Raw genomic sequence first — 64,779 nt, 5'->3', positions numbered from 1 at the left:
GTTTTGCTCCATAGGAGAGGTGGCTGGTTTTGCGCCAAGATGACCTGCATCCTCAAGTATTTCAAGGGCATATTTTCGCTGTGAGAGAGTGATCCCCTTGCTAGAGCGAGCAATTTCAATGCCCAAGAAATATCTTAATTGGCCAAGGTCTTTCAACTTGAATTGCTTCATAAGAAAAGACTTGGTATCTTCAATTGCTTGTATGTTATTTCCTGCCAAGATAATATCATCAACATAAACAAGGAGGGCAGTGAATTTACCATCATGGTTTCGGACGAACAATGAATAATCTGCCTTGGATTGTTGATAACCGGCCTTTCTAAGAGCACAAGAGAGTTTGATAAACCATTGACGAGATGCTTGCTTAAGTCCATACAAAGATTTATGAAGTTTACAAACTCGTGTCTCCCCCTTTCGTCCGAAACCAGGAGGCAAGGACATGTAGACATCTTCTTCAAGATCACCATGGAGGAAAGCGTTATTAACATCAAGCTGGTGGAGGTGCCATTGTTGGACCGAGGCAACAGCAAGGAGTAGGCGAACTGTAGTCAATTTTGCAACCGGAGCAAAGGTCTCTCGATAGTCTAAGCCTTCAATTTGGCTATAACCTTTGGCAACCAAGCGTGCTTTATATCTCTCAATGGATCCATCGGATCGAAATTTGATTTTGTAAACCCATTTACATCCAACCGGCTTCTTGCCAGGGGGCAATGGTTGCAGAGACCATGTCCTATTCGCAGCAAGGGCTGCCAGTTCTTCTTCCATAGCGAAACGCCAGTGAGGGTCGCGTATAGCCTGTGAGAATGAGCTGGGTTCTATGGCAGCTGAAATGGAAGTGGTGAAAGCACGATGTCGAGCAGATAAACGATCGTATGTGAGGACATCAGACAAAGGGTAAGGAGTACCTGGTACTTTGGTCAACGCCGAGTGAGATGAAGGGACGGACCGAGAAGGGAGGTTGATGTCGATGTGATATTGTTGAAGATAACCAGGTGCATGAATGGGTCGTTTAAGACGAGGTGGTGAGGTGGAAAGAAAAGGAGATGAAACCGAAACAGGACTCACCGGCGAAGAAGAGGATGGATCGACGGAATCCTGCTCCAGTAGAATGGACCGATGAATGATGGGATCATCACAGGCAGTATCTTGAGTATGTGGAAACATAAGTGGTGAAACTGCAGCAGAAGATGAAAAAGGGAACACATGTTCATGGAAAATAACATCACGGGAGATAAAGATTTTACCCGTGTGAAGGTCGTAAACTCGATATCCCTTTGTGCCATATGGATACCCAAGAAAAAGACACCGTGTGGCTCTTGCATCAAATTTTGTGGGACGATGGTGGTGGGTGGAAGAAAAACATAAGCAACCAAACACTCGCAAATGTGCATACGCTGGCTATTTGTGGTGAAGTATTTCATAGGGTGATTTGCCTTGAAGAAGAGGAGTGGGAGTTCGATTTATGAGATAAGTGGCAGTGAGGATTGCATCACCCCAAAATTTCTTAGGAAGATGAGATTGAAAAAGTAAGGCTCTAGCAACATTGAGTAAGTGGCGGTGTTTGCGCTCTGCTACCCCGTTTTGTTGGGGAGTAGAGACACAACTTGTTTGATGGAGAATCCCCTTATCTGAAAAAAATTGGGTCATAAAAAATTCTGGACCGTTATCACTACGAAGAACCTTGACTCGTGTGGAAAATTGTGTTTCAACAAGGTGGATGAAAGTAATGAGATAAGATCGTGCATCTGATTTGTGATTCATTAAATAAACCCATGTGCATCTTGAGAAATCATCCACAATAGTTAAGAAATATTGTGCCCCTGTGATAGTGGGAACATGGTAACCTCCCCAAATGTCAACATGAATTAACTCAAAAGGAGCCTTTGTGGTGATAGAACTCAAAGGAAAAGGAGCACGTGTTTGTTTGGCTAATGGACAGATCAAACAATCATCAATGCTACAAAAATTCAAATTTTTAATGCAAGTAGAGAGATGCCGTAAGGTCTTGTTGGAAAGATGGCCAAGGCGTTGATGCCAAAGCTGAGAAGAGGAAGAGGCAACAATTGACGCTGAATTGCACCTGGTTTTCATCACATTATCAAGGTAGTAGAGTCCTTCTCGTTCAGTTCCCGTCCCAATCATCTTCCCCGATCGTTGGCCCTGAAGTAGACACATTTTATCAGTGAAGATGACAAAGCAAGATGAGGTATTAGTGAGTTTGCTGACAGAAATTAAATTCAGTTTAAATGATGGAACACAAAGCACGTTGTGAAGGGTGAGATCATTCGAGAGATGAACTGTGCCAATATGTGTGACATCGGCAAGTGCATGATTGGGTAAGTGCACTTGTCGATTGTATACCGGAACACTTGTGGTCATTAAGCTTGGTGAGCAGACCATGTGGTCTGTGGCGCCTGTATCGAAAATCCAGTCCCTTCCCTTATTGAGAGCAGAAGCACAAAAAACTCTACCTGACAAGTTATTCATAGTAGAGGTGGTACCGACATGATTAGATGTGGAGTTGGATTGACTCTTATCAAGGAGTGCAAGCAGATTGTGATATTGCTCGGAAGTGAGGCTGTAGGACGAAGGAAATGTTGCTGGAGGCGTTGGCTGGGTATCAACATGATTAGCCTTGGAATTGAAACCCCTGCGATCCTGATAATCTCCCCTATTGCTGTTGTCTTTCGCCTTTTTCAGTTTGCGGCATTGATCAATGGTGTGACCTTTCCAATTACAGTAGTCACACTTGAGGTGTGCACGACAGGTATCTGAAGTGTGTCCAGTTGCATCACAACGACCACATTTTAGATGGGAATTTCTTGGAGAAAAATTCCTACCAAAGTTTCGCATGTTATCCCGCACGGCGAAAGCTGCGGTATCGGTGACTGAGGACCTTCCAGGAGCATGTATTAAAACTGTTCTTTGCTTCTCATCTTGAATAATAAGTGAAAAAGCTTTGTTGACAACAGGGAGGGGATCCATAAGTAAAAGTTGCCCACGAACCGCAGCGTAGGATTCATTGAGGCCCATGAGAAACTTCATGGTTTTCTGACTTTGCTGAAACTGCATTAATTCTTTTGCAGCTCCACATGTACAGGTTGGGAGAGTGCACATGGCATCACGTTCATCCCAAAAACTTTTCAGTTTGGTATAATATGCACCAATGTTCAAATTCCCTTGAACACTTCCATGTATCTCTTGTTCAATATGGAAGAGATGTACACTGTTTGTGTGAGAGAAACGTTCCTTCAACTCATTCCAAATATCAGCTGCAACATTGTTGTAGATGACACTTGCTCCGATATCTTTCGAGATAGAGTTGAGTAGCCAGGATTTCACGAGGTTGTTGCAACGAGTCCACTGTTGGAATTCACTTGTGGATGCAGACTCGGGCCTTTTAATGGATCCATTGATGAATCCTTCCTTGTTCTTGGCATTGAGGGCCATGGCCATGGCTCGGCTCCAAGTGGAGTAATTTTCGTCATTCAAAGGGTGTGTGACGAGGATCGCTCCAGGCTGATCAGAGTGATGAAGATAAAGAGGATCGCTGGGATCTTCATATTTGGTGTGTTTGCTGGAAGAGTCAGTTGCCATGTCGGCAGTCAGTGTGCAGTGGCTGTGCTTGGCTGTGCTCTGCGGCTGTGCTTAATGGCTGTGACAGGTAGAGCAGCGACGATGGCTGTGTAGCAGCTTTGCGATGGCAAGGCAGCGAGTGTGCAGCTTGCAGTGCACTGGTTGCTGCAGTAACAGATGTCGCTGTTTACAATCCTCAAGATATGCTGTGGAGGAGGAAGCTGGAGGAGCAAGCTGAGTTGCAGCAAGCACTTGAAATTCAAAGTCGAAGACTGATGGGCCTGCAGCTACTTGATGTCAAGAAGCATCACCACTGTGCGCTTTCTGCCAGCACTTCGGTTCACAGCAGCCAAGAAGTTCCCCACGATGACTCTTGCGCTCTGATACCATATTAATTCTAATATTTGGTTGTATTATTGATTAGTATTACTGCTAATGGAAGCAGCTTTCATATATACATATACACACACGCATGCATTAAACAAATACAAAAACAGATGGCATCCTTGCTGCCCATGATGCAGTAACCGAAGTGCAAATCCCTGCTGTCTAGGGTGTGGCATCCACATGCATCATTCCAAGCACAGGTTGTAAAGGTGGCGTGCTCACTGCAAGCTGAAAGCACAAAAGTCTAAAACCATGTGCAATATTCCTTATGTCCAAGTTAGTGGGACAAGTTCTCTCAACACCTTTGCTCGTGCTGCAACGCAAACGCACATCAGAAAAATCGTTCAGGTTCAAAAACGGAGTTGACAGACAAAACCCTTGGCTTCTTTTGGACACGGAGCCAACCCGAGTGAGGTCCTTGAATGAGAGGAAGGATAGAATATGATGAGCGATTTCTTTTGGAAGATTACTGAATCTGTCTGCCATGCTTTCTTCAGTACAACAAGATCACAGAGAAGAAGCAAAAGGCAAGTCACAGCTTCACAACAGAGGAAAATGCTGGTTTGATTGCCGGCCGAGATTCTTGTTAATGTTGCTCCAAAACACTTGAAAGTCCACTTAAATGGCTTGTACTAATCTCGAATAAGATAATACTTTCGATCAATTCGAGTGCAAAAACTATTGTTCCTAACTAATCCACCTGTTAGCCAAGCGGATGTGAAGTTTTATCACAAAAGGCATCGTACATTAGAAGTGAAACCAGAATTCCGATGTGAGATTTCTTACATTCTACGACAAATTTTTATCAAAACTGTAGCGAATTCACATGCGATACAACGTTGGATCATATGCTGATCTCTACACTCTTATGAGTTAACGACAACGTTAGCAATACAAGGATCTATATAGGCCAAGAAAACGTATTTGCAAAAGCTATGACAAGGAAATAGAAGGAGCGGGTGGATGACGAAGTTGATATTTCACGACATAAATTACAGTACTGAAAAAATGTATACATGTTTTATATAAAAGAAGTGGAATAGTAGAACCACATCACGGGGCTACATCTCCTCCGTCTGGCGGCCGTTTACGGTCAAACCCCCAACATTCTGTTTGTCCGGGCAAAATATTTCACTTATTTCCGTTCATCACAGTTCCTCCTCACTGTCGGTTCTGTTAGTGAAGATATGTTGTCAAGAAACTCTACCTAATCTCTAATCAAGCTAACCGTGATTACAGAGTACTACCACTACACTAAACCAGTCCAATTTTTGAAATCAAGGGAAACAATTCCGAAATGCAGCAATGACACTCGAGAATTCCATCGGCTTCAGTTGTGCAAGATGGGATTTTGAGTGTTGCAGATCTTTTTCCATTCGGAGAAACATCTACATCAAACACAATCTGGACAAGAAGATTTTGCCAACCATTTTGTCAAGGAGCAGATGTAAACAGCAGGGATGCATTTGTTCCTCCGAAGCCAAAAGAGTTCGACAAAGCTGCTCTTATTGGCATGGTCCTTGAAGTTGTCAGAGGCATGAAAGCATCCTTAAATACTGGATCTGGTTGTGACAGATTAAGCGTTGGTGGTGCAATTCCCTGCAATAAAACGGGAAAGCAACAAATCAAAAGACGTGTAACAACACAAATCCACTAATATGTTCGCATGATATGCAATAACACAAGTCCACAAAATGTCGACTTTACTATATTATCCAGGTGAGAACACAGGTAATGTAGTTTTGTCTCGTTTATTTAAATCGCCCTATTGATTCAGCATGCTAGCCCTACCCGGAAAGGTTAGGTGCATGACTTTGTCATGAATCTTCAAAGAAACTATATATTATCAGTCAGCTACGTTTTCTGCAGATATTTGTTTCCATCTCAATCATCAAAGGAGCAACTTACATGGTGTATGGCCAAAATAGAAAATATTGCTTCAACAGCTCCAGCCGCACCAAGGAGATGACCAACAGCTCCCTGAAATTTAAATGTATACGAATAAAACAACTATACAACACCACCTAGATACAACCGACAGGTTCCTAATATTGATCTTCATGAGTTGCGTTTTTTTTTTTCGGAAGCTAAGGTACTTGAAAATACTATACCTTGGTGGACGACAATGCTAAAGCACCAGATGTCACATGGTCAGAGAAAATGGTTTTGATAGCATTGGCTTCTATTGCATCACCTGATTAGTACATTAAAACAAGATGAGCCACATCCATACTAGTTCTAATACATCCTGAAACTCTAAAGCGAACAGCTGAAAACACGAAGTTGTAGCAACTTCTAAAGGTCATAAACACTTACCCAAAGGTGTCGATGTAGCATGCGCATTTACATAATCCACTTGTTTAGGATGAAGGCCTGACTGCGAGTCAAGAGCAGGTGCATTACTATAAACCACAGAAGCTTAACTATATGATGAAGAATTTGCTCAGGACACCTAATAGATCATACCACAAACAATAAACTGTCTAGGGGCCAAGTTAGAGCAATCATACGGTACCTATCAACTTTTTGAAGTTTAATAGCCAAGTAATTTTAACTATCATCATTGGATATAGATTTTCTACTTTTGGAATGACATCCTTGGATATAAATTGTGCGACTCAGATTAAAAAAAAAAAAAAAAAAGATTTTGAGAATGGCATATACACCCATTAAGGTTTTACCTGTCTAAGGGCATGTGTCATGGCCAGAATGGCACCTCTTCCATCAGTATGTGGTTGAGTAATATGATACGCATCACCTGTACAGGCTCACTATCTTCAGAAACTAGTAAATTACCGGAGCATTACAAAACATATACAATATATTTAGTTTATGACAAACAACCTGACATGCCATAACCACGAATTTCTGCATATATTTTTGCTCCTCGATTCTTTGCATGATCAAGCTCCTTCATTGGAAAATACAAACCCAATAGTAAATACACCAACTAAAAACTGAAAGAAACAAGAGAAGACTTTAAAGAACTAATTTTCTAGAAATAGACGTCCGAACTACCTCCAAAACCACAACACCAGAACCTTCACCGATTCTGGGATCATAAGTACAGGTTAGACAACAGTAAGCATCAAGAAACAAAACAGAAACACACAAATCATGCAAACAAACCTTTTTAAGAATATGTACTTACACAAACCCATCCCGACCACAGTCAAAAGGTCGTGATGCTTCTTGTGGGGAGGAATTGTATTTCGTGGTCAAAGCCCTTGACCTGGAAAACAAGAAGAAGACTCCTTTAAACAAGACAAAAGTATAAACAAAGTACAACGCCCTTAAAAGTGAAGCTACTTTTGTAAGTAGAGCCAAATACGTTACAACAAATGCAGGTTAGAAATTCGGTATCAGAAGATTGTGCACGTGTGCGGTACATGGCTAAGTCACATAAAGGCTTATACTACTATATAGCAGTGGAACAACATACTTGCAAAATCCTGCTATTGATAAAGCATCAATGCTAGACTCTGTGCCTCCAGCCACCATAACATCTGAATCTCCAAACTGAATCATCCTTGTGGCATCACCCAGAGAATGTGCTCCAGTAGCGCAAGCTGTTACTGCAGCATGATTTGGTCCCTAAGCTTAAAAACAACACCAGAAGCATGCTTTACTACAAGAAAATATGTCTGCATGACCTTCAAACTAAGAAGAGACTTTTCGGTTTGAAAATTGAAAAGAGAAGAATATAATTCATGTTTTAGTGAGGGAAATGAGTTGCAGTCATTTGTGTTCTTGGCACTCTTTCAACTATACCCTGTTGGTTACTTCAACGGTTAGGTGCCAGCTTCAAACTTGAAAAAAGACCAACATGACAGCTAATGACCTACATCTCGGTCCACATTGGTCCTTAAATAATACATCAGAACAGAATGTATCTCAGAAAGTTGTTCACGTACCTGAAATCCATATTTCATGCTGATATGACCAGATGCCATGTTGATTAGTATCCGAGGAATGAAGAAAGGACTAAGACGTCGAATACGCTGGTTACACAATCAGAAACAGCACATATCAAGTTTGTTCTTTCTACCATTCCCAGATCATTGCATAAATATTATGACAACCCAAAATGCAAAACAAAAAAACCAACCTTCTCACAAATCATTTGTGCAGCATCCAATATGTCACTGATACTTCCAGTTCCCCCACCAACTGAGACACCCTGTCATTCTCCAAGTTCAAATATACCTCGTTCTTTTTTAAATTTGAACAAACTTAAAAATTTGAAATTACCGTTCTTTCCCTCTCTTCCGGCTCAGTAGGCATCCAATTAGCATCTTTAAGTGCTTCTTCAGCAGCACACATTGCATACCCAATAAATCTCGCCATCGAACGATGATCCTGACAAAATATACACATACATTTCAAACATTTCAGTAAAAGCCTGAAACACTCGACATTTTTTTATACAATGAGTCGGACGTACTAAATTGGTATCGAACTCACTATCCAACTAAGACCTCCACTTACAAGTTACAAGTGCGAAGAAATATCAGCAAATCGTAGTACTAAATGGCGAAACTTTCAAAATTTGATACTAAAATTAAGCAAATTACCTTGGAATTGAGCCAAAGTTCCTCGTTGAATTCACCTGGTTTGGTTCCACAGGGTACGATTGCAGCAACTTTGGAGGTGAGCTGGTCGAAGGTGTACGATTGGGTGTCTGAATCAAAGCCGTTCATCTTGATATCTTGATGGGTCAGTGCCCTTATGCCGCACTCGCCTTCTATGAGTCTCTTCCACGTCGTCTCCACTCCGCAGCCCAATGGCGTCACCATGCCCAAACCTGCAAACCAGAGCTCAGCAAGCTAAGATTACAGAGAGGAGAGAGAGGGGGAGAGAGAAAGAGAGAGTACCAGTGACGACGACTCTGCGGGAACGAAGAGGATGAGGGGGGGCGAAGAAGGACGAGGACATGCGACGACTGAAGAGTTTGCGCCAAGCGGGAGACGCCATTGTTTTCTTCGAAGCGCCAACAATGGCTATGGCATTTTCTGTTCAACTCTTTTTGACGACTGTTGCATTGAGACATCTTAATGGGCCGCTTGATTTTGGGCCTTGCACCTAACTCAGGAGAGCCACTCATGTGTACCGTTTCAGTGAATGTTATGAAGTCTTGTAGATAAATATTTACGTGTTACGTGTCACGTTTGTGTGTTATTGATACATGACGTCACAATAGTTTTAATCAATTATGTTTTGGTGGTTCCACGCGAATCGTCTCAACATTGTAACTGAATTACACCTTTTATTATAAATTGTGTCAGTTTTATGTGTTTAATAGCATTACTCTTTCTATTAAATTAGACTAATATCTTGGTTGCTGTTTTATGAACTTACAAATATTGATGCTAAACTTATTGAATTGAAAAATAATCCGAATATACAAAATAAAATAATATTTTTATGTTAAATTGACCTAAATACTGATACCAATAGTCGTAACTCGTATTGTTGTAGTCGGATTATTGTTTAGTTTAACAATAACCCTAAACTCAATACTACAACAATAGAACTTGAGTTTTAACACAAAACGATTCAAGCAGAAATAATCGTAAAGTATTTTTTCCTTTGTATTTATGATAAGAGCTCGACTCTCATGTTTTCATTTTGTTGAATAAAACTAACTTGCATCATAAATTACAATGCAAGAGAAACTGGTAATTACAAGAGAAGTGATGCAGCTAAAGGATTGTGGGCTTGGTTGTGGGGAGAAAAAGTCCACCATCACTAGAGCTTTAGAAGCAACAAAAGAAGGAAAAAGCAAATTTGAGATAGTGAGAGAACCCACCATTTCTCATTGGAATATTTGAAAAGCCTTGGTCAATTACGTAAATGTCAAACCGTGAACAATAATTAACTTTGACTTTGTTACGGGGGAAGTACTTTATACACTTGGAATGTCGCGGTGAAAGAATTACTACCATGCGTTAAGATAAGCGTTGAATAAAGTTTTGTCATCATGTAAGAAATCAAACACAAATAAATATATGATTATGTTGAAATATCGTTATCGGGACATCTAATTCTAAGTAAGTTTCTCTATTATCCATGTGAGACTGTGAGTTGTTAATGTAAAAAAAAAATCAAAAGACAACGAAAACACTAGAAGTTATCATGAGTCGTGAACAGAACAATCCACATGTCACCATGTAATTGGAGAAAAGTGTAAATGGCTCCTAAACAAGGAAAGGGATCCTCTTATATCCATTCCACCAAATTCATCCAATTAAACAATCCGGATTCTTGAAATTTGATCAAACGGTTAAAAATAGAGGGCTTCTTTAAAAGTTATAATAACTTTAACCGTTGGATCAAATTTCAAGAATCCGAATTGAATGATTGAGTGGATTTAATGAAAGGGATCCGGATTACGTGGTCCAGAGGAACACCATGATTGGGTACTAATATGGGTGAGGCTTTGGGGGGAATAAACCCTACTGTGGATTGAATGATCAGAAGAATAGGAATTCTGGGCTTTTCTGCGCGGCCTTCAACAAGAACCAGGAAGAAGCAGAGCATCATACAAAATCACACCAAAACCAAAATCTCTCTCTCATCTTTCTCTTACACGGAATGATATATAATATATGCAATAAAGATAAACACGTACTGCAGTAATCTCTCTATCTCCTCTTTGCTTTCTCTCTCTTCTACTGTTTTGTCTCCCACCGCAGTAGGACAGCTTTGTCAGTGAGAGACGCCCAAAAGCCAAAAGCCAAAAGCCAAAAGCCAAAACACGAATCCGAGTGCTCAATAACCTTCATCAATCTGATAAAATCGACGCTTCCTTGTAACGCCTCCTACTTCTCTTTCTACCCATCTCTCTCTCTATAAATCTCGCTCTTTTTTTTTTCTTCCCACTTTAGGCTTTATCAAAGACGCAAATTTTGAATTGACCAAAAAAAAAAAAAAAAGACACAATTTTTGACGAACCCAATTCGATTTCTCCGGTTTTTGATCTGGGTTTTGCTTGTTTTGTGATTTAGAAGTCGTTTTCTCATCTGGGTCGGTGCGAAATCTCGCTGCAACTAGGCTATGAGGAAGAGGGAGAGGGAGAACCCATGTGGGGTTTGTGGGCACTATCACAAATACGAAGAGGGCGAGGTCTGTGGGGTCTGCGGCCATCGAATGCCGGCGGTAGCTGAGAGAACTTCGATCCAAGTTAGTGCTTTTCCGTCTGAGATCTTGCCGGAGTTTCTCTATTTGGGCAGCTACGATAACGCTTCTCGCTCTGAACTTCTCAAGACTCAGGGAATCTCTCGTGTTCTGAATGTAATATTTTGTACCTTTGATTTTTATGCCTTGGTTATAGAATTGTAGATACAAAATGCGTTTCTGGTCCGGTTTTTCTCTTTGGAATGAATCAGTTTAGTTCAATGGTTCGATGTTTGTAGCCGAAATCGTTTTTAGTATGTTGGTTGTGCTAATTAGACTTTCATTTGGAGACTGTATTTAGGATGGATAAGAGATACTAAAGCTGTAATCTTATATATGATAGGGGATTGATCATATCTGCGAGGGGACTTGCAGTATTCGGAAGTGCATTGTTTATATAAATAATAGGGAAGTCAATGAGATAGCTACAAGATCATCCCTTGTTAAATGGAATGGTTGAGATCAAAAGTTATCTTGTCTATTAGATTGAAATGGTTGGCTGTTGAGATAGATAGCAGAACATGAAGAAGCGAATAGTAGTATTCAAGGATATGCTGCTTAGTGGTCATCGGGATGGGTAACTCCTCTGCAGTAGAAGATTCATAATTCCAGATGAGAAGTAAGAAAGGCGGATTAAGGCTGTGTCTAGGGTTATGAATATATATTGGATAATGACTTAGTTGTTCACTACTTGACATCAACTGATTTATGATCATTGGGTTGATTTTAATGATTTTTACCTTGTGTTGTGTTGGTTGAAATAGCAATTCAGTCTCCAACATTCAAAGGCTTGACGTTCTTGTGTGATGTTTTCTCCCTCTATGTGCAGACGGTTCCTGCTTGTCAAAATCTCTATAAGAATTCGTTCACTTATCACTACCTCCAAGATGACAAAATTTTGCAATTTGAGGATGCAAATCAATTTTTAGGTGTGTACTTTCTTTGTGACCATAATGACACATATGTTGTTTAATGTATTCTAGATTTCAGCTCGTTGTATGGTTTTGATTTTTGGATATTTGTCATAATATGTTTCACTAATACAGATTTGCCCTATCAAACTCAGTCTTTATATATAGCTGTGGGGACCTACTGTTTACATCAGTAACTGACATGCACACATTTAACATATTGTTCACTGTCGCTTTCATTTTATCCGAGTACATTGACAACTTCAATTGGTTCCTAGTTTTTCTATAGATTTTCCTCCTGACATAGTATTTAGGTCAAAGAATATACGGAGCCACTGAAACTTGGTTATGGAAACATTAAAATATTTGTGTTGATGGGTTATTCAATGCGGGATCTTCATAACTAAAAGGATCGGTTTTTAATGAATAGGATTATTGATAGTTTTTTTATTTTTGGTAATTAGATTATTGATGGTTGAATTTGATATGTTTTGATCATTATGATAGCACGCCACTGAATGGTTTCTTGATTCGCATTTGCCTAATTGCCCCCTTTTGCATTCTGGTACCTTCCACTGGTTCAGCGGATTTGCAACCTTATAGGTTTATGTGTCAGCTTTCCCAATAGAGAATTAGAATCAAGATATGGACAAAGGGCCATAAATCAATCTTGACTTATGGAGGATTGGAATAACGAGACAGGCTTTTTTCGTACTGGCAGTCTGGCACCTTTCTGATAATTTGTTGGAAGAATTCTTTCTAGTAATCTTAAATTGATCAATTTTAGATGTGACACGTGAACCACACTCTACTAGGTTAAGTTAATACAAATATTAACTAGTCCACGCTTTGCAGTTGCTGATCTATTGTGTTTGTTGGTGGCAAAACATCATTCAAGTGTATTTATAGCATTTAATTACTGTAACTGACCTGAAAATTTTAACACTTACTAGCGAATGGCTTCGCTATTGAATTTCAGAATTGTGATGCTAGCTTGGATATTCTTAGTATAATTAGCAATTCAAAATTTGCATTGTTTGCTTAATTTTCTTGCTGAACGAAGTGAAACTGTGCTTAATCTTGCAGAGCAATGTGAAAGGGACAAAGCTCGCGTTTTAGTGCACTGCATGTCTGGGAAAAATAGGTGAACTACTGAAAATCATGTTTTTTCTTTTTAGTTACTAGTGTACATAACGGTGCACTGACATGCACACACATGAGCTATAGAGTGTTTCATAAATAGTGCATCACATAGCCTGTGCAATTAATACGGTGTAGTCCACACACCCTTTTTTACCTTCCACACACCCCCCTGTTAATTTCTGTCCTTTGATCTTCTTGAATTCATTCAATCTGATGGCTAGAGGGGTGTGTGGAAGGTAAAAAAGGGTGTGTAAATGGCACCACCCTTATAATTTGCTAAACCACCAGTCTAGTGGTTTTTAAGAAAGATAAATCATCTTTTTTTGTTTTGCTTTTGAGATAATAACTATGTTGATTCTTACAGGTCTCCAGCTATTGTAATAGCTTATTTGATGAAATCGAGGGGATGGAGACTTGCACCGAGTTACCAGTGGGTGAAAGAACGGAGACCTGCTGTTGAATTAAGTGAAGGTATGCAATGAAGATTTGTTGCAGCATTTCTTAGGAGGAGCAGAAAGCAAATGGAATTCCATGATTGTCAAACCTTCTGAATATTACCTAGCAATATTCATGCATAAAGGTAGTGTCACTTGTTCTGAACAATTATACATCTCTGACATTCATTTGTGTTTATGGATGCAGCAAATTACCGTCAACTGCAGGAGTACGAGGAAAAGATCTGTGGATCAACTGACAGTAGCCACCCAACCTTGCCAGCCTTCCCACCGGCAGCTGCACCTTCGTTTAGCTTTGGCTTCCCAAGAGCCAATGATCCAGTTCCCCTACCTGCATTTAACAATGTTGGCGCTACCTCCATTTTTGCCCGGCCTCCCATAGACATTCCTCCTCAAGACTTTACATTCGGAGCCAGCCAGCCTCAAAATGTCATCTCAGGAAGCGCTTTCAGTGCAAACCTGCAGAATTCAAACCCCAGTGATATTCCAATGGATAGTTCTTGAGTTTCCTGTTTTCTTAAACCCCTTTTGCGGATCAAAGTGTTGGTGCAAAGTATCCTGACTCGGATGAGTTTTATTAATATCTGGATGTAAAGTGGGAGTGGCTGCTCATACTTTTTTAGCTTATAAGATTTCACAGGGTGATAAAAGATGGCTTCCTTTTTCAGTCTCTAGTTTCAGTTCTGTAAGGTATATTTGTCCATGAACGCGTGATCCAATACAAAAGTTTTCTTACGGTATATGCACCTCTTTTTTGGTATGTTATTTTAAACCCAAATGCAGTTCGAACTTGAGACCTCTTCGAATAACATAAGTATTACTTCACCAAAAACTGTTGGTGGGGGGCGTTTGAATCTAAAAATGGAACAGCCGTACTATAATTGAAATGAGGGCGTTGGACCGGCAGTGAGCGGCGGCGGAGTCTAAAACAGCCATTTTTATTTACAATGTTGACCTGACATGATCTTAAGCCAAGTAATCATATATTCAACAATGTTCTACTCGGATATGTTACAATGTAAGGCAAAAAGTGCAGCCAAGCATGCATTACAGGCAACGCAATACAGTAGAGATCACACACAGACATTGCAGACTCTTTGCTTGGAAATGTGTCTTTAGGAAACAAATGTCTCAAGGGTGGACTTGGCAAGCCATAATAAGCCCGGATCATCTCGCTTCAGCACAAGATAAGTCTCTTGCTTTCCAACTTCATCCACGACGCTTTCGTTGAAGCCAATCAGGAGAAGGAATTCCATGGCAGCTGTTATGGCAAAATTGAAAAAGGGCAAAACAAAAACAGTTATCACAAAAGCTCGATCATTAGATGTACAAGCATGACCGTCCCGTGATTATTATCCAACCCTTCAGGGTTCCATTTAAGGTTTTTCCCAAGCCACGTCAATAAATACAGAATCTAAATGTACGGGAAGTTGCATACCTTTGTAGTTTGCCACATTCCTCTGGATTGCGGGGTTCGCCTGCAATGTATGTCCATCGGCTATTAGGAGAAATATTTAAGAGGAAACTCCACCTGTTCAAGCTAAATTTAATGAAAGACTATTAATGGTAACAATGTCCGTACCTTGCGAAGTTTCCTGTATTTCATCTCACCTGGGTGTTCAAGCACATTCCTACAAAAGAAGTGTATGGATAAGCCACAATCAACAACTCAATGCATAAAGGTCTACAGATGACCCAACAATGCATTTCTATCTACTTCAGGTGCTACCTGAGTTCTACATTGCTTCAGAGCAACAAGTTCAATATAACCGCGACCCTATCATGATGTTTCTAAAAAGATAAAACCAGCTGGTATGCACTGCCCAGAATTTTTTACGTGTATGGAGAAAGGCAAGAAGTTAACCAAATTAGATTACTGTACCTAATTATCTTAAAGAGTGTTTGGAGGACTGTGGTGGCCTGTGTGGGATTAACCTCAGCTTGCAGCATCTTAATGTTCTCCTGCAAGCGTTTACAAAAAATTGTAACAGGGTCTTGAATTCTCTGAAACTCTTGATCATCTGGATCGGGTTCATCAATCTGCATTCTGGATGTATCCTGTGGATGCACCAAATTAGTATCAGGATCAAGATCTGCCCGATTGACTCCATTTGATCGAGAATCATCAGGATCAGGTTCATAATAAGCCTTCCTTGGATTGTCTTCATGTTTGATGGTTTCAGTAACCAAAGAACTGTCGTGTTTAGGTCTTATAATATTTCCAAATGAACCATATCCTAAATTATCTGCTTTTGCATCCAAGTCATCAGGATCAGGTTCATCCACATTATTCCTTGCTTGACCCCTGCTTTCCATAATATCCATATTATCAGAATCTGGTTCTTCACGAGACTCGGTCCCCGCTAACTCAGGTTGACAGATCATAGACTCACCGAAATCTTTTCCAAATAAGGTCCCGCTTCCCGTAAATTGTGAGGATGATTCATTAGTTCCCTGAGAATCATCAGGACTGGGCTCAAACTCGTTCTGATTATCAGACGGGGCATCAGGATCAGGCTCTATATCAGGGTTCTTCTGAAGTTTGGATTCTTTTTGCATATTTGACCCAGAATCATCAGGATGTGATTCTTCATGTGCTACAGAGACACTATCATGAGAAACAGTTGCCATACGGTGATAAGCAGCAACCACTGATGCTGAACGAGCGCTTGGCAGCCGATCGGATATATTTCCTCCAAGCTTCTGAGAAGAATTACTTCTGTCTCCAACAATGAAGTCTTCTTCATACCGTTCCGGGTTCCGCACTCCACTCAGTGTGTGACTTGTTGATCTCGTCCAATCTAAACTCTCAGCTTCTTGGTTCAACTAAACAGAGATAATATTAAATTAAAAATGAAGGCAACTACACTGGAACATTACCATGGAAACTTAAAAGAACATGCATCCACTGTATTTGTTACCTGTTTATCCAAAGCATAAAAGTTCGCATCATGTTCAGAATATACCATGTGAGCCTGAAATAAATAGAAGAACGGTATAAGGTCCCTAAAACCACAACACCGTGTAATGTCATCATGCATATACTACAAAAAGCTTCTGCAGACATATAATGTACCAACAAAAAATGCGCGCACACACTGAAAATGTAGAGTACATAACTATAAATAGCTTACAAGTTCATGCAGAAGAGTTTTCTTGATACTTTCATATTTCCTGAAACCCTTGAGGTCATCTGTTCGAAGACGCAGAGATATCTCCTCTCCATGGTTCTGCAACAGTAAGCAAGCGACGCCAAGAAATGTAAAGCAAAGAAAATATACTTGTTCCCCTATTTTCATAATTTATTATGACGTGTAGAGTGATTACCTTATTGAAGCCGAGGATGCATTTGGGACTTATGCCAACATAACCAACAGGGGCCATTTCAGTCATGATTCCCACACGCCAACGATGCTTTAAAAAGAACAATGCAAAGATAAATTATCAGCGGTGGCATCTGAGTACAAGGGAATTCAATTTATCAATACAGAGCAAATGCACTGCATACTGGACAGTCTGTTTATACGAGTGTGGGAATATGCATTCCATGGTACCTTGTTCATGACAGAAATAATTCCAGGATCTGCAGCAAGCATGTGCATTCTTTTCAACGCCTCTGAAGCCGGAGGGTTCAACTACAGACATTTAACTACAAAGTTGAAGTTCCACGCCTCTATCAAAAATTGATAAAGCAATAAATTTGGTCATATATAATGTTAGAATACCTCAATTCCTGGAAGTTGAAGTGTCTGGAATTCACAAAAGATATAAGGTCCTTGCGGAAGTTTCAGACTCTGAGGCCTGCCTGTCATCCGCTGCCTCAGTCTCTTTTCCTCTTCATCAAATCCAGCTATCCTTAAGTTTGCCTTTGCATTTTGTAAAACTTCATCAACCTCGTTTTCAGACACTCCCATCATTCTGATGGACTTCCCCTTAAAAAGAACAAATCAATCAGTTAGCATGCAAGAACTCCGAAAGTTCAGTTATAGAAATTTAATCAATCAAAGTCACATCCATCTTATCCCCTTTAATACATTCATTGCACATATATTCATTAATGAAACTTGAGCAGAAATTAGAAGGGTGCTAAAGTTTCCTTGTCATCTAAGTCGCTGACATAAAACTTCCGATAGGACAGTTCACGTCTTATAGACAAGCAGAACAACCAAACTCCAAAAGCAGTAGCAATATCTAGGTAACTATTTAAGTATTCAGAAGACATGAACCGAATACACAAACACCAACTAAATACGATACCTCAACGATGGAAGCTTCCTGTAAACTCAAGTTCTGATGCTCATCAGAGAAGGGGGACAACATTTTTGAGCTTTTATCCGAGAACTGCGGAATAATTAGCCTCATCGTATCTGCTTTAACATCCGTTAACTTTTGCAGTTCATGCCCGAGATCCTTAACAGTAGCATCCGAACTGATCTCCACATTAAACCTTTTACCTCTCCATATGACCCAAATATTGTGCTCCACTTGTGGATCTTCCATGTTATCCTACAAAGCCAAAAATTTCAACTTTTAATACGTAACAATGTATCCAGAACTACCAATAAACCAAAATTACCAGCCTTTTCAAAGAAATAATCATTTTTTCAGTTCCATCATCAAACTATTGAAATCACAAACAAAACCCACATCAAGTTTTCAACTTTATCCACTGAAAAAAAACCCCAACAAAACCCACATACAATTAATATCAAATTTCAACGAAAACCAGCTCAAAGCTAAGAAATTTTAGAAACGGGCACAGAGTTTTCACAGAAATGAACGAATTTAATTGAATTGCACATAGATTTTGGAACTAATCGTGGAGATTATGGAAGCATAATCCGTAATTGAAGTAACCCAGATGGAGAATTGGGATGACTTACTCGGATTATGATCGAGTCTCTGGTTTTTTTGAGAAGCCGATTTTCTGAGAATCGCGTTTGTCCTAAATATCAGGTGAAAATGTTTATGCCGTAAGAAGGTAAAATAATTTGGACGTTGAAGTATTTATATAGGCAACGGGAGCGTAGGATAAGAGGCGGCGCATTCTAGTGTCCGTGATTGGGAATTATGCTAAAATTATCGGCAGTGGGTAGTTGACCGCCTGTTACGTATGTGCTGGCGTATCGCCATAGGGTTATTGAGAAGAGAAAGTTCATCAGTTGCTTGTACAATGCAACCATGTTGACTTAACACATTTCCTAGATTTTCTTTCTATACTTTTCTTTCGTTTTGATCAAATTTTCGAGCATTTTGTTGGGACGTAGGCGTAGCCCTTAATACTAAACCATCCATTAACTCTTATATAATGATTGAATGATTAAGTTGTCTTTTTCGGAGGATGCTAACAACCTTCTCATTTGAACCTTCTCATTTTACTTTTTTAACTTGTCTCTCTTTCTCATCTTGTAATATTGTACGATAATCTGAACTATCTATTTTCTAGGCGAGCCTCTAAAAATTATCTATGAAAAAACATAACTAAATTCGAAATTGTTTAGCCATCTTTAAACCATTAATTGATCGGTTAAACAATTTTTAACTTAGTTAATTTTTTGCAGCATTAACCTTTAGAAGGTAAACCGGGATGATCTGAGTGAGAAGGTTGTCATCTTCTTCTTCATGATCATCATAAAATTCGACATACAAAAAAAAAGAATGTTGGGTTGACCACTTGACACCCTTCCCCTCCTCCTTATTTGGGCTTGAGATCAGCAGCGTAAGATAAACTTATACATGCGAAATAGCAAGTTTCATTCATCCCTAGTTAAGTCAAAATCTACGTGTTTCCAGGAATAGTTTTATGTAATAGGCAGATCATGCTGCGAGACAGCTTACAACGCAGCAAAATCTGCAAACACAGGACATGTACTGGAGGAAAGTACACGAACATTGTTTTCCCTAGGCATATAACCATTTTTAGTACCTGCATTACTGCAAGTCCAAAGCTATACAAGCGGAGATTCGGCTTTGAGTGTGGGGATAAATACTCTCTACTGCCTAATTAGGCTTCTCTCAGTGGCTAGTAATTAAGCGCGCTCAGTAAATGTGCCGAATGAAGATGTCGCTATTTATAAATAGAATTTATGCTGCAATATATTTTTCATTAGCCTTAATTGAATCATGAGGTTCAAGCATAATCCAACGTTAATCCATGAGAACAAATATGTTTTACTGTAATTGTTACAAGATTGAATCGGAGTGTGCTTAACTCGAAATCAGCACGCCAAGTTTATTATGCAATTGAGGTTTTATTCATTCTTCTTCTACGACAGCAACTTCTTGGTTTTTTATAGACAAGTCATGCCTGGAAAATATGAAAATTGGTGATAGTCAATTCATTGTAATTACTTGCCACTCAAAATAAGACAGACACGAGAGCAGTTAATTGCGCTATAACGATTAATTTGGAATGCTAATAATAATTTTTCAATATGAGGGTACATGAACATACTGGATTTTACGCGAAAGTTGATACATGGCAGTTACAGACAAGGCGAAATTGACACTCACAAAATTCCAGTTCTTCTGCAATACCAAAATGGACTACCATGAGAAGGTGAAAATCTATCTCAAACTTATTTGCTGTAATTAATTAATAACTTGAGGTTTAGAATCACTTACTGGTATAATTACTGTGCCGTATCTTGTCCATATTAGTCCACTGCATGCAAGGACTGGAGATCATCAAATGTGGACGCCAAAAGTTTCTATCAGTAATCAATTAATGAAATAATCACCAACCAGTAAGTTAACTTTTCGGCAAAACTGACAATACGGAGATATATTCCTTTCTTCTTATATCGCTCAACACTCTCATTACGTGACAGTTATTAAGTCATGTGATGAGATATATAAAAAAATAAAGAATATATCTCTGACTGTATGTTAGAATCCGGGAAGACGGAGTCCATCAAACAAATTAGGGAGTCATGGCCAACCTGATTGCTGAGGATAGGATAGTTTCTCTGGTGGTGTTGCTGAGTCAAGAATATTTGCAATGGTTAGACCCCATTTAAATGTTGGGGCCCAGAAATGAACTGTAAAATTAAAACAAATAGCAAACCTTTTAATATATGAGAAAATGGTATATCAGGTACCAAGGTATAGTGTTAATTGAGTTTTTAATTTTTTATGAAACGAAATAACTTCATCATCAGATAAACTTCAACTTTACATCGAAGTTAGGTACTGGACAAAAATTGAAAACATACCAAGTTAAATAAGACAACACATCCACAAGCTCAAAAAAGCAAAATTAGAGCGGGCAAACGCCACACAAACAACTAAACAGCCTACGTTACCATCAAATCATTGAGTTTCATCCTCAAAATTATCAGTAAAAGGCTTAATGATGTCATAATACTCTGAAGGCAGATATTTGCTCAATTTTCAGTAAAATTTTAGTTTTCATCTAAGAAATCAATAATCTCGATAATATGTTGTTTAATCTCGATAACTTTGATGCTAATCAAGAACAACCTATCGGATTAAGATTAACTCTACCAACAATATTCGATTGAGAAGTTGAGAACAATATAAGTAAATAACCAACAGAAAATTAACATGTATAAACTTATGGAGTAAGTAAACAAACTCGTTTTGGGGCCAGCTGGGTGGTTCCAAAATGCTTGCAGCTTGGAATTTGCCATGAAATGATTCTCGGATCCCTTCTGGAGATCTGATTGAATATACAGCAGAACTGAGGAAGAAGAAGATAAGAACTTACATGTGAAATCATTATATAGTGGTCCTTCCAATAATATGGGGTTGAATTCAAATAAAGTGACTGTATAAATATATAAGCAAAGGCATTTTGTGCAAGAAAAAGAAATCTAAGCAAAGGTATTCCACAAAAAATATATTTTAAAGGATAATGCTAGAAAAATCATTTGTTTAAAGCATATTTTGTAAATCATATGATATGGTTATTGATTACTGGATTATTACTTAAATGTTGATTAACGTTTTTTCTTATAGGTGATACTTTAAATAGTTATATATGTGGTCTAAAAAGTTAGTTTTTCGTATTATATTATTCTAAAGAAAATAAAATAAAACATAAAAATAAAATGCAGCCTCAATTTTATTGGCCACAACTTTTATACACTTGTATATCCACTGTCAACTACTTTGAGTGACCATCCTTTTTAATTAAAAAAAAATAGCCATAAGTCTTCATTTTTGGGTTTATAAATTGTTCCTTTTTCATGATCCAGTGGCTAGTAATACTCTCTACCGCGTGTGGGGATAAATACTCTCTACCGCGTAATTAGGCTTTTCTCAGTGGCTAGTAAGCATGCTAAGTAAATGTGTCGAATGAAGATGTTGCTATTTATAAACAGAATTTATGCTACAATATATTTTTCATTAGCCTTAATTGAACCATGAGGTTCAAACATAATCCAACGTTAATCCATGAGAACGAATATGTTTTACTGTAATTGTTACAAGATTGAATCGGAGTGTGCTTAACTCGAAATCAGCACGCCAAGTTTACAATGCAGCAAGTGGAATTGAGGTTTTATTCATTCTTCTTCTGCAGCAACTTCATGTTTTTTGATAGACAAGTCATGCCTGGAAAATATGAAAATTGGTAATGGTCAGTTCATTGTAATTATTTGCCACTCAAAATAAGACAGATACGAAGCAATTCATTGCACTATAACGATTTTGGAGTACTAATAACAATTTTTCAGTATGAGGGTACATGACAACATACTGAATTTTACGCGAAAATTGATACATGGCGGTTACAGACATAGCGAAATTGACACTCACAAGATTCCAATTCTTCTGCAATACCAAAATGGACAACCATGAGAAGGTGAAAACCTATCTCAAACTTATACAGTAAATTATTTGCTGTAATTAATTAATAACTTGAGATTTAGAATCACTTACTGGTATAATTACTGTGCCGTATCTTGCCCATATTAGTCCACTGCATGCAAGGACTGAAGATCATCAAATGTGGACGCCAAAATCAGTAATCAAATAATGAAATAATCACCAACCAGTAAGTAAACTTTTTGGCAAAACTGACAAGATGGAGATATATCCCTTTCTTCTTATATCGCTCAACACTCTCATTACGTGACAATGGTTAAGTTATGTGATGAGATATATAAAACAAACAGAGAATATATCTCCGACTATATGTTAGAATCCGGGAAGACGGAGGCCATCAAACAAAGTAGGGAGTCATGGCCAACCTGATTGCTGAGGATAGGATAGTTTCTCTGGTGGTGTTGCTGAGTCAAGAATATTTGCAATGGTTAGACCCCATTTAAATGTTGGGGCCCAGAAATGAACTGTAAAATTAGAACAAATAGCAAACCTTTTAATATATGAGAAAATGGTATATCAGGTACCAAGTTATAGTGTTAATTGAGTTTTTAATTTTTTTATGAAACGAAATAACTTCAGCATCAGATAAACTTCAACTTTACATCGAAGTTAGGTACTGGACAAAAATTGAAAACATACCAAGTTAAATAAGACAACACATCCACAAGCTCAAAAAAGCAAAATTAGAGCGGGCAAACATCACACAAACAACTAAACAGTCTACGTCACCATCAAATCATTGAGTTTCATCTTCAAAATTATCAGTAAAAGGCTTAATGATGTCATAAAATTCTGAAGGCAGATATTTGCTCAATTTTCAGTAAAATTTTAGTTTACATCTAAGAAATCAATAATCTCGATAATATGTTGTTTAATCTCAATAACTTTGATGCTACTCAAGAACAACCAATCGGATTAAGATTAACTCTACCAACAATATTCGATTGAGAAGTTGAGAACAATATAAGTAAATAACTAACAGAAAATTAACATGTATAAACTTATGGAGTAAGTAAACAAACTCGTTTTGGGGCCAGCTGGGTGGTTCCAAAATGCTTGCAGCTTGGAATTTGCCATGAAATGGTACTCGGATCCTTTCTGGAGATCTGATTGAATATACAGCATAACTGAGGAAGAAGAAGATAAGAACTTATATATAAAATCATTATTAAAGTGGTCCTTCCAATAATTTGGGGTTGAATTCAATGAAAGTGACTGTATAAATATATAAGCAAAGCATCTTTTGCAAGAAAAATAAATCTAAGCAAAGGTATTCGACAACAATAATATTTTAAAGGATAATGCTAGAAAAATCATATGTTTAAAACATATGATATAGTTGTTGATTACTGAATTATTACTTAGGTGTTGATTACCGTTTTTTTATAGGCGACACTTCATACAATTATATATGTGATCTAAAGAGTTGGTCTACCATATTGTTTTATTTTAAAGTAAGAGAATAGAATAAAACGCAGCCTCAATACTATTGGCCACAGCTTTTAAACATTTGCATATCCATTTGCGAACAATGCATAAAGACCCTTTCAACTACTTTACATGACCATCCTTTTTATTTCAAAAATATAGCTATTAGTTTTCATTTTTGGTTTATAAATTGTTCTTCTTTCATGATTCAGTTAGTGCCATGCGGTTCTGCAAGTCTCCAGTATAGAGGAGGGGAGATTTAAGCTTGACTTTGAGTGTGGGGTAAACGCTCTCTACCGCTAATGTTACATGACCCCAGTATTTCAGCCTCTTCCGAAGGCATATAAATGCCGGGGGAAAAGTTCTACTAGTACCACATTTGTTGACCGTCATCCATTTGAGTATCACTTTCTTTTGTCAACACAAATTGACATATTGCAGATTGAAATTTTGAAAACAGCAAATGAGGCTGCATTATTCATTGGAGATATGATATGTAACACAAAAATGGGTTGTTTAACAGCAAGAACATATGATCACTTTGATCATCTGGAACATCGAGAAACATGCCCACTTGTCTAGATATGCACCAAAAATCTTCATCTTCCAAAGAACAAAATCAAGGATAATCCAGAAGAGTCTGACTCCGATCATTGCGGCATTGTTGTTTAGGCTGACATCCCCTTTGATATGAATTTACCATCTGTCTGTAGCAGTTTTCCGGATGCTAGCTTGAAGCTGCATCCAGGCATGCCATCTCTTAAAGTAACTCCATAGCCAATAATCCTCATGGCATCTACTTCTACTTCAACAAAAATTGCTGAGATGAGGAGAGTGCCAGGGGAAAAAACAGTCATTGCCTTGGACACATTCATTTTTGCAATTGCATAGGGTGAGTTTTCTGGAATTTTTATAGGGAGAGAACTGCGCGTGTGCAAAAATATGGTGGAAGGAATTGATTGATCTTAATTTTATTCTAATTACCTGTGATTAAGCTGATTCATTGATTAGGCTTGTAATTACTTTGATTGCTGCACTAAGAGAGAACTTTTTTGTAGGGATTGATAATTGAAATCAATCACTAATATGTGAATTAACTTACACACTGAGAGAGTAAAAAAGGTTATCGTTAGTTATTTGTACCATATTTACTGACAATATTAGTGAACGTGTCTCTGTTTGAGATGAGATCTACGTATACAAATGACTCTCATCTCTATTACACAAGTGAAAGGTGAGTTTAAATGGGAAATGTAATTCAAATAGTATGACTCGATCTAATGAGAAATAACTTGCACCTCTAGACCAAGTATACATATGTGATCAGGAGCTACTTCATCGTGAGTTGAAGAATGACTTAACCAACAAGCGACCAAGAAAGAAATTTTTTATGACAATGGACTCATCTCAAATTTGTTCATAGCTAAAATTAATTAAAACCAGCTCCTGAACAAGAAAAGAAAAACGCACTGCTAAAGCAAGAAATATACGAAAGAAATGAACCAAATGCGAAAAAGATAACCCTGCAGAGCACTGCTGTAACCCTAGCTAGCTAGCTAGATTATATCAGTGTCCCATTACAATGACATGACTCGATTCATTGTCTTCAGTGTCATCTGCGTCTGGTACTTCGTCTGCACCTGGCTCAACTTCGCCGGTTCTGGCCGAAAAAGTCACTGCAACCTTGTTCACAATCTTGTATGTGTCGTCCACATCATCATCCCCGACTGCATCAGTCTCATCCTCCCGGCATTGGTCCCCATTATTCGGGTCACTGTGGCAGTCGCCATGGTTCTCATGAGCCTCAGCCACCTTGACCAAGAACACACCGGCCAAGAGCGTCGCTAGGCAAAGCAAAAGCAGTCTTCTTGATACAGCCATTATAGTGACGAAACGGGATCTTTCGAGCTTTTTTCGCAAGAGATTGCGCGTGGAAAATTCAAATTTAGGGATTGTGTGGAGTTTGATAGCGTGAAGTGTGATTGAAAGGAGTTGTGGGGATTTTAAAGTGAGTGTTGTTTACTATAATAAGAAGTGGGTTTTGTTTGTGGCCTTGAGGAGTTCGTAAACGTGCTAAGTAAATGTGCCGAATGAAGATGCCGCTATTTATAAACAGAATTTATGCTACAATATATTTTTCATTTGCCTTAATTGAAACATGAGGTTCAAGCATAATCCAACGTTAATCCATGAGAACGAATATGCTTTACTGTAATTGTTACAAGATTGAATCGGAGTGTGCTTAACATGAAATCAGCACGCCAAGTTTACTATGCAGCAAGTGGAATTGAGGTGTTATTCATTCTTCTTCTGCAGCAACTTCTTGGTTTTTGATAGACAAGTCATGCCTGGAAAATATGAAAATTGGTGATGGTCAATTCATTGTAATTACTTGCCACTCAAAATAAGACAGATACGAGAGCAGTTAATTGTGCTAGAACGATTTTGGAATGCTAATAATAATTTTCCAATACAAGGGTACATGACAACATACTGAATTTTACGCGAAAGTTGATACATGGCGGTTACAGACATAGCGAAATTGACACTCACAAGATTCCAGTTCTTCTGCAATACCAAAATGGACAACCATGAGAAGGTGAAAATCTATCTCAAACTTATACAGTAAATTATTTGCTGTAATTAATTAATAACTTGAGGTTTAGAATCACTTACTGGTATAATTACTGTGCTGTATCTTGCCCATATTAGTCCACTGCATGCAAGGACTGGAGATCATCGAATGTGGACGCCAAAAGTTTCTATCAGTAATCAATTAATGAAATAATCATCAACAAGTAAGTAAACTTTTCAGCAAAACTGACAAGACGGAGATACATCCCTTTCTTCTTATATTTCTCAACACTCTCATTACGTGACAATGGTTAAGTCATGTGATGAGATATATAAAAAAAACAGAGAATATATCTCCGACTGTATGTTAGAATCCGGGAAGACGGAGGCCATCAAACAAATTAGGGAGTCATAGCCAACCTGATTGTTGAGGATAGGATAGTTTCTCTGGTGGTGTTGCTGAGTCAAGAATATTTGCAATGGTTAGACCCCATTTAAATGTTGGGGCCCAGAAATGAACTGTAAAATTAGAACAATAGCAAACCTTTTAATATATGAGAAAATGGTATATCACGTACCAAGTTATAGTGTTAATTGAGTTTTTAATTTTTTATGAAACAAAATAACTTCATCATCAGATAAACTTCAACTTTACATCGAAGTTAGGTACTAGACAAAAATTAAAAACATACCAAGTTAAATAAGACAACACATCCGCAAGCTCAAAAAAAGCAAAATTAGAGCGGGCAAACGCCACATAAACAACTAAACAGCCTACGTCACCATCAAATCATTGAGTTTCATCTTCAAAATTATCAGTAAAAGGTTTAATGATGTCATAAAATTCTGAAGGCAGATATTTGCTCAATTTTCAGTAGAATTTTAGTTTTCATCAAAGAAATCAGTAATCTCGATTATATGTTGTTTAATCTCAATAACGTTGATGCTAATCAAGAACAACCTGTCGGATTAAGATTAACTCTACCAACAATTCTATTGAGAAGTTGAGAACAATATAAGTAAATAACCAACAGAAAATTAACATGTATAAACTTGTGGAGTAAGTAAACAAACTCGTTTTGGGGCCAGCTGGGTGGTTCCAAAATGCTTGCAGCTTGGAATTTGCCATGAAATGATTCTCGGATCCCTTCGGGAGATCTGATTGAATATGCAGCATAACTGAGGAAGAAGAAGATAAAAGCTTATATATAAAATCATTATCATAGTGGTCCTTCCAATAATTTGGGGTTGAATTCAAAGAAAGTGACTGTATAAATAAATATATAAGCAAAGCATCTTGTGCAATAAAAATAAATCTAAGCAAAGGTATTCGACAAAAAAGATATTTTAAAGGATAATGCTAGAAAAATCATCTGTTTAAATCATATTTTGTAAATCATATGATATGGTTGTTAATTACTAGATTATTACTTAAATGTTGATTAACGTTTTTTCTTATAGGTGACACTTCATACATTTATATATGTGATCTAAAAAGTTAGTATACCGTATTGTTTTATTTTAAAGTAAGAGAATAAAATAAAACGCAGCCTCAATACTATTGGCCACAACTTTTAAACATTTGCATATCCATCTGTGAACAATGCATAAGGACCCTTTCAACTACTTTACGTGACCATCCTTTTCATTTCAAAAATGTAGCTATTAGTCTTCATTTTTGGTTTATAAATTGTTCTTTTTTCCTGATTCAGTTAGTGCCATGCGGTTCTACAAGTCTGCAGTATAGAGGAGGTGAGATTTAAGCTTGACTTTGAGTGTGGGGTAAACGCTCTCTACCACTAAAGTTACAAGATCCGAGTATTTCAGCCTCTTCCGAAGGCAAATAAATGCCGGGGGAAAAGTTCTACAAGTACCACATTTGTTGACCGTCATCCATTAGAGTATCACTTTCTTTTGTCAACACAAATTGAAATATTGCAGATTAAAATTTTGAAAACTAGAAGCAAATGAGCATGCATTATTAGTTGGAGATAATGATATGTAACACAAAAACGGGTTATTTAACAGCAAGAACATATGATCACTTTGATCATCTGTAACATCGAGAAACATGCCAACTTGTCTAGATATGCACCAAAAATCTTCATCTTCCAAGGAACAAAATCAAGGATAATCCAGAAGAGCCTGACTCCGACCATTGCGGCAGGCTCACATCCCCTTCGATATGAATTTACCATCTGTCTGTAGTAGTTTTCCGGATGCTTGAAGCTGCACCCAGGCATGCCATCTCTTAAAGTAACTCCATAGCCAATAATCCTCATGGCATCTACTTCTACTTCAACAAAAATTGCAGAGATGAGGAGAGTGCCAAGGGAAAAAACAGTCATTGCCTTGGACACATTCATTTTTGCAATTGCATAGGGTGAGTTTTCTGGAATTTTTATAGGGAGAGAACTGCGCATGTGCAAAAATATGGTGGAAGGAATTGATTGATCTTAATTTTATTCTAATTACCTGTAATTAAGCTGATTAATTGATTAGGCTTGTAATTACTTTGATTTCTGCACTAAGAGAGAACTTTTTCGTACGGATTGATAAGTGAAATCAATCACTAATATGTGAATTAACTTACACACTGAGAGAGTAAAAAAGGTTATCGTTAGTTATTTGTACCATATTTACTGACAATATTAGTGACCGTGTCTCTGTTTGAGATGAGACCCACATATACAAATGAGTCTCATCTCTATTACACAAGTGACGGGTGAGATTAAATGGGAAATGTGATTCAAATAGCGTGACTCGATCTAACGAGAAATAACTTGCACCTCTTGACCAAGTATACATATGTGATCACAAGAATTGGAGCTATTTCACCGTGAGTTGAAGAATGACTTAACCAACAAGCGACCAAGAAAGAAAAATTTTATGACAATGGATTCATCTCAAATTTGTTCATAGCTAAAATTAATTAAAACCAGCTCTTGAACAAGAAAGGAAAACGCACTGCTAAAACAAGAAATATACGAAAGAAATGAAACAAATGCGAAAAAGATAACCCTGCAGAGCACTGCTGTAACCCTAGCTAGCTAGCTAGATTATATCAGTGTCCCATTACAATGACATGACTCGATTCATTGTCTTCAGTGTCATCTGCGTCTGGTACTTCGTCTGCACCTGGCTCAACTTCGCCGGTTCTGGCCGAAAAAGTCACTGCAACCTTGTTCACAATCTTGTATGTGTCATCCACGTCATCATCCCCGACTGCATCAGTCTCATCCTCCCGGCATTGGTCCCCATTATTCGGGTCACTGTGGCAGTCGCCATGGTTCTCATGAGCCTCAGCCACCTTGACCAAGAACACACCGGCCAAGAGCGTCCCTAGGCAAAGCAAAAGCAGTCTTCTTGATACAGCCATTATAGTGACAAAACGGGATCTTTCGAGCTTTTTCGCAAGAGATTGCGCGTGGAAAATTCGGATTTAGGGTTTGTGTGGAGTTTGATAGCGTGAAGTGTGATTGAAAGGAGTTGTGGGGATTTTAAAGTGAGTGTTGTTTACTATAATAAGAAGTGGGTTTTGTTTGTGGCCTTGAGGAGTTTGTAAGGAGTTGAGCTAGTCTTATGGCTTTGATGTGGAAGAATGCCCTATATGTCAGCCTTGTTTTTTGAATCAGTGTTACCATTGTCTTAGATTTTGTGTTTCTTAGGTGTGATTTGGTCCAAATTCGTTATCTTAACAAATCAAACCAAACTCCAAATTAATCGGGTTGATGATAATTCGATTCGACTTAAAATTGCGTACATGTCTGAGGACTTCTAAGTTTTTGTATGAACTAGAAATATACCTGTTTATTTACTTGTACAAGTTCAAGCAAGCAAAGTAATTGGAGCTTATGTTTACGACATTTTTCGAACATAGGTCAATATTATCCATGTCCGATCTGTTTAGAAACAACGATTGTCAAAAGAAAAACCAATCAACATAGGGTTACTTCTTAAATTTGCAATTTTGGTGTTACATTTTCAGTTTTAATACACGTTCAATTGAGTGAAGAACTAAAGCGAAACTCTCCGCCTTCATTTCGAATCAAGTTAAAGGATTCATCGGTGAGATACAAACATTTGGATAACATTTTGTGCATAAATAATGACATCCCACAGATAACAATTATGGCTTTGCTTGGTGCAGTATTGCAGTTGCTGCTATCATACTTGGTGTGTTATGGGGAAACCTCCCCCCTTGATGCTGCTCTAACAACTCATCTGAATTTCTGGCCGGAGCGCAAAGAAGTCTGATAACCTTCCCAGCGGCAACAATCTGCTTTTCTCGGAGGCCATCGTCATGTATCAAATCCCTGCGGTGGATCAGATATACTTGATTTATGTGCGAACTAGGGAAATATCAGGCTTTGTACTTATAACATCCAGTATTTCAGTAAGTACGCTAAAAATTGAAGAGATCATGCTTAAATGAAACTTACAAGATCAATGAGGCTAGGTTTGTCGGAGTGCACGCTTGAAAGAGAGCTTCAGGTATAATAGGTGAATCCATGAGAATATTTGGGAGAGAGATGTAAGGTATCTTGGCTTTATAACGAATAATCCACTCAGTTAGGAAATGAGCTCGATAAGCGACTACACATGGTAACTGTGCAAGCTGCATCTCCAAGGCAACCGTTCCAGAAGCACATAATGCAACGATACTTGCCTGCAAGTTTAAGTAACAAGTTTGAGCAAGAACAGACATATTCAAATATGCTCAGATATGAACATTCGAAAACTTGGTTTCAGATATGCTCAGATTCATGCTCTGGTAGATGGTGATGTTAAGTGCATCACAGCTATCAAACGAGGAGACAAATTTCACTGTGTAGGAGGTAAAAGGAAACACAAGCAAATACAATTTATAGCATCCACAGTACTCTTTTAGGTTTTTTTCACTCACACTGAATGCATCATATTTTTGGTGCAGGGATCCTCCTGGAATCAATATAGTGGGCACAGGCCACTTGTTAGTGATTCCAGCAACATAGTTCTTCACATGCTGATTTGGAGCGACATGGATGACTGTTACTAACTCAGGAAGTGACACTTTTAATAATCCCATAGCGTTTGCGAAGATACAAAGCATTCTGGTGACCTCTTGTAATCTGCTTCCAGGAAGCAAGGAAATGACTTTGGCTCCTTTGCAAAATAAAAATCACAGAATATTAATGAACGTTCCAATTTTGATAGAGAAAGAAACGTGCACACACACAAAAAGGAGCTCCTTGGCAATGATATGGAGCTTGGAATAAATTTATTTTAAAAAGGAGAAGAAAGGGGAAGAAATAATCAATTGATGGAGCAAGAAGATTTGAGAAACGGTTTCATTGTGGAACCTCGATTCTTAGGCCACTATAACAGAATTATTCTTAGGTACTGCCAAGGATAATCAAATAAATATTACAAATGAAGATTAAATTTCACCTGCTGGTATTGCATGTCTCCTTCGGAAATCTTCACAGTTTCCTTCTATCTTCCATTCATGGGGTGAAGTGTCCTTCTAGAAACAAAATTGTGTATTAGTACTTGACACTTAAAAACAAAAGTCGATTTTAAAAGCATCAAATGGTTCTGAACTATGTTTGTATTGTTTTCTACTGTTTAAAAGAACGAACGTGAAGCTAAAGATCCAAGAAATCTTAAGTATGATCTGTAATGAAAACTATCAAGTACATCTATTCCAAAAGGGAGAACAAAAAAATCATACTGATTTCAGCTCCAAAACATCCTCCAAAATGGGGTGGCCCACAAAGGTTGCAGCCAGTCCATTTGATCTGCAAACTTCTTCTTCATTTGGAAGTATACACAAGACATGATCCACAAATCCAGCCAGGCCTCGGAGTCTTGCTTCACCCCCTTTCCAAGCCCAGAATGACGGTGCTACATAGTGGAAGTGTACTGGAGCATCGAATCGTTGCTGATTGTATCTAGCTGCAAAAAGCATGTCCCCATTTTCCAACACCATATGTATCACTAAAGTCTGATTATAACACCAAGAAGGTGGTGCATATTACCCCGTAACTGTTTTAAGAGGCGGAAAGAGAAACCCTTTGAATCCACTGTCACAACAACATGAGGTTGAAACAAAAGAACAGCCTCTACTGTCTCCAGCAGCTTCACCTGGCACAATACAATAACCAAATAAGATGCCAGAATGTAAAAACTTTTTTTCCCTTGTACTAAAAGATGAAACACTATTTGTCGTCGAATTTGTTCAGTAAAGTCTTATGTAGCTCATACTCACTCTGATCCTATTCAGATGAGGCAATAACTCCAATAATCCCATCACTGCAATATCCTCCATCGGAAACAGCGACTTTAATCCTTGCTTGGACATCATCAACCTAAACACATTATAGACACAAAACAAACACCTCCTGTTTATCCAATATCATTCAAACAACAAAACTTCAAAAACCACAGTTTTGTCCAAAGCGTCTAAAATGTTATCCATGTGAAGATTGTATTCTCTTAAGAAAAGCAAGACAACCCAATTACTTAAATGCACAGACAGAGGCTGCTAACATAAACCTATGTAAAAGTACTTCTGCAAAGAATTACAGTTTCCAATAAAACCGCAGGGAAAGTAATAGATTACCCTCCAACACCGGAAAAGCGGACAGGAACAGGACAGAGATTCTTCAGAGACATCATGAGACGAGAGCCAATGGTGTCCCCAGAAACCTCTCCAGAGACTATGAAAACCCTCAGCTCCCCATCTCTAACAGCCATGTCTATCACACTTCTGCTTGAACCTGATGCATTTCTTCTGATTAGCCTTGAAAACCCCACAAAATTCTCACCATTCACATTCCATAATTTTCTGAACCACATTCCTGAAGATCTCCTGAGCATTCTGGTTTATGTACACAAGAAAATAAGTATTTTAAAAATCTTGGGCAATGAACAAATTAGAGCTATCCCATAAATTAACATACACAATAAACCCCAAGATAAAAAATGAGTGTGAAAATGAAACTCATCGAATTTAAAATCCCATGTAAGTGAAAGCAGCCATTAGAACTGAAGAAAATAATTGCTTTTCTACGACATTCAGTGGAAAAAAGAAAAGGAAAATGCCCAGTAAAGTGTTGGTTATGGAATTTAAACACACAGCAATTTGAAATATTGAAACAATAAATGAGAAAAACAGTTGGAAAGGAAGAACTTACAGTTGAGCAGCCGAGGCAAAGCAGTAGGAAGAAAGCAAAAGGGTTTCTTCAGAAAACTGCTGCAATTTTTGGGTGTACAGATCTTAGCTAAGTTTGTGCAAGGCCCATATATTGATTTCTTTCTTCTAAAAGGCCCATATATACACACCAGAGTGACCCAATAGGCTAAAAAGAGCAAAAAACACTGTTCTAAAAATCCTCACCTAAACGTTAGACGGCTGGCAACTGTCTCGATTGATACTTAGACATTTGAAAATTAAGAAAGGACGCTTAGACCTATTGAGGTGTCCACCTAGACCGTCTAGGGACCCGCCTAGGTTGCGACTCATTTAGACAAAAAATAGATAACTTTCATTTTGCATTTTATTTTTTTCAATAAATTGTAAGAAACTTGTTGAATACGTAAATAAACAAACATTATATGCTTATTCCCTATGTTTTCATGATGTTCTAATACTTCATAATATATATATATATATATATATATATATATATCTTTCTATTTTGTGGTTTATGATGTAATTATATATATTTTAAGTATAAAGATATACTTATTTACACGAAATATAATAGATTTATTTAAATCTACCTAGTCCGCCTAGATACCCGCCTAGCATCTTGGACAACCTTGCAAAAAAGAAATTGAAGAGTCTCAGCAAAAGTTCCAACTAGTCAAAAAATTCATATCATCTTTGTCTGGTGCGCTGGTTGACTTGGTGGACTTGGCAACTTCCAACTAGTAAAAAAATTCATACTGGTATAATCTACAATAATTCTGGTTAAGCTCCGCTCATAGCAACAAAAACAGGAGAGGAAAAGTTAAGTTTGGCATCAGCTTGCAGAAAATCCGACTCTTTGAAGAGATGGATATCATTAGCAACAATAACCTCATTTCTCAGTCTGTTGTTCTGCTTCTGTTATGTTTTACCTTCAATGGAACTTCCATGGCATCTGATTCCATCTTTGCAGGCCGCTCTCTTTCGGGGAGCCAGACAATCACCTCTGCAGGTGGCATATTTGAGCTGGGTTTCTTCACACCAGGTAACTCTCGAAACTATTACGTAGGCATATGGTACAAAACTCTCCACCCTCGAACTGTAGTTTGGGTAGCAAACCGAAACCAACCTGCCTCTGGTTCATCTCCTTTGACACTGCAACTCTTCCGAAATGGAAGCTTAGCGTTGCTGGAGCAAACGAAATCTACAATTTGGTCAACTCAATCTATGTCAGCGGTTTCTGATTCCACCATGGCAGTGCTTCTTGACAACGGGAACCTTGTCATCAGAGATGAATTGGATTCATCCGCTGTTTTATGGCAGAGTTTCGATCACCCAACTGACACTTGGCTTCCGGGTGCCAAGCTTGGATATAATAAGCTTACCAAGGAAAAACTAGTTCTTACTCCCTCGAGAAACCCACAAAATCCAGCCCCTGGAATATTTTCTCTTGAGATGGAACAAACTGGAACAAGTTTTTCCTTATTTCGAAACGGTTCCGTCACTAGTGAGCAGAATGTTGGAACCACTTCTGACATTATTCATACAATTATGATGAGAAGAATGGAATCGATATTCCTCTAGCAAATTTTACTTCTGTTGCAAATGAGAATGGAAGCTACGTAACTTATGTTACCACGTATCCTCATTCATTTATGAGATACAAACTTTTGATCAATGGTCGACTCAAGTTTTATGACGGGGTTGAGACAAAAGGCTCTTGGGGTGTTCAGCTTGGACAATGCACTGACGATGCTTCATGTGGTGCTTTTAGTATCTGCGACTCTCAGAATTTGCCTCGTTGTCGATGCTTGGAAGGATTTGAACCCCAAATCCCAGAAGATTGGGATTTTGGTGGTTATTCTTATGGTTGTGTGAGGAAAACTCCTTTTCAGTGCAGTGATGTAGGAACTTACAAATTTTTGGGAGTGCCTTATGTTTATTATTCGCAACATGCTGTCTTTTTAAAGGTTAAAAGCATTGAGGAATGTATATTAGCATGCTCAAGAGATTGCTCAATCACCTCCTTTGTTTACAATAACAACTGTAAGATTTGGAAAGGGGATGTATTCAATCTGATTCAACTACCATCTTCCCTGACTAAACTAATAGATTACGGAAAAATGCATGTACGAGTTGCAGATTCTACCAACGAGGTAAAGAGAAAGATTACTTGGATTGCTGTTGGAGTACTTGCGGGGTTCCTTCCAATCTCAACCATTCTCATGGTATTTCTCATAAGGAAGCGGTCAAAAGGAGCATCGCCAATAGTTCAGGATTCCTTGGTGCTGTTCAAGTATAAAGACTTAAGAAGAGCAACAGACAACTTCTCAGAAAAACTTGGGGAAGGAGGTTTTGGTTCTGTTTTCAAGGGGATATTGCCTAATTCAACTGATATAGCAGTGAAAAAACTTAAATATCTGGAGCAGGGAGAGAAACAATTTCGTGCTGAAGTGGGAACCATTGGCGCTATCCACCACATTAATGTTGTTCGCCTTTGGGGTTTTTGCACAGAAACTTCAAAACGACTTTTGGTCTATGAGTACATGCCAAATGGTTCTCTGCAATCTCTTTTTCATCAAGAGAATGCACTAATGTTAGATTGGGATGCCAGATATCATATTGCAGTAGGGACTGCCAGAGGATTGGCTTACCTACCGAGACTGCATAATACACTGTGATATTAAGCCCGACAACATTTTGTTGGATGCAGAATACAGTCCAAAACTGGCTGATTTTGGTCTTGCAAAACTTGTCGGAAGACACCATAGCCGCGTTCTGACAACCATGAGAGGAACTGTAGGTTATCTTGCACCAGAATGGTTTTCAGGTGAAGCCATCACACCAAAAGCTGATGTCTTTAGCTATGGCATGTTGCTGATTGAGGTTATAACAGGAAGGAGAAATAGAGAAGGGTTAGATGAGGGGTTAGAAAACTACCGTCCTCTCATGGTTGCCAATGTAGTTAATAAGGGAGAAGATGTTGGTACTTTGTTGGATTACAGGTTGGAAGGCCGTGCTGACAAAGATGAACTCGCTAAAGCATGCAAAGTCGCTTGTTGGTGCATTCAAGAAGATGAGAAGGATAGGCCAACGATGATGCAGGTTGTTCAAATTCTCGAGGGAGTTTCAGATGTCGACATACCCCCAATCCCACAGTTCCTCCAGCGCCTTGTACAATGTCCATTAGAAGGCGTTAATCACCTGAAGACTACTTGCAGTTCAGGCTTGTGGTCATGCTCTGATGATCAAAGTGCATTTCAAGCCAAAATCAACAACCGTGAAACGAATATTCACGAGGATGCACCTGAAGGGGAACATTGTCCATCTCTTTGTACGCGTTGAGAGCGCATTTCCTTCTATAATTAGAGGCTCACAGACTCGTAGAGTCGCTTGTTGAAGTGAGCACGATAAGCACTTTGTATGTACTATTGAAGAAAAACCTCTTCTTCTAAATAAGATCAGTTGTTTTTTAAGTATTTTTTTACAGCATTCGATATGCAGGACTAGACTAGACTAGCTAAATGACTAGATTTCATACGCAATCAAGGAAGAATACGGATATTGTCTTCTAACTTGAAGGATTAAGACGGACAATTCGTACGAGATCAAAATACACATTTAACATTACAAACCAACAAACTTGATAAAGCCCAAGAATTAAAATGTGAGTAAATGAAAGCAGCCATTAGAACTGAAGAAAAATAATTGCTTTATCTTCAAGAAATAAGCAGAACACAGAGAATCTAATAACGACATTCAAAGAAAAAAATACCCAGTAAAGTGTTCATTAATACATAGCAATTCGAAACATTAAAAGCCGTGTAGGAAAAAGCAGTAGGGTTTCTTCGTGAAAATTTCAATCGGGGTTTAGCGTCTCTGTTTTAACCTAGAAATAACCTTTAATTTGTATGATTCAAGATTTAAACTCTGAGGGTCTCTGTTTTAAAGGTTTAAGCTTTTTAAATAAAAAACAGAGCACTAAGCGCGCATAAAAAAAATTCAGTTTTCTTTACTGAGGCGTTTTGCTGAACATTTAGTGGGCTTGTTGTAGTTAGTCGAACCAAGTTGTGCACATGTCAATAGGTATTGACATATGCCGGAGCAATCTGATGAATATTATTGAGAGAATTTGTGGGCACAAAAAGGACGCGTACCAAACATTCAAGGGTCATCGAAAGACCTTCACATGTATATTTCTTAGAATCCAGCTCCAGATGATGTCAAGACCAGTTTGGTTCCAATATGCATCCGCCACTTATCTGTATGCATCCAATTGGTAACAGTAGCGGGTTGTGCTCCCCTAAACACTTTGATTTTATTTCATTGAGATTTTCATTCCCTAGTTTTCTAATTCCGTTTTTAGTCCGAAAAATGTTAAGGACATCACATTTAAAAAGACTTATATCATTTGTTTAATAAAGATGAGACCTACTTTTATTAATGAACCCTATCTCAACGGAGAAAGTTGTTCAATGTTATATCTCTAACATCACTCAATAATTAAGCGAAAATTATGGATGCATTGGAATTTATAGATGTATATCTACAATTACAACATTCATTATGTGACAATGATACGTTGCTAATTCCCAATCCTGTTGCGCGGTCTATAACCCTATCACGCAACCAATAATATATCGGAGGTGTAACATAAGCTCAAATATTGATACACATCACTCTTTTTCCTTTTTTTTTTTTATTCAGACACAAATATACATCATGCCACACATTATTTTCGACTCATTACACAACTAGAGACGAGACGGAGCAGGGGCGGACCCACCTTGGGATAAGGTTCCTAAGATTAGATATCTTCCATGGAAGAGTTGGGTGTTACCCTTCTAAAATTTGAGATGCCCTTAAAAGCTGCCTTCCAACTGATTGACGAATTGTCTGTATGGGCACTGAGCAGGGAAGCTGCTAGCCTCATGCGCCTCATGCCATTGTATGTGTTGGTATGGACATTTGCCGATAGGTTCACTCGGCATACTCGCTCAAAAGTTATTGACATTTGTCTCGTAAGTTGTTGGCATTTATCGACAAGTGTGCAATGTCACTTGGCAAATAACCTCATATTTACCAAAGATCGATAAAATGCCAATTTGCACGCTATTCCGTTCACAAAGTTTTACACCCAAATCGTGCTATTCTTGCTAACTACCTCTCCAAATAATTTTTTTGGATCCACCACTAATGACGTAACCATGAATTTTTTCTCGGATGGCTGCAACTCTAAGCTACCAATAACTTGTGACCCACGGGCCACGACCAATAGTGGATCCAAGAATGGAAGTGGTAATTTAAGTGAGTAGCGTGAAGTTAACAGTGCAACACAACATGATGCCATGGCTTGGATCAAGTACATAGATCAACTTAGTATAAATTCATGGTGGCATTTTTCCGAGCACATTGTTCGCGCTGTCGAGTTCTGCCCATGCCTACCGACTGATGCGCGCATGGCATGCCAAAAGTTGTCTACAGATGCGCAGTTGCGCAGGGGATCACAACTTACAAGAGCTGCCGACGTCTGTTCAGCATTTGCTCCATTCCATTTATATGCAAACATTCATTACAAAACCTAAATCATGTTTTCCAACATTTGGAGGTTAATGATCAACTAACCATGTGTCTGTGTCTTACACCATCGCCATTCCGATTTCTGCTTGGTATAGAAAATATATAATTGATGCTTTCACAGAAAGGGTTTTGTAATTAGTCTTACTACTCCGATGTAACAACAAATATACCCTTGAGTATTGGATTAACTAAGAATTTAATTATTGATTTAGGTACAAGAGGTTTGATTATGTAACTAACAAAGTTTATACCACTACCCACAATATTTGTGTTCGATTTCTCTCTCAATATCGCTTGTATAAAAAAATATATATATTTAAAAAAAAAAAAGATGTTAATTTTTTTTTTAAGAAACTTCGACAGTGCAAGAAAATTTTTATTGATAACGAAAAAAAAAATGTTATACCTAGTCATGAAGATATAAATTTTACCTCTCGTAAAACAAAAATATAAAATATAAAAATACATGAAAAAGAAGGGGGACAAAATTTTTATCTCTTTAGAAATAAAAACAAGAAAGATATAAGGAAAATGGGAGACATAAAACCTAACCCCTCTAAAACAAAAACTAAAAGATATAATATCCTGCAAAACAAACAATCAAGAAGATTAGGAAAAAATAAAAAATAAAAAATAAATCATCAAGAAGAGGAGACAAATGTGTATAGGTTGGGATGCCCAAAAAATTCGTGTGCAGAAAAGGGGGAGTCTCCAATGATGGAATCGCATGCCACAAATGGAAGACTAAAGCAGCCCTAAATTTGCCAATTCATCAACGACCTTATTCCTTTCTGGAAAAATATGAGAGCAATAAAAAACCATATGCTTCACAAGGGAAAGGCAGATTTTCCAATGAACCCGAAGATGCCGAGGAGAACAAAAAAAAGTCAGGATATCACCCGGGAAGAGTTGCTTTTGAGCCACAAATTTTGCCTAACTCCATGCATAGGCCAACTCCACAGCAAGGATGATAGCATGAAGCTCAACATAGAAGGAAAGTATGTTACCCCAAACTCTGAGAGAAACCACTAGAAAAATAACCCGTAGAATCACGAAATACTTCACCACAAGCCACAGGACTCGGGTTACCCTTAGCAAGCCCATCTATATTCACATTAACGCAATTATATGAAGGAGGATGCCAAAGAATGGGAACAATAGAAGGAGCATTACATAACTTAGAGGGAATCTCAAAAGAGACTAAAAATTGCTCATCTAAAATCCGTGGACATGACAAAAATAGAAAGCTTCAAACTGCCTAATCCAAGTCAAAGTACAACAACAAAAGCAGATATAAAAAAATATATTTATTATTCATGTAACAAATTTGATTCATATATTTGTTAATCATGTATGATTGGAGTATCCCGATCACAGATATAAAAAATGAAGAGTCATTTATGTTCATATATTTTCTAAGAACAAGCAAATTTCTCACAGTTCATTGTGTCAGTTTTCATCACCCCCGCGCATGTAACATTTTCATGTAAAGAGTGCTTCCAGTTTTTTCAGTAAAATGCAAATCGAATCCAACTCCCAACCATTTTTTCACCTCTGACAAAGTCTCACCCGCAACATGTGTTCAAACTTGATCAATCCCATCCAAACAAAAAGAAACTCAGAAACTATAGAAAACTGGTTTACGATTTACAGAATCCTTGTAAATTGTAGCACCAATTCATAGCAGAAAACGTCCATAAATGAGCATCAAAAGAAAGCCAGCTTTGTTTTAGGGTTTCAGAACAATGTTACAGGTCACTTAACTAGGACCTGTCAGTTTCTGAGCCCCCATTAAATGTATTACAACCACCACCTCTATTTCTCAAAAACTCATTATGGAAGCATTTTTGCTCACCACTATTTACTGTAATGTATGCTCATCATCATTTAGTGTGATGTATGCTCACCATCCTAATTATCACCTTTAAATGAGTTTAAATTTCGAGATTCGTGTAGTGGATAAGCACAAATCTCAAAATTCAAACTCATCTAACGATGATAAATAGAATGGTGAGCAAAAATGCACTCAAAATTAGTTGGGAATTTATATTCAGTTACCTTCCTAACCATAAGGACCACATCTCTTGTTATTAATTCGTGTATTCATTTTTATACTATAGATTGCTTTTATATATCAACTTTGACATTTTTTGAAATTGTAGGCTATAAATTATTAGTAATACCACATGACAGTTTAACGTTTATACTACAAAATTGTTGCACACTCTTGGTCTATTGAGTTTTGACCCCCCCTTCCCCCCAAAACAAAAAAAAAAAAAAAGCCTTGATTGGTACAAAGCGCTGAATTTATTAACGTGTTTACTGAATCCAAAACATTGTTTAAAACCGATTATAATTACCATCGCCTAAATCTAGATTGTTCTTAACATATAGGAATAGGAGACCGTGCAAGTGTGTTGCTGCTCCACATCAACGAGAAATTTTTAGTTGTGACGGGAATATGAATGGTACACCACGTGTTTTTATGTAAGTGGTGAAAATTTTTAATTTAAATTATTAACCTTTTAACATGCATAACACACCATTTATATAGGACCACGTGATGTACCACCTTGTGTGATGGTTACATTGAAAAATCTCTCTACATCAACCTATAAATAGTGCCCTCTTGGAGCCTTCTGGGATGGGTAATTGTCTGAAATCTTAAACCACCAAGGTTAACCAAACATAACTGACATAATTGAATACTGTCCTGCAGACTCATGGCCTTGCAGCTTGCTTGCTTCTAGGTTTTGATTGCTTCCACAAATCCCTCCAATTTCTCACATGATTATATTTATTACAATCCCATCTCTAAAACCATCTCAAATATCTTCCAACTTTTGCCAGCCACTAGCCACTGACACAAATAGTAGCTAGCTAGCCATGGCATTCGTATACATTTCATGGTTTCTTTTAACTCAAATCCTGCTTCAAGTTGCAAAACATGTGGCTAAAGTTCCAGCAGTTATTGTGTTTGGGGACTCATCTGTGGATTCTGGGAACAACAATGGGATTTCCACACTTCTGAAGAGCAACTTCAAGCCGTATGGCCGTGACTTTGACGGTGGTCAGCCGACAGGGAGGTTCTCCAATGGCCGAGTTCCACCGGATTTTGTTTCCGAGGCTTTCGGGCTCAAAACTTCGGTCCCTGCATACTTGGACCCCAAGTTTGGCATTTCAGATTTTGTCAATGGTGTTTGCTTTGCTTCTGCTGGAACTGGCTATGATAATGCAACTTCTGATGTGCTAGTAAGTCCCCTCTCTAACTGTATCATAATTTGGATTTGTCTAGTCATAATCCTGCATGTATGCACATATAATGCCCATTTATTCTTATATTTTGCTCAATATGTAGTACGTTATATTATCAGACTATCAATCAAATTTCTTTGAAATCCTAAATTCATGATTCATACAATATAAATAACACAGTGCGTTCTGTTACCAACTTTCAATAATCCGTACAAGTTTTACCTGATTGACGCTTCAAAATTTGAAGCAACATATGTGGGTAAGAAAATACACGATAAAAAAACTAAGCATGCTATATATGCAGAATGTGATACCACTGTGGAAAGAAGTGGAGTACTACAAGGAGTACCAGAACAAACTCAAAGCCTATGTTGGCCATGACAAGGCAAAAGAGATTCTGACAGAGGCCTTATACTTGATAAGCTTAGGAACAAACGACTTCCTCGAGAACTACTACTTATTGCCCCGCCGGCGAATGCAATTCACAGTCCGGCAGTACGAGGATTTCCTCGTTGGACTTTCCAAAAACTTCATTAGGGAAATCTACAGTCTAGGGGTCAGGAAAATATCCCTAACTGGGCTTCCTCCAATGGGGTGTTTGCCATTAGAGAGAGCCAGCAATTTCATGGCAATTGATGAATGCATGCAGGAATATAACAATGTGGCTGTGGAATTTAATGGGAAATTGAAAAATATGGTGGCAAAGCTGAATCAAGAGCTTCCAGGGCTTAGAATGCTATTTACAGAAAAAATATATCCGCTGTTCTACCAAATCATCAAAACACCTTCATCATATGGTAAGTTTTATAGTAAATATTTGTATTTATCAACTATTGATCTACATAGATGCTTATAGAACTGCAATGATGCATTAGCAATATCTTGGCTTGCCTTAATTGTGTATTAACCATAAGTCATGACAGCATCTTTCTACTTTGGCAAAGTTCCAATCAGGGCACACTCATTGGAAGCTTTGTTGCCACACTTTCTCTGTGGAAATATCAGATCTTTGGTTTGGAACTTGTGGATACATACATGACACATCACATTATCATTTGTATTTATATCTCCTGAACTTTTTAGAAGAAAAACTACGTGTCGCATAAAACAGGCGTCTCACATTAGCACTTTGACTTGAAGGTGTGAAGTCATCCAACAGCAAAAAACATCCAGAACTTACTAGCAGTAGATATGTGGTTATAAAAATTTAAAGATATCCTCAAATTTTTATTTTTTATTTATTTATTGTTAAAATTTGAAACTCAATATATACTTTTTTCACTTAATATTACAGCAGATTAAACTGGGATTATAAATAATCCGGATACTAACCAGATTTACCAGAAACTGGTAATAAGGGGGTGCTATTGGTGAAAGCATATATGCATGAACTAGACATGAAAGTAGTTGAAAATGTTTGGTGGGAAACTTTAATATGGGATTTTAAATAAGCATGCAACCAATTAATCAAATCTAGTTGGGTACACATGGCTTCTGTGTTTGTTGCAGATAGCAGAGTCTGATTTTTCTGAAATTTTTGACTTCCCTTTTTGATAAAACATTTCCTATTAGTTCTAAATTAAATTAATTAATAATTTAATTATGATTTATTGTTTGTTGTTTGATTGGAAGGATTTGAGTATGCTGACAAGGCATGTTGTGCTACTGGGACATTCGAGATGAGTTACCTCTGTAATCAGAACAACCCATATACGTGCGCAGATGCAAGTAAGTTCGTATTTTGGGATGCCTTCCATCCAACGGAGAAAACAAATAAGATACTCGCAGACCATGTAATTGGCGATCTTTTAGACACCTTTAATTGATTTATTATTGGAAAACAAACAAAAAGGCCATGGCACACGCGTGAGCGAGCTTTCTTTTTGAAGAAAAATCATTTCTTCGCTGTGGTAAAATAGTAATGCGTGTGGTTTCTAAGGGTAGCAGTCTAGTAAAGTTTACGGTAGATCATCCATCTATACAACCACTATCGTTACTATTTCATCTGAATTAATTATATCTCACAAATCGTGTGATGATCTTTGATTGTATTGTATTAATGTATATTTCATTGAGTTTTCAAATGGTAATGTATGAACTAATATTTCTGTGGTGTGTTTTATTTGTAAGCAATCATGTGTTGTAAATTAGATATTCACCACAAAAAAACAAGGTTTATGTGGCGATAGTGATTTGGCGATGAATACGAAGATTCATCATATTTGATTTTATGTGACGAATTTTCAATGTAGTAGCTGCACCAAATCAAGTCTCACTATCATTAGGGTTGTAGGTGCAGCTAGGACTTTAAATCAGCAGTGGAGGCAAAGTATAAACATGAAGGCTATATCTAAAATCTTTTGTTGTTTCCCTTAACAAACATGCTTAGTGCGAGTCATTGCCGTTTCCCTAAACAAACATTCTTAGTGCGAGTCGTTTTCCGGATAAAACTGTTGACATATGTAAAACCCCCACCTCCGTTTTATTTTTAAAAAATGGTTTTTGGGTCTTAATTGGGGAGGCATATTGTCTGCCCTCTTGTTTGGGTGCTATTCTCATCTCCTTCTATTTGTACGGTCACGCTTAAACTACGTCAATATTTTATATTCCTATTGCTTTTTGTCTTATTATTTCTATAAAAAAAATTCAATATAAAATGTTGACGTTCCTTAACCGTGACCGCACAAAATATGAGGGGATGAGAAGGGCATCCAAACAGGAGGGCAGACAATCTGCCTCCCTTAATTGGTGAGCCCTTGGGCCCACCTCCTCATTTGTGTCCCCCGGATCAAGATCCTCTCCTGAGCAAAAGGTGAGAATCCTCCTGACCAAGCCCATCGGGCCATTGAAATTTCATCTAATGGTTACAAATAGAGGACCTTCTAAAGTTATAATTATTGTCGCCGTTGGATAAAATTTTAACGACCCAATGAGCTTGGTCAAGAGGATCGTCACTCTTTGCTCAAAAGATGATCCTGATCTGTGTCCCCTCGGCCCCAATCTCTCTTCATCCTCTCATTCTCTTTCTTTTCCCTAACTCTCTCTCTCGCCGAAACTCTGTGCAACTCTCTCCTTCCCTTTTCCCCGAACATACACACACACAGAGCAACCATCACCACCATCACTTGGGCTTAAGACCTCAAGAACGTCAGGCCAAGCACGACCCTCCACCGTGACAGCCATGGTGCAGGCTTTCCCGACGAACTCCGGTGACTTTAGAGGAATTTGACAACGTAGTTAAGCTTCGAGACTCCTTTGATCTTCCTTCCTCGTAGTCTACATTACCTGGTTAGTGATTAAAATGACTTTGGTGAAGGTTTTAGCACGAAAAACAACTCGAGGGGCATTTTCCAGAAATCTGTAAACTTCAAAACCGTGGTCGTTTGGCTATCTTGCCAACTCTGGCTACCACTCGGTCCCCACTTGGTATTAATATCTTCTCCACATTCCTAACTACATTTTGGCTTTTGAATCACTCATTTTGGTTAAGTGAAGAAGAAGTTACGAAGCTTTGAAAATTTCTAAAACATTCGGCCAAAACCCAGTTTTTCCGATGAGCACCGCCTCTTTCGAGGCGTTTTCCGGCGAAAATACCGTGATTTGGTAGGCTTACAGGATATCAATCTCTTCATCTCGTCGAGTACTACAACTATCATTTTCGTTTCACTTGATTTCGTTGAGTAACGAATAAGTTATGGGCGTTTGAAGTGGTGCCCAGAAATCGGCCGATTCATTGGCATGGAAATTGGTCAACCCGACCCAAGTCCTTTGAAACCAGCCCAACCCGTGACCCTTTTAAGCCCAAACCCAATTATTTACCCCAGGCCCTTTTATCAACCCAATTCCCTAACCCATTAACCATTTATCCTAAGTCCAACCCACCTAGACTTAACCCTAACCCAAGTCCAAAACCCTTAAACCGGAACCCTTCCTAGATTAATTTCGACGTCCTGAATTCGTTTTTGACATCCATTTCTCCAAATTAAATCATTTTAATATAGTTTTATTAATTAGACCCTTTATGTGCTTAGGTGCATATATTGTGGCGTTTCTGTTTTCGCTAGTTTGCGTGGCTCTCTATGGTGAAGCATCTGTGAGTGGCCCCTTCTAAAATGCATGTTTTAATAGTAGAAATGCATACATAAAAAACATGATTTAATGATTACGTTTTATGAGATAACATGCTTATTGAGGCTAGTTTGAATTATTACTATTTTTCCTACAACACGTGTTCTTTATAGAATATCCGATGGATGACGATATCATATTTAGAACATGTTTCGAACATCTCTTTATATTATAGATGATGGATGACTTTATACTATGAAGTTTCTTTTCAAATATATGTATGTTCAATGGTTTTGTACTTACCTAATGGTCCCTATTCCACTACGGGGTAGGGGATAGATTCCGTCACAGGCGAGGTTACGGTATTGGCATAAGGCCTGAAGAAATAATCTCTAGCTACGGGTTGAGAGACATGAGAAGCTGGCACGGGGCCTGGAGTGAGATTAGACATTCGCACTATATATGTACAATATATGTTTTGAGACATTGCGCGACATGCTAGGTTTCGGAAAACCTATTTTATTTATCATGCTATATGAGTTTTCATTAAACTTTGGGGGTTAGTATGTTGATAACTGTTTTATTATATATATCAATTTAGTCCACTCATGTTTGTTTTGCGCCCCCTCAGGACTTAAAATCGAGACGTACAATCCTGGCGTCAAGGCACTTCCGCATTGGCATCTTCGAGTCATCTCGGTGTAGGACCCATCCTTTGTTTCATTCAATTTTATATTCTTTTTTTTAGTGTTCTAGTTAGTTGTATGCTCTTAACACGTTCCTCACTTGCATATTCATTATTTTTAAATTCATAAGTCTTATTTATTCTTGTTCTCATGCATTCTAAATGGTTTTCGTCACCCTCGGGTGTTGGCCAGCACGTGCCTATCCTGGTGTTCGGGGAATATTAGGATCGTGGCGTGTCAAAATATCTCACATTTACCGTATCTTTGAGAAAAGAAAAGTTTAAATATCTTAACTACACTCCAACTAATACCAAGGTCTTTTAAGACACAACCCCACACCTGTCGGACTGTGCAGTGTTAGTTAACAAGTTGGGAACACTATCGGTGTTGTTGGAAGTGGGTTTTAGACCCGTCTCTCTGATAATTCTTCATGGTATCAGAGCTATGGAGTGGGCTTGTACTGCCACGTGATGGGTTGGGTTGGGTCTTCGATCCGTCTCTCTGATAATTCTACATGGTATCAAAGACAGGGAGCCGGCTCGAACTACCACGTGATGGGTTGGGTTAGGTCCCACGTAATGGGGCGTTTTGAAATTATCAGAGTTAAGGAGCACGTCTGTATTGCCACATGTTGGGTTGGGTTGGATTCCACATGAGAGCACATGTTGAAATATCCCATATTGACCATACCTCTAAGAAAAGAAGAGTTTAAATATCATAACCCTACTATTACTAATACCAAGGCTTTTTGTGATAAAACCCCCACACCTGACGGATTGTGCAGGTGGTAGTGGGTTTTCGGTCTGTCTCTCTGATAATTCTACATGGTACCAGAGCCAGGGAGCGGGCTCGTACTGTTATGTGATGGGTGTGCCCTTTGGCCCCGCGTGTAGTGTGAATTCCCTTAACTCCACGTGATTGTCGATGTGCGGATCTCTCACGTATGACCCATTAATTTGATTTTGTGTGACGAATTTCCAATGTAATGGCTGCACCAAATCAAGTCTCATTATCATTAGGGTTGTAGGGTGCAGCCAGGACCTTAAATCAGCAGTGGAGGCAAAATATAAACATGAAAGCTATAACTAAAATCTATTGTTGCTTTCCTTTACAAACATGCTTAGTGCAAGTCATTGTCGTTTCCCTAAACAAACATTCTTAGTGCGAGTTGTTGTCCAGATAAAATTTTTGAAATATTCTATAGTTACCATATCTCTGAGAAAAGATGAGTTTAAATATCCTAATTTCGCTCAAACTAATACTGAGGTATTTTGAGATAAAACTCCACATCTGCCAGACTGTGCAGGAGATAAAACCTCATACTTGCCAGACTGTGCACCCTTGTTAGACTGTGCAGGTGTTGCTGGAAGTGGGTCTTCGGCCTGACACCTACCAGATTGTGCAAGTGGTAGTTTATAAGTTGGGGATAATATCGGTGTTGTTGGAAATGGGTTTTTGGCTTGTCTCTTTGATAATTATGTACGTTATTAGAGCTAGAGAGCGAGCATGTACTGCCACATGATAGGTTAGTTGGGTCTTCGGCCCGTCTTTCTGATAATTCTACATAATATCAGAGCTGGGAGCAGGCCCGAATTGCCACGTGAAAGGGGTTGAGTTGGGTCTTATGTGATGGGGCATGCCTGTATTTCGATGTGATGGGTTGGGTTGAATCCCACGTGAGGGCGCGTGTTGAAATATCCCATATTAACCATATCTCAAGTTGAGGATATTATCGGTGTTGTTAGAAATGGGTCTTCGACGGGTCTCTCTGATAATTCTATATGCTATTAGAGTAAAAGAGCAGGCCTATACTGCCAATTGATGGGTAGGGTTGGGTCTCTGATACTTATACATGGTATCAGAGCCAGGGAGTGGGCCGAACTGCCATGTGAAGGTTTGGGTTCGGTCTCACGTGAGGGGGCGTGCCCGTATTGCCACGTGATGGGTTGGGTTGGGTCCTACATGAAGACGCGTGTTGAAATATCCCACATCGACTATATCTCAAGTTAGGGATAATATCAGTGTTGTTGGAAGTGGGTCTTCGACCCATCTTTTTGACAATTTTATATGTTATTAGTCTGGGAGTGGGCTCAGACTGCCACATAATGGGTTGGGTTGGGTTAGGTCTTTAGCTCGTCTCTCTGATAATTCTACATGGTATCTGAGTCATGGAGCAGGCCCAAAAAAATTGAAGGGTTGGGTTGGGTCCCACGTGAGGAGGCGTGCCCGTATTGCCACGTGATGGGTTGTGTTGGGTCCCACGTGAGGGAGCGTGTTGAAATATCCCACATCGATCATATTTATGAGAAAATAAGAGTTTCAATATCCTAACCTCACTCCAACTAATACCGAAACCTTTTAATTCCCAAGTTAAGGACCCTCATACCTGATGGATTATGCATGTGGTAATTACCAAGTTAAGGACAATATCAGTGTTAAGGACAATAAGGACCCTCATACCTGCATCCTAACCCCACTCCAACTAATACCGAGACTTTTTAATTACCAAGTTAAGGATCCTATACCTGATGGATTATGTAAGTGGTAATTACCAAGTTAAGGACAATATCAATGTTGTTGGTAGTGGACTTTTGGCCCGTCTCTGATAATCTACAAAAGTTGTTTAAGGCCAACTCTACTACTTAATAAGTTAGGATTAAAGAGATCCGTAACTAAATTCACATCTTCAATTTATAACTCTATACATATGGTACTCCCTTTAATTTGTTCACCCTGTGCATTTTGGTTTAATCGTGCGAATTGGAGATTTAAAGTCTTGAAATCCTCAAGAACACCATCAGTTTGAGGAGTTCTCGCATCATCACCCACCAGGCCATTGTTTCACATTTTAACGGTTTTAATTAGGAGGAAGCTCATCTCTTTCTCATTAATGTAGATAATATAATTTGTTCACAATTAGGAGAAAGCTCGCTCTTCTGCTGTAGCATTAGCATTATAATTACGATATAAAAAGGTTGGTCACTTAGTGTTTTTATACATTTAGAGAGGTTAATTAGTATTAACAGAGAAGAATGAAAGCATTGCTTAAGCAGATTTAGAGAGAGATATTATAGAGAATACTATTTTATTGAGTTTCTTTAGAAAGAGAAGAAGACAATGGAAAATGCCTTACAAGGTTTGTTTATGTAGAGAAACTAACTACTACAAAAGTGCCATACTACCTTTTTCATATTCTCATCCTTTTTAACAAACCCAATCCTACTTAATGCATAACCGACTATTATGATTATTACTCCTCCTTCAAACTAAGCGTGGAGCAATCTAGCTTAGTTTGTTGCACAACTAGTGACAATCCCAGACCAAGATATCTGCAATGCTTCAAGAAAACAGGACTATATAGTCTATTGATGAACACATCAGCAACCTGATCATCTGTTGGAATATAATGAACACTGATGTCACCTTTTTGTACTTTTTCACGAACAAAATGGTAATTTGCATCAAGGTGTTTAATCTTAGAATGAAACACCGAATTAGAACTTAATGCAAGTGCAAACAGGTTGTCACAATGAAGGGAATGAGGACTAGAGAGAAACTGATGAATATCTTTGAACATAGATCGAATCCAAGACACATCAGCTGCACATTGTGCCAAAGCTTTGTATTCAGCTTTAGTAGAGCTTCTGGAGACTGTAGATTGCTTCTTCGATTGCCATGAAACAAGATTGGATCTAATATAGACCACAAAACCAGAAATGGATCTTAGAGTGTTAATATCAGCAGCCCAATCTGAGTCTGAATAGGCAATGATCTGAAAATTTAAACTTTTTGTATATTGTAAACCATAGTTGACAGTTCCCTGAATATACTGGAGTATTCTTTTGACCAAATGAAAATGTGCATCAGTTGGTTGTGTCATAAATTGACAAACCATATTCACTGAATATGCAAGATCAGGTCTGGTGAATGTCAAGTACTAAAGAGCACCAACAATACTTCGATATTAACTTGGATCAGACAATATGTACCTTCACCAACAAGAATTTGTGTGCGTGGCTTAGAATGAGTATATGTGGGCTTACAAGACTCCATGCCTGCTTTCTTCAACAAGTTTTTTGCATACTTGGATTGGTTAATAAACAAAGAACCATCATCATTGTAATGGATATGTAAACCCAAGAAATAGCTCAGTCGTCCCATATCTTTGAGGTCAAACACTTTTTCCAAATTGTTGATTATGTCTTGTACCTTTGTTGGATTTGAACCAGTAAGGATGATATCATCCACATACAATAGCAACAAAATAATATCTCTATTATTAGACTTGACAAACAAACTTGTATCTGAAAGTGATGGTGTAAAACCCAATGCTGGAAGATAGCTTGTAAACTTGGAATTCCAAGCCATATGAGCCTGTTTTAAACCATAGAGAGATTTCACTAATCTGCAAACATGAGTTGGATTCTTATCATCAACAAACCCTTGAGGTTGCTGCATGTATACTTCATCTTCTAACTCACCATGTAAAAATGCGTTTTTGACATCCAATTGTCGCAAGGGCCAACCAAATTGAGCAGCAAGTGCAAGTATAATCCTAACTGTAATATGTCTAACAATAGGACTAAAAGTTTCAGACTAATCAAGACCATGTTCTTGTGTAAATCCCTGTGCAACCAATCTGGCTTTGAATCTGGAAATAGACCCATCGGGATTCTTCTTAATCTTATAAACCCACTTACTACCAATAACAATTCTATTTAATGGGTGTGGAACTAAAATCCAAGTACCCTGAGCTTTGAAGGCATCAAATTCCTCATACATTGCAACTTTCCATTCTTTCGTACTTGCAGCACCTTTGAAAGTCTTTGGTTATTAGCAAGGAATGAAAAACTAACTTAATATGGATGTAAACATTGATTATCAGAATTACAATCCATTAGTTGTAAAGAAGGCAACTCAGGTAGTAATGCCAAATAGCTAATATAATTCTTCCTTGTAATTGCACCTGTTTGTAACTGAGTTTGCATCCCATGCAATCTTATAGGAATAGTATCTAATGCACTAGATGAAGGAGAAGTATTAAAAGGTAGAACTACCTGTAATTGTGCAGAATCGAAGACAGGAAGCAAGGGAGTAGTATCATTGTGAGAGGAAAGAGTAAATCCTGTTGTTGATGTTGATTCATCGTCCTGAGAATCTGATACTGATGCAATACCATTGTCTGACATAGACGGATAATGATGTCTACTTACATTGACCTCAGCTGAAACATAAGCTTATGGATTTGGAGATGAGGATGCAGTAAACTGAGATTCATGAATTGGACCATCGACAGGCTCTTTGTGATATAAAGAAACTGGTATAATAATCGGTGGACATCTCTGTGAATCTTGACTTTGTACCCCAATTGTTTTAAGCACCGTAGTAATTTACCAGGAAAACATGATTCATCAAATACTACGTGTCGAGATATAATACATTTATGAGTTTGCATATTAAAATAGATAACTCCTTTATACCCCATGGAATAACCCAAAAATATGCACATAGCAGATCTGGCTTGCAATTTATTTGCAACATATGGTCTTAACCAAGGAAACACAATTGAGCCAAAAATCTTCAATGAATGTATATTTGGTATTTTCTTATACAACATTTGATAAGGAGAAGACATTGAAAAAGTCTTACATGGCATTCTGTTAATCAAGAATACAGAGTGTGCACATGCAAAGTACCAAAACTCAAAAGTTAAACCAGCAGCACTGAGAAGTGTGATTGCAGTTTCAACTATATGTCTATGTTTCCTTTCTGCCATTCCATTTTGTTGTGGAGTATGGATAAGAAATGTATTGAATGATACCCCTTAACATACTCTCATCCATCATCTGTTTGTAAACCTTTAATGTGCACCCCAAACTGAGTAAGTACAAAATTATAAAACCGCACAAAAATTGTAAACACTTATGATTTATTACTCATTGGAAAAATCCACACATATATGGTGTATTCATCAATCAGAGTTACATAGTACCTATAACCTTCTAAGGACTTCACAGGAGAAGGCCCCCAAATATCTGAATGCACTTTTTCAAATGGATAGGTACAAGTATCTGATCTAATTGGAAATGGAGTTCAAGACATTATTCCCTTAATACAAGGAACACAAACACTAGACTTATTATCTATATCAGCTACAATATTTGACTTCTGTAACATAGAATTCATGATTTCATGAGTGGGATGACCCAACCTCTGATGCCAAGTATCACACTTGATAGCTTTACCTACATAAGCAACTGGACTACTTGTAATATATTGCACTTCTCTTTTCCTTTGCACAACCGAAATCTGGAACAGTTCTTCAGGCTTACTTTTTCCTTGATACACTATTTCCTTTGTCTTCTTGTCCTGCACAAAGAATTTAGATTCATCACATATAGACCAACTCTTATTGTCAGCACAAAGTTGTTTCATAGATAATAGACTTCTAGCAATATATGGAACATGTAACACTTTGTTGAGAATAAGAGAGTGATTGTTAGTTTGTAAAGTAGTTGACCCAATGTTTTGGATTGGTAGATCAGTACCATTGCCAATTGTTATTTTCTCAGAACCCTCAAAAGGTGTGACTTAAGTCAAGGAATTGATGTCAGCTGTCATATGATGAGATGCGCCGAAATCAACAATCCAGGCATCTTAGGGAATGAACTGAGTGGTTTGTAGAACATTCATTGCAGACAGTGATAGAGGTGGAAGTTGACCTTGATATGAGTAATTGCTTCTTTGATAACAATCAAGAGTTGAATGTCCTCTCTTGCCACATATTTGGCATTCAACAACAAAGCTTGAATTAGAAACATTGTTGTTCATGTGATAACAATTGGCTGCAATATGCCTCTTTTTGTTACATATTTGACATTCTATCATAGTATTTACCCTTGTAGTAGTATTCCCAAACCAAGAATTATTGCCATTCTGCCTTGAGTTACTTGAACCATATCCTCGTCCCCTGAAAATGTTGTTATTCCTGTAATTATTGCTTCTGTATTGATTGCCATGTAATGCTCAAGGTCCAAATTGAACTCCCACGTTAGACTGTGCACCAAGATTACTTTGATCACTGAGATGACCAATAAAACCATATCTATAAGATTCACCAGGATACATAGCAGATGGTGATGGTGGAAAATATGTTGCAGGATGTTGTGAAGGAGCATGATAAAATGGATGTTGGAATGGTGGTAAAGGCAAAGACTGATGCAATGAATTTTGTTGACCCTAAGAAATGAAACCCTATGGTACTGCAGTAATTGTCCCCAAAGTACTAGCAAGAATATGATTATATGCCTGAGAATTTGAGGATGATGTTGAAGTCAAACTAGCACTTGAACTGGAACCTTGAACATATAAAGCAGATAAGTTATGAGACAAAACATTAATCTCTCATTCAATCTCCCTTTCTGCCCCCCCCCCCCCCCCCCCGGATAGTTGTGCTCTAAACACCTTCAAGGTAATAGAGGACTCCCTAGCCAAAATGACTGTACGAATAACCCCATATTCCTCTGGCAAACCAGCAAGACCAGCAATCATTATATCATTGTCAGATACAGACTCACTTGCAGCAGTGAGTTGATCCCTAATACCTTTCAGCTTCAAGAGATATTTATCAATCGTATCAGTTTCTTTTTGAATTGTATGTAACTCGGTTTTGAGATGGTTGACCCTAGACTTAGAAACAGATGCAGATCTATCAACCAAATTGACCCATGCCTCATGAGCAGTCCTACAACCAAGAACATACTCCATTGCCTCATCAGTTAAAGTGGCAAGATGCAAACTGAGCAACGCCATATTTGTAGACTCCCAATCCATAAACGACTCAGTAATCTCCTTTGTAACCCCAGCTTTTGTAGCGACCACATACTTTGATGGACACACAATTGTGCTATTGAAATGCCTAAACAATTTATACCCCCGCAAAATAGATTGAAATTGAAACGCCCATTTGGTAAAATTATCATCTTTCAGTTTGATTGTAAGCATACCCAATATTTCATCAATTTTAAAAGTTGAACTACTCATGATTGTCCTTCAAACAATAGCAACGAATCAGCAATTGACCTGAAACTCCAGCAGAAATCAGAAGTATCCTCACAATCTTTTTTCGACTGGAAATCTCTAACACCTCCTTCATCAGTCGCACAACAAATCCTCAACACCCAAATCGAACCACTAACGAAACAGCGAACAGCGGAGCAACTCAAGATCGGAATCGGTGATTAACCAATGCAAGCAATGATACCATATTAACAGAGAAGAATGAAAGCATTGCTGAAGCAGATTTAGAGAGAGAGAGAGATTAGAGAGAATACTGTTTTATTAAGTTTCTTTAGAGAGAGAAAAGAAGACAATGGAAAATGCCTTACAAGGTTTGTTTATGTAGAGAAACTAACTACTACAAAAGTACCATACTACCCTTCTCATATTCTCATTCTTTCTAACAAACCCAATCCTACTTAATGCGTAACCGACTATTATGATTATTAATTAGTTTGATTTTATTTTAATTTTTTTCCAGTAGAATTTTGGGATATTTTTTAGCATTGATCCACAGACTAATTAATGTTGTGAAAATATTAAGCTGCCAGATTTGTTGGTCTTTGATAGTTGCATAAAAGGATTGAGATCAAAGAATATCTTTGGGTGATCCATTATCGTTTTCATAATATGATACTAGCATATGGGCATACACTTTGTGTGTGAGAATTTTTTTTTTTTTTTTTTTTTTTGAAATAGAAGGAGAGAGGAAGAGAATAATAGAGAATATGGGAGTGGGAATTTTTTTTTTTTTTTTGTATTTTTTTTAATTAGAGATATGTTAAGATTACATGTAGGTGAGGCTTTGAAGAAAAAAAAAACAAAATTTGGTTATGTGAAATTACATTTCTGCCCCATATTTCTTATTCATGTTCTATTTTAATTAGAGGGTCAATGTCACATCTTGGCCTGAGGCGGACCACTTCCTGGGCCCGCTCCACCACCATAGCACGATATTGTCCGCTTTAGGCCCCGACTATGCCTTCACGGTTTTGTTTCTGGGAACTCACACGAGAACTTCTCAATAGGTCACCCATCCTAGGAATGCTCTCGCGCGCTACTCGCTTAACTTCGGAGTTCCCATGGAACCCGAAGCTAGTGAGCTCCCAAAAAGCCTCATGCTAGGTAGAGATGGGAATATACATATAAGGATCACTCCCCTGGGCGATGTGGGATGTCACAATCCACCCCCATTAGGGGCCCGACGTCCTCGTCGGCACACCACGGTCAGGGTTAGGCTCTGATACTAAATTGTCACATCCCGGCCTAGGCGGGACCACTTCCTGGGCCCGACTCCACCGCCGTAGCATGATATTGTCCGCTTTGGGCCCCAACCACGCCCTCACAGTTTTGTTTTTGGGAACTTACACGAGAACTTCCCAATGGGTCACCCATCCTGGGAATGCTCTCGCGCGCTACTCACTTAACTTTGGAGTTCCCATGGAACTCGAAGCCAGTGAGCTCCCAAAAGGCCTCGTGCTAGGTAGGGATGGGAATATACTTATAAGGATCACTCCCCTGAGCGATGTGGGATGTCACAATCCACCCCCCTTAGGGGCCCGACGTCCTCATCGGTACACCACGACTAGGGTTAGGCTCTGATACCAAATTTTCACATCCCGGCCCGCTCCACCACTGTAACACGATATTGTCTGCTTTGGGCCCCGACTACGCCCTCACGGTTTTGTTTCTGGAAACTCACACGAGAACTTCTCGATAGGTCACCCATCTTGGGAATGCTCTCGCACGCTACTCGCTTAACTTCGGAGTTCCCATGGAACTTGAAGCCAGTGAGCTCCCAAAATGCCACGTGCTAGGTAGAGATGGAAATATACATATAAGGATCACTCCCCTGGGCGATGTGGGATGTCACAGTTAAACTGGTAATTTCATAAGATTTTGGTTGACAATGAGTGTTTTATTAATTAGTAGAGATATATGAGGATTAATTGATAACGATAACTGTCCAAATCTTCTGTATAAACTAACGTAATTAACATATCTCACAGATGAAGCTCAGGCAAAAGCACTTATACAACACTGCACATCAAATATGTATGGCCAAAACTAAACCCTAATAATGATAAGTTTATCGCTTTGAAGGACACATAAATGATGTATTTAATAGTCAAGCTTAGCACCTCCATTTCTGTTGGGAAAGCTTCAGAGAACTAAACCCTAGACTGGAACTAGTCACTTTCATGGGAGGTAGCGACCACATGGTTCTAATCTCCAACTCTCTCTCTCTCTCTCCTCCCCCCCCCCCCCCCCCCCCCCCCCCCGCATTTGGCTGTTTTTTTGGTGTAGTAGTTGTGAAGGCCAGCGTAATCGTTAAAGTGAATGACATGAAAAAAAGTTGAGGCTTCATCATTTAATTGGCAATTGGAAGTAGCCTAACTTACTTATAAGTTCATGCAAAGTTCTTCTTTCCATCATTGTGGGTGATGGGAAGCACGTGTGACCGTTGGCTTCAAACGTGGGATAATTTGCTTTGATACATTAAGGAAGTTGAAACTCTACTATGAAACCAATTAACAAAATCTCTTATAAGTCCTTGCACAATTTAGTGTGTGGAATTTCGCCCTCACATTCTCACATCACTAATGATTTCTTACTCGAAATATTCATATGATCTTTTGGTACATGCCTGCCTGCCATGATAATGTGCGAAAACTTGATATTTTGAAAACTCGGCGCCTATTGAGAGAACTTTCTTCGTACTTACATGGTTTACGCGTTTGCATGGTTAATTGCATTTGGTAGATGTCATTCAACGTATCTTTACACCCAAAGTCTAACCTCGTGAAGGAAAAAAGAAGCGACGACATTAATCGTCGCAACATTTATTGGTACAACAATGAGGTCCCTCTGTGCATACGTTGCTTGCAAGACGACTCGTAAATGTATATGGTACAAATATCACGTTATTGAAACAAGAAAATTAATAAGGGTTCCCTTCGTTAGATAAGGTCTAGGTTCGAATTTTGCTGTCGGCAATTCTTTTTTGTAGACGATCTATAAAAATCGAAAAAGAGACTAAGACCCCTTTGTAAGCACTCAAAGAGACTTGTAATACGACCTGCCTTGGGATAGAGTAGTTTCCCCTCTTGCTGAACATTTTCACACACCTGAGAAAGTTAATAAGGGGAAAATCTTGAGAAATGTTCTTTTTGGACGCGAACCTCATCAAACTGAAATATTTTTATTTATAATTTTTAGCTTTTACATTTTGTGTTTGAAATATGGGAGAAATGAGAGATGAATAAGAGTTGAGGAAGGAATGTGGGAGGAAAGGTACACAAAATGAAAACTTAAAGAAATTATTATTGGCAGTCTAAAAATCTAATTATGCACAATTATTAGTTCCCAAACTTGAAAACAAAAACTGTTTTAAGTTGTTTTCAATTTCAGGAATTTATTTTCATTCACTCATCTTTATTTCTTCACCTCCCCTCCCACCAACGTTCTTCATCCATCCTTTTTCTCTCCATATCTCTAACACCAAAAATGAAAGTTAAAAACTAAAAATGATATGGTTATCAAATTAACATCCGTCTAAACATACATTGTACTAGAAGTTTGGTCGTCTACAACAAATATAATAAAAAATATAGGTGGCTCCTGCCTTTGCTGTTTGAATTAATTGGTTGTATCAGCACTCTGCAGAAATATATATTGCTTTAAATATATTCTAGAACCAATTTGACATTTTAGATTATGTAGGACAGTGCGTGAGCAGTGGTTCAATTAATGGTACATCCATATCTCTTGTAAAACAAAGATTTTTTTTTTTTTCCAGTTTAGAAAATTAGATATCTCCTTGCAGACCAATCAGAGTGTAGTACTAGCGAAAAATTTAAACTCCCAACAACTTCTCCACTCCGACGCCTATAATTTCGAACTTATATTTCTGTTCCAAACAAGGTTATTTATACGCGAGAAGCTCCCCTCCTCACTCCATGTAATTCTTAACAGGCAAAGCAGCTGATCATGGCATACATGCACATTTCATGGCTTCTTCTAATTCAATGCCTACTTCTGGTCACCAGAATTGGTGCCAAAGTTCCAGCAATCATTGTGTTCGGAGACTCATCGGTCGATGCTGGGAACAACAACCAGATTCCCACAATTGCCAGGAGCAACTTTCAGCCTTATGGCCGTGACTTCGCCAGTGGCAAGCCTACTGGGAGATTCTCTAATGGCAGAGTTCCCACAGACTTCATCTCCGAAGCTTTTGGACTCAAACCATTCGTACCTGCCTACTTGGATCCTACTTATAACATATCAGATTTTGCAACTGGAGTCACCTTTGCTTCTGCTGGCACTGGCTACGACACTGCAACTTCAGATGTTCTAGTACGTACTATATATTTAGCATAAAGATTCCTCGTATAGTTATTTATTTGTTCATCCTCTAAACATATAGAGAATATTTTCTGCAAAATTTGTCCTTTTATCACCATTGGCTACCATAATGTGTCTATTACTCTCGTCACATTACTAATCATATATGTGATTCGTCACTAACAACAGAGATAAACATATGGTTGTATACAACTGGTGACATCCAAAAATCTCTTCTATTGATTGTCTAATACAAAATTAAAGTAGTTCTGTCTACTTCGTAAAAAATTGTTTGGTATTGAGTGTCAATCTACAATATGTTATTACATTATAGGTATTAGTCAATACTCTACTTATTTGGTAATTAATAGCAACAAAAAATTAATGGTACCCGATGCCAGTCAATCAATGTCTATCAACAAGCTACTAACGAGGCAAAATATCTATGATGTTAAAAAAAAATTAGGGTTCATTAGATATTGGTCTTGAAAAATCATGATTTCTAAACATAAACCCACATATAATTCAACATCCAACAAAAACCCAAAAGTTAAATAAACTGCCGCATAAGAATATAAGTAACTTACTAAATCAAATTATTTACAATTTTTGCCACAACCCACACTTGAAAATTAGCTTCAATCAAGGGTTTTAAAATCTGATTAATCATCCAGACGTTTTTTTTTCTATTTATTTATTTTTAATTTCTACAACAATCTAGTTCATTACTTTAAATCATGACTACATTATCATTCGGTGTAAATTATTCTCCTTATATATAATAGTTAAACGTCCCTACTTTACCTATATAAATAATATCGCCCTATAGTCTGTAATTTACCTACAATATATAAACAAAATATTCTCATATTTCTTTTGGCAATTTACCTGTGATATATGCAAATAATATTCTCATGTTTTGTTGGCATTTTTCCTTTAATATAATAGTAGGTAAATTATGCAGGTAGGTAAATTAATATATTAGTAGGTAAATTATGCTAGTAGGTAAATTTCAATAATAGTAGGTAAATTATGTACGTGATTTACCTACATTTTTTATGTGAATCAAATATCTAGACTATATATGTAAATAACTTACCTATGGTTGGTTCTTTTTCTTTACTTTGTCCTAAAATAATTTACCTGCAATTTTATCTCCTTTTATTTATATATTTTTACTTTGACAACAAATTTTTTTTATATATTTTAAAGTACAATAATTTACCTATGTATAATATGGACACGTTGTGATGGTAAATTGGAATTCGAGAGCCAAACTAACCAACAAATCCCTAATTTATATGCAAAATATTATTTTTGTAAAATCATTGATCCCCCTTGCAATTTGCATAGAATTAATTGTGTACAATAAGCGTGTTTTAGGCATCCAAAAAACTTTAAACGGGTAAAGTCAAACATAATTAATGAATTTGCTTATGTGGAGTCTAGTTTATGTGAAGTCTAGTCAATGGGTTTTATTCGAGCAAAAAATTTCATATTTTCAGACAAAATTATTTCAAAATCTGAATTCATCATTGTAGTCCTTGTAATTCAACATGCTAATGGTTTTGCACCCCCTACCCCTGTTCGCAGTCTGTGATACCACTATGGAAGCAAGTGCAGTACTACAAGGAATACCAGAGCAAACTGAGACTTCATCTAGGAGGAAACAAAACAAAGGAAACAATCCATGAAGCTTTGCACATGACAAGCTTAGGAACCAATGATTTCCTTGAAAACTACTACTCATACCCCGGCCGGTCGAATCAATACTCTATCGAACACTACCAAGATTTTCTCATTGGAATTGCAGGAAATTTCATCAAACAACTCTACGGTATCGGAGCTCGGAAAATATCCTTAGGAGGCCTACCTCCGATGGGGTGCTTGCCATTGGAGAGAACCACCAATGTGATGGGTGGAAATGACTGCATTTCAAGTTACAACAATGTGGCATTGGAGTTCAATGGCAAGTTGAAGACCTTGACTACAAGCCTTAACAAAGAGCTTACTGGGATCAAATTGGTTTTTTCAAACCCGTACGATATTTTCATGCAGATGATAAGAAGGCCTTCTTCGTATGGTAAGTGATTAGTGACTTATGAAGTGTGCTCTGCTTACAAGAAACATCAATAATATGAATTTCACCCAACCACTAGACCAAAACTTTAGAGCCCCATTTTTCCCACTTTAGCATTTAAGTTGTCACATATTAATTACATTCTTTGGGTGGTGGATATCATGTGATAGTTAATTTTTATGTATTTTTATTTTTACAATTCGACATGTATAAATAATTGTAAATATAACTAGCATATGGGCACACATAAAATGTGTGAAATTTTTTTTTATTTTTGTTTTTGAAATAGAATGAGGGAGGAAGAGAGTGGTAAAGAATGTGGAGTGAGAAGTTTTTTTATTTTTTAATTAGAGATATGTTAGGATTATATGTTTATTTTTTAATTAGAGATATGTTAGGATTACATGTAGGTGAGGCTTTGAAAAAAAAAATTTGTTTGTATGAAATTATATTTATGCTCCATATTTCTTATTCATGTTCTGTTTTAATTAAATGGTTAAACTGGTAATTTTATAAAATTTTGATTCACAATAAGTGTTTTATTAATTAGTAGAGATAAATTATAATTTATCTATAAGAATGAATGACCATCTTTGGTTATTAAATTTGCTTCGTGATTGACAGGACTCGAGGTGACAGCGGTGGCTTGCTGTGCTACTGGGATGTTTGAAATGGGCTACGCATGCAATCGAAACAACCCGTTCACCTGTACGGATGCAAGCAAATACATATTCTGGGATTCTTTTCATCCAACCGAGAAAGCAAACCATATAATCTCTGATTATGTGGTGAAAAATGTATTAGCCCAGTTTCTTTAATTCTCTTTAAATTCAAGAGCACTGTACACCTTATATGCTTAATTAGTGATCATATATATGTTCTACAAAACACTCGGTTTAGCATGTTTAATAAATCCAAAAAATTGTTGAACCCCAACAACTTTGGTGAGTAACTTTATGTGATCGTCACACATGCAGTTACTTGGTACACGCGTATTGATGTATTTATTAAATTATATCTTGGTCCTTAATATATCAATCTTATTGTTTACTTACAGTATTGTAGGATATGGATTCGTAAGGCGCCATGTTAATTTTAACATGAAGTTAAGTCTTAATTACAAGAAATGTAAGATTACATTATAATTATTGGTTTATTGTCCAATGTCACGTTACATAATAATAGTAAAATTATGAAATGATATTTTGTATTACATTAACAATACTCGTTGTTACATAATAATGTGCAACTTTCATGTTAAGACTGTTACAACGTGATATTAAATTTCAAAGTCTAAATTACAAGAAACATAAAGTTATATTATATCATACTTGTCAAACTTTACTTTCAAGGTTCAAGGATGATGTGTGGTTACAAATGTCGACATTGTTATACTATTGTAACAACATTAGTTATCGCGCCGTGGATTACTACACTATCAACGTACGCTTAATACTGGTGAAATGATAGAATAATATTGTTATGACATTAACTATGTTGTTACGTAATAGAAGCAACTTTCATATTAATTAAGATTGTTACAACATGACATTAAGTTTCAATGTCTAAATTACAAGAAACATAATCAAATCTTACTTTCCATGATTCAAAGATAATGGTGAGGTTACAAAAAGTCGACGTTGTTGTTAGCAATTACGTCCTGGATTATTACACTTTGTCAAACGTAGGGCCTATGCATGGATGCGATGGCATTACATACGAATCATGGTTCAAATCTCGTAGATTATTACACTATCAAGGTGACTAGTTATTCCTTTAACTACATTTCAATGAAAGTGACTAGTTGTTGATCTATGTGTAACAATTAAACGAACATATATATATATATATATATATATATATGGGGATAAATCTCAGTTTACTACTCTCAAGTTTTGTGATTTTTAACATTTAGTACGTGAAATTTTTTTTGTCCTAGAGTCACACCTAAAGTGTTAATTTTGGGATAGTCTCATACATCTGTTAGTTTAGCTATTAAATCTCCCATTAACTGATGACGTGGCACCCATATGAACAATGACGGAATACCACGTGTCATTAAGGGGTCCACATGAAAATTAAAATTTCAAAAAAAAAATTTCCGCCCAAATTTAAAATATTAAAATAAATAATTAAATTACAAAAATAAATTTAAATTTAAATTAAAAAAAAATAAAAATAAAAATAAAAAAAACCAGAACCCCTTCGTGTTCCCCACCCGACACCCCTCCATCCCTAAATTCAAAGTCCCTGAATTCAACGACAGCATGCAGGAGAATCAGCTCTATGGACGAGTCACCGACTATCTCAACTCGCTCACCTCCATTGAAGAATCAGACTTCACCAACCTCGACACCGGGAAAAAACCCAATGAAATTGTCATCCAGCTTGACCCCAATCAGACTATTTAGGACGATTTCCTCGGCGCCAAGGTCATATGGTAAACAGAAGGCAGCGGCGCCGATGGGAGTAAGAACTTAGTGTTGAAGGTTCGGAAAGCTGATAAGCGGCGGATTCTGCGGCCTTATTTACAACACATCCACGTCGTTGCCGACGAGCTCGAGCAGAGGAAACGGGAGTTGAAGCTTTACATGAACGTCGACGCGCCCGACAGAGCGTGGAAGCCAGTCCCCTTCATTCACCCGTCGACCTTGGAGACCATATTAATAGAGTTCGACCTTAAATCGAAAGTCAAATCCGATTTGGAGCCATTTCTCAAGACGAAGCAGTACTATCACCGACTGGGTCGAGTCTGGAAATGGAGCTTTCTGCTATACGGGTCGTCGAGCACCGGAAAGTCAAGTTTCGTGGCCGTTATGGTGAATTTTCTCGGGTACGACGTGTACGATATGGATCTCTCGCGTGTCAAAGACAACTCGGAGCTGAAGATTCTGCTGTTGTAGACGACAACAAAATCGGTCATTGTGATCGAGGACTTGAACCGATATATCGCTGAGAAACCCGCGGGTCTGAGTTTTTGGGTATATCGAATTTCATGGACGGGTTGCTGAATTCGTGTTACGACGAGGAGAGA

General features: G+C 37.9%; 9 protein-coding genes and 2 pseudogenes across 15 annotated transcripts; 5 read left to right on the top strand and 6 right to left on the bottom strand.

Annotated features, from left to right (window-relative positions):
• Positions 1 to 4,820: 4,820 nt before the first annotated feature.
• On the bottom strand, positions 4,821 to 9,018 carry LOC137740258 (3-oxoacyl-[acyl-carrier-protein] synthase, mitochondrial). Its single transcript, XM_068480104.1, has 14 exons — positions 8,838 to 9,018; positions 8,538 to 8,767; positions 8,215 to 8,322; positions 8,072 to 8,143; positions 7,878 to 7,964; positions 7,406 to 7,557; positions 7,115 to 7,195; positions 6,982 to 7,015; positions 6,808 to 6,874; positions 6,645 to 6,721; positions 6,280 to 6,340; positions 6,075 to 6,157; positions 5,872 to 5,943; positions 4,821 to 5,562 (listed from the first exon to the last, which is right to left on the bottom strand). The coding sequence occupies exons 1-14, from the start codon at positions 8,935 to 8,937 to the stop codon at positions 5,398 to 5,400; spliced, it is 1,389 nt and encodes a 462-aa protein (XP_068336205.1). The 5' UTR covers positions 8,938 to 9,018; the 3' UTR covers positions 4,821 to 5,397.
• Positions 9,019 to 10,397: 1,379 nt separating this feature from the next.
• Positions 10,398 to 14,388, top strand: LOC137739451 (protein-tyrosine-phosphatase IBR5-like). Of its 3 annotated transcripts, none has more exons than XM_068479023.1 (6): positions 10,398 to 10,774; positions 10,974 to 11,256; positions 11,969 to 12,068; positions 13,137 to 13,194; positions 13,558 to 13,664; positions 13,836 to 14,388. In XM_068479023.1, exons 2-6 carry the CDS (start codon positions 11,020 to 11,022, stop codon positions 14,150 to 14,152), a joined length of 819 nt encoding a protein of 272 aa, XP_068335124.1. In that variant the 5' UTR covers positions 10,398 to 10,774; positions 10,974 to 11,019; the 3' UTR covers positions 14,153 to 14,388. The 3 variants fall into 3 exon arrangements, with proteins under 3 accessions (XP_068335124.1, XP_068335122.1, XP_068335123.1); XM_068479021.1 differs by having other exon boundaries at positions 10,971 to 11,256; XM_068479022.1 differs by lacking the exon at positions 10,398 to 10,774 and having other exon boundaries at positions 10,830 to 11,256.
• Positions 14,389 to 14,555: 167 nt separating this feature from the next.
• LOC137739450 (uncharacterized) lies at positions 14,556 to 18,620 on the bottom strand. The gene is made up of 11 exons (XM_068479020.1): positions 18,532 to 18,620; positions 17,906 to 18,154; positions 17,374 to 17,580; positions 17,203 to 17,283; positions 16,976 to 17,062; positions 16,783 to 16,878; positions 16,570 to 16,623; positions 15,531 to 16,474; positions 15,231 to 15,279; positions 15,087 to 15,126; positions 14,556 to 14,909 (listed from the first exon to the last, which is right to left on the bottom strand). Exons 2-11 carry the CDS (start codon positions 18,146 to 18,148, stop codon positions 14,764 to 14,766), a joined length of 1,947 nt encoding a protein of 648 aa, XP_068335121.1. The 5' UTR covers positions 18,149 to 18,154; positions 18,532 to 18,620; the 3' UTR covers positions 14,556 to 14,763.
• Positions 18,621 to 19,738: 1,118 nt separating this feature from the next.
• On the bottom strand, positions 19,739 to 21,492 carry LOC137740926 (mitochondrial pyruvate carrier 4-like). Of its 4 annotated transcripts, none has more exons than XM_068480730.1 (5): positions 21,246 to 21,492; positions 20,590 to 20,688; positions 20,273 to 20,325; positions 20,103 to 20,194; positions 19,739 to 19,955 (listed from the first exon to the last, which is right to left on the bottom strand). In XM_068480730.1, the coding sequence occupies exons 1-5, from the start codon at positions 21,298 to 21,300 to the stop codon at positions 19,904 to 19,906; spliced, it is 351 nt and encodes a 116-aa protein (XP_068336831.1). In that variant the 5' UTR covers positions 21,301 to 21,492; the 3' UTR covers positions 19,739 to 19,903. The 4 variants fall into 4 exon arrangements, with proteins under 4 accessions (XP_068336831.1, XP_068336833.1, XP_068336835.1 ...); XM_068480732.1 differs by having other exon boundaries at positions 20,590 to 20,628; XM_068480734.1 differs by having other exon boundaries at positions 20,103 to 20,176; positions 20,590 to 20,628.
• A 470-nt stretch (positions 21,493 to 21,962) lies between these two features.
• LOC137740150 (mitochondrial pyruvate carrier 4-like) lies at positions 21,963 to 23,675 on the bottom strand. The gene is made up of 5 exons (XM_068479965.1): positions 23,521 to 23,675; positions 22,864 to 22,962; positions 22,553 to 22,605; positions 22,371 to 22,444; positions 21,963 to 22,225 (listed from the first exon to the last, which is right to left on the bottom strand). The coding sequence occupies exons 1-5, from the start codon at positions 23,621 to 23,623 to the stop codon at positions 22,177 to 22,179; spliced, it is 378 nt and encodes a 125-aa protein (XP_068336066.1). The 5' UTR covers positions 23,624 to 23,675; the 3' UTR covers positions 21,963 to 22,176.
• A 2,295-nt stretch (positions 23,676 to 25,970) lies between these two features.
• Positions 25,971 to 27,700, bottom strand: LOC137740149 (mitochondrial pyruvate carrier 4-like). Its single transcript, XM_068479964.1, has 5 exons — positions 27,575 to 27,700; positions 26,921 to 27,019; positions 26,603 to 26,655; positions 26,421 to 26,494; positions 25,971 to 26,274 (listed from the first exon to the last, which is right to left on the bottom strand). The coding sequence occupies exons 1-5, from the start codon at positions 27,675 to 27,677 to the stop codon at positions 26,226 to 26,228; spliced, it is 378 nt and encodes a 125-aa protein (XP_068336065.1). The 5' UTR covers positions 27,678 to 27,700; the 3' UTR covers positions 25,971 to 26,225.
• A 2,784-nt stretch (positions 27,701 to 30,484) lies between these two features.
• LOC137740899 (probable lipid-A-disaccharide synthase, mitochondrial) lies at positions 30,485 to 33,651 on the bottom strand. Of its 2 annotated transcripts, none has more exons than XM_068480703.1 (8): positions 33,105 to 33,651; positions 32,751 to 32,850; positions 32,521 to 32,626; positions 32,214 to 32,437; positions 31,931 to 32,006; positions 31,407 to 31,645; positions 30,943 to 31,169; positions 30,485 to 30,816 (listed from the first exon to the last, which is right to left on the bottom strand). In XM_068480703.1, exons 1-8 carry the CDS (start codon positions 33,359 to 33,361, stop codon positions 30,630 to 30,632), a joined length of 1,416 nt encoding a protein of 471 aa, XP_068336804.1. In that variant the 5' UTR covers positions 33,362 to 33,651; the 3' UTR covers positions 30,485 to 30,629. The 2 variants fall into 2 exon arrangements, with proteins under 2 accessions (XP_068336804.1, XP_068336805.1); XM_068480704.1 differs by having other exon boundaries at positions 31,931 to 32,003.
• An 825-nt stretch (positions 33,652 to 34,476) lies between these two features.
• On the top strand, positions 34,477 to 37,088 carry LOC137740898 (G-type lectin S-receptor-like serine/threonine-protein kinase At2g19130; annotated as a pseudogene).
• A 4,830-nt stretch (positions 37,089 to 41,918) lies between these two features.
• Positions 41,919 to 44,712, top strand: LOC137740897 (GDSL esterase/lipase At2g42990-like). The gene is made up of 3 exons (XM_068480702.1): positions 41,919 to 42,506; positions 42,814 to 43,306; positions 44,142 to 44,712. The coding sequence occupies exons 1-3, from the start codon at positions 42,141 to 42,143 to the stop codon at positions 44,333 to 44,335; spliced, it is 1,053 nt and encodes a 350-aa protein (XP_068336803.1). The 5' UTR covers positions 41,919 to 42,140; the 3' UTR covers positions 44,336 to 44,712.
• A 14,530-nt stretch (positions 44,713 to 59,242) lies between these two features.
• LOC137739981 (GDSL esterase/lipase At2g04570-like) lies at positions 59,243 to 62,684 on the top strand. The gene is made up of 3 exons (XM_068479750.1): positions 59,243 to 59,677; positions 61,259 to 61,748; positions 62,370 to 62,684. Exons 1-3 carry the CDS (start codon positions 59,312 to 59,314, stop codon positions 62,561 to 62,563), a joined length of 1,050 nt encoding a protein of 349 aa, XP_068335851.1. The 5' UTR covers positions 59,243 to 59,311; the 3' UTR covers positions 62,564 to 62,684.
• A 767-nt stretch (positions 62,685 to 63,451) lies between these two features.
• Positions 63,452 to 64,779, top strand: part of LOC137740433 (AAA-ATPase At2g46620-like) — a 1,818-nt pseudogene continuing 490 nt past the window's right edge.

This window comes from Pyrus communis, chromosome 7 (genome assembly GCF_963583255.1).
Source record: "Pyrus communis chromosome 7, drPyrComm1.1, whole genome shotgun sequence".
NCBI classification, from domain to species: Eukaryota; Viridiplantae; Streptophyta; class Magnoliopsida; order Rosales; family Rosaceae; genus Pyrus; species Pyrus communis.
This window is presented reverse-complemented; position numbering and strand designations above follow the sequence as displayed.

Excerpts from the sequence above, each read along its gene's own strand:
- LOC137740926 (XM_068480730.1), bottom strand. The coding sequence starts at position 21,300 with ATGGCAAATTCCAAGCTGCAAGCATTTTGGAACCACCCAGCTGGCCCC. Across the intron at positions 20,689-21,245 it reads CCCAGCTGGCCCCAAAACGA|TTCATTTCTGGGCCCCAACA; the intron begins GTTTGTTTACTT and ends TTAATTTTACAG. Across the intron at positions 20,195-20,272 it reads ACGGCACAGTAATTATACCA|TCCATTTTGGTATTGCAGAA; the intron begins GTAAGTGATTCT and ends TTCTCATGGTAG.
- LOC137740150 (XM_068479965.1), bottom strand. The coding sequence starts at position 23,623 with ATGCTGTATATTCAATCAGATCTCCAGAAAGGATCCGAGTACCATTTC. Across the intron at positions 22,963-23,520 it reads CCCAGCTGGCCCCAAAACGA|TTCATTTCTGGGCCCCAACA; the intron begins GTTTGTTTACTT and ends CTAATTTTACAG. Across the intron at positions 22,226-22,370 it reads CAATTTTCGCGTAAAATTCA|GCATGACTTGTCTATCAAAA; the intron begins GTATGTTGTCAT and ends CATATTTTCCAG.
- LOC137739450 (XM_068479020.1), bottom strand. The coding sequence starts at position 18,148 with ATGGAAGATCCACAAGTGGAGCACAATATTTGGGTCATATGGAGAGGT. Across the intron at positions 16,475-16,569 it reads TTTATGCTTTGGATAAACAG|TTGAACCAAGAAGCTGAGAG; the intron begins GTAACAAATACA and ends ATCTCTGTTTAG. Across the intron at positions 15,280-15,530 it reads ACACTCTTTAAGATAATTAG|GAATGTGCTTGAACACCCAG; the intron begins GTACAGTAATCT and ends CTTCTTTTGTAG.
- LOC137739451 (XM_068479023.1), top strand. The coding sequence starts at position 11,020 with ATGAGGAAGAGGGAGAGGGAGAACCCATGTGGGGTTTGTGGGCACTAT. Across the intron at positions 12,069-13,136 it reads GGATGCAAATCAATTTTTAG|AGCAATGTGAAAGGGACAAA; the intron begins GTGTGTACTTTC and ends TTAATCTTGCAG. Across the intron at positions 13,195-13,557 it reads TGCATGTCTGGGAAAAATAG|GTCTCCAGCTATTGTAATAG; the intron begins GTGAACTACTGA and ends TGATTCTTACAG.
- LOC137740258 (XM_068480104.1), bottom strand. The coding sequence starts at position 8,937 with ATGGCGTCTCCCGCTTGGCGCAAACTCTTCAGTCGTCGCATGTCCTCG. Across the intron at positions 8,323-8,537 it reads AACTTTGGCTCAATTCCAAG|GATCATCGTTCGATGGCGAG; the intron begins GTAATTTGCTTA and ends ATATTTTGTCAG. Across the intron at positions 7,965-8,071 it reads CACAAATGATTTGTGAGAAG|CGTATTCGACGTCTTAGTCC; the intron begins GTTGGTTTTTTT and ends TTGTGTAACCAG.
- LOC137739981 (XM_068479750.1), top strand. The coding sequence starts at position 59,312 with ATGGCATACATGCACATTTCATGGCTTCTTCTAATTCAATGCCTACTT. Across the intron at positions 59,678-61,258 it reads CTGCAACTTCAGATGTTCTA|TCTGTGATACCACTATGGAA; the intron begins GTACGTACTATA and ends CCCTGTTCGCAG. Across the intron at positions 61,749-62,369 it reads AAGAAGGCCTTCTTCGTATG|GACTCGAGGTGACAGCGGTG; the intron begins GTAAGTGATTAG and ends CGTGATTGACAG.
- LOC137740899 (XM_068480703.1), bottom strand. The coding sequence starts at position 33,361 with ATGCTCAGGAGATCTTCAGGAATGTGGTTCAGAAAATTATGGAATGTG. Across the intron at positions 32,007-32,213 it reads ATGTTTTGGAGCTGAAATCA|AAGGACACTTCACCCCATGA; the intron begins GTATGATTTTTT and ends TTTTGTTTCTAG. Across the intron at positions 31,170-31,406 it reads AAAAATATGATGCATTCAGT|GCAAGTATCGTTGCATTATG; the intron begins GTGAGTGAAAAA and ends TTAAACTTGCAG.
- LOC137740149 (XM_068479964.1), bottom strand. The coding sequence starts at position 27,677 with ATGCTGCATATTCAATCAGATCTCCCGAAGGGATCCGAGAATCATTTC. Across the intron at positions 26,495-26,602 it reads ACAGCACAGTAATTATACCA|AAGAACTGGAATCTTGTGAG; the intron begins GTAAGTGATTCT and ends TTGGTATTGCAG. Across the intron at positions 26,275-26,420 it reads CAACTTTCGCGTAAAATTCA|GCATGACTTGTCTATCAAAA; the intron begins GTATGTTGTCAT and ends CATATTTTCCAG.
- LOC137740897 (XM_068480702.1), top strand. The coding sequence starts at position 42,141 with ATGGCATTCGTATACATTTCATGGTTTCTTTTAACTCAAATCCTGCTT. Across the intron at positions 42,507-42,813 it reads ATGCAACTTCTGATGTGCTA|AATGTGATACCACTGTGGAA; the intron begins GTAAGTCCCCTC and ends CTATATATGCAG. Across the intron at positions 43,307-44,141 it reads CAAAACACCTTCATCATATG|GATTTGAGTATGCTGACAAG; the intron begins GTAAGTTTTATA and ends TTTGATTGGAAG.